Raw genomic sequence first — 72,089 nt, forward strand, 5'->3', positions numbered from 1 at the left:
CATATTCCCATTCAAAAAGGGAGAAACAGGCTAGAAGTAAGGGGTACAGGTCCTAAGCATTTCTGAAACTCAACAGGGGTTTAAATGAAATTAAATTAAATCTTAAAGCTGAGAGTAATCCCCCTTGACTCCATCTCCAGCATCTTCTGCATATTGGTGTCAGGATTGGACCTGCAAGTCCTTGGGCAGCCCGCCCCTATGGCTTTTCTAAGCTCAGTCCATGCTTCAGCTCTCCCAGGCTGGTGTTGTATGCTGGTTGCTCTACAATTCTGGGGTCTCGGTGCCAGTCCCACTCTCATGGCTCCAGTAGGCATGGCCTTGGTGGAGTTTCTCTACTGTAACTCCAACTCCACATTTCCACCCAGAATTTCTCTTGTGAAGGGTAACTCTGCCCTTGTGACAAATCTCTTCCTGGGCCCCCAGACTTTTCCATACATCCTTTGAAGAGGAAATTGCCATTCCTCCACAGACCTTGCATTTGGTGAGCCTGCAGACAACACCACATGGACATCACCAGTGCTTCCATCTTATATCTTCCAAAGCAGCAGATCCAGCTGCATGTGGAGTCATTTTAGTTACAGCTGGGACAGCCAAGGAGTTCTTTTCTGGAATTCTGGGGGCAAAGCTCTGAGGTGGTTGTGGGCAGGGAGCCTGTGGAGGGCACCTTGGGCCAGTTCCCCCAAACCACTCTGCCTTGGTAGGCTTCTGGACCTGTGATGGGGGGGCAGCCTCAAAGATCTCTGGAGTAATTTGGGGGTCTTTCTAACATTCTCTTGGTGATCCCTTCTTCTTTCTGAACTAATCTTAGCAGATGATCGCTAGGCTACACCCTTGGATTTCAATCCTGAACACACTTTTTCACACTCTACATAGTTATGTTGAGAGTTTTCCAGTCTTTTTACCCTCTGCTTCCCTTTTAACAGTACATTTGGCTTTATGTCATGTCTTTGCTGCCATAACTCAGCATAGGTGATGTTAATAATTACACAACTGTCTGAATGCTTTACTGCTTAAAAGTTTGTTCCGCCAACTATCCTGGTTTATGAATTTTAAGTTCCACATTCCATACAGCCCTTGTTCATGGACATAATCTAGCCAAATTAATTGTAACTATATAGTAAGGGCGAACTAAGCTCTTCCTCATTTCTGTCAGATCTCCTCAAAATGGCCTTTACTGTCCATATTTCTATCAGCATTCTAGTCACCACCATTTGAAAACTTTTTAAGAAACTTTCTCTAAGAAAGTTCCAAACTTTCCTTAGTCTTCTTGTCTTTTAAGCCCTCATTGGAATCTAGGCTTTTTCTAGCATGCTCTTCCAAATTCTTCCAGCCTCTGACCATCACCTAGTTCCAAAGCCACTTCCACATTTTCAGGTACTCCCTATTAGCAACACCCCACTTCATGGTACCAGTTTTCTATATTAGTCCGCATTCTGTTGCTTTTAACAGAATACCTGAAACTTGGTAATGTAAAAAGAAATAAAATTAATTTTTTACAGTTTTGGAGGTTTGGAATTCTGTGGTCCAGAAGATGCATCTGGTGAGGGCCTACATTTTGGTGGGGAGTCTCTGCAGAGTCCTGTGGTGACCAGGGTATCACATGGTGAGAAAGCAAAAGCTCTTTCACGTGTTCTCCTTATAAAGCCACCAGCCCATGCCCATGACAACCTATTAAACCATCAACCCATTAATCCATGAATGAATAAATTCATTCATTAGGGCATAGTCATCATGATCTAATCACCTTTCCAAGGCACCACCCTTCAAGTATCATAATCAGATTTCCTGCCGTCTTAACATGGTTACAGTGTGAATCACAATTCTAACACATGAACTTTTGGAGTAAACATTTGACCCACAGCACCTTCCCATTCCAGATTTAGTATATGCCAAAGGTGAAACTATTGCAAGTGTGTATTGTTTCTGACTATATTTTTTACTTTCTTAATCAAATATGTTTAGAACCTTCTTAGAGAGCCAGCCCGTGGCTCACTCGGGAGAGTGTGGTGCTGATAACACCAAGGCCCCAGGTTCGGATCCCATATAGGGATGGCCAGTTAGCTCATTGGGTGAGCGTGGTGCTGACAACACCAGGTCAAGGGTTAAGATTCCCTTACCGGTCATCTTTAAAAAAATAATAATAATAAAATAAGTAGAACCTTCTTAGAGCCCGATGGGCTACTAGATCCTGGGAAGGAATGTTTTCTATCTTTTTGTTAGCTTGTAATTGGAATTAAGTGGGCATCTTCTAGCTCTCATTTTATTTTATCATTTACATGTCTTTTACAACAGATAAATAAATATTAATAATGAAAGAAATTGAGAGTGATTCCTTCCTCTGGAAATTGTACTTAAAATTAGCTACATTGTCTTTCTATCTGAGATATTTCTATGCTTATAAGAAGTCTATAAAAAGCTCAGATGCCTTTTTAAATTTTCATGCTCATCAAGGCATGGTATTGTCATTGTGACCAGTTCTCCAGAACCAGGGTAGGAAATCGTGATCATGATTAGGAGTAAAATAAAATACCCAACATGGTATACAATCTCAAATTTAGAATTCTTAATATCATTATCCACTCTACATAATTCACTTGCTAGATTTCACTAAAATATGGTTGCCAATACAGAAACAGAACTGGAACCTTAATTAGATTGTGATTCAGTTTGATTCTTCATCCCACGAAATGAAGTGAATTTTGTAATGTAGGGCAGCACAGCTTTTACTTTTGAGAAAAGCAGTACAGGAGCAGTTGCATCTCCTCTGTGGGTCATACGGGCTAGAAAAAAATACTCAGGTAAGTCAGAAGGAAGTACGTAGGTTAATTCTTCTTAATATTATAGTTTCCTTGATTTTTTCCAAATATTATACAACAAGACATTCATTAATTCCAAAGTTATCAAAGATATTAGCAGCATGTTTTCTTGACTGTATTTTTTGTATTTTGAAAAGAGCTATTAAGAGACTATTTTGGCAAATTTTACCAGGAGAGAGATACATTTCCTAGTGCAGAATAATGATTTTATTCTCATGGTTGTCTGAACAACACAATGCAGTTTCTCACTTCTGTATCTGTCACTGGTCTCCCTAATAGAATATCATCCTTCTCCTTACCCCTGGTTCTCCTTTCACTAATTATCTTTGTCTATTCAATCATCAAATAGCAATTTGCAAATCACTTTCACTGAGATGGCTCCCCACACCCCATCCTCTTCTTTAGCAGGGTGTTTCAGAATACTAGCCCTGAATTCTCTATCACCATGGGAAGAGCACTCACGACTTGTATTAAAATAATCAAGAACAATGTCATATTATTAAATTTTCCCCATGGGTAAATTTGTTTCTAAAGAGTTTGTACCTATTTCTGTAAGTTGTCCCAGTATTGGTTGTACCTGATTTTCTATTCTCTTTGCTGTCTCCTTTATCAATGACATTTCTAACTCTCTGGCTGGGAATGTGTCCCTATGGTTCAAGAAAATCCTAATAGTAGTAAATTTCTGTCAGATAAAAATGCCTATAGACATTAAACTGTCTTTTTGATGTGGTGATCAATAGTTTCTCACTAAAGCTATTTTTACTTATATAATTTCTGTGAAAAGTAAAGTTATTTCCTGAAACTGAAGCCCACCCTCTCCTTATGACCTTACCAGACCAGGGAGATGTTTGTGCTATTCACTAAGAATTTGTTTTAAAAATGAAAATAAACAAAATGCATATAATAATATGAATTTCAGAGTTTATCTTGGGTTACTTCTTTCCACTCACTCCTGTCTGAAATTTGTTGTCAGTATTTTTTGTAGTGTTACCTGGTAATATCCCCAAGTTAGGGGCCAATACAAATATTTGAATATTTTTTATTTTGTCATTGTATTCACTTTCTGGGAACATAATTAGTACATGGTTGCAATTTTATTAACTTTTCAAAAGAATCAGTTGCCCTCTAGGTATTTGTACAGAAATTTATTTTACTAATTTTTATCAAGTACTCACTCAGGCAAATACTGTGCTATGCCCTCAGTGTAAGCAGTGAACAAACTGACACACTCTTTTTTCATAGTAACTAATAGTCCAGGGGAAGGCAGAGATCATACATTACACATAACTAAACTTCTCTTTGGTCCATCTATATGACACATGGGTTTAGAGACTTGGTTGGCAAAAAGCCTACTATCTAGTTGTAGACTGTAATTTTTTTTTCTTTTTGAGTCTTTAGATGTAAATTTTTATTTTCCTAACTGTATTTTCTTGCTAAATGACAGTAATGTGTTTCACGTGATGATATGTTGCATTCCTTTTACAATATGATCCAGTCTAAACATATTTAAGGCTATAATAAGCTGAAATTCTATACTTCTTGAGTGGCGCTTAAAGTTTTCTAAATATTTGGAGATAATTTATTTCAAGTGTGTGTGTGTGTGTGTGTGTGTGTGTGTGTGTGTGTATGTGTTTAACTCCAAGAAGCACTATGGTTTATTAGGAAATGAGCAGCTTCTTGGTAGAGAATAACCAGAAATATCTTCACACTGATGTAAAATTAATATATTGTGGTTATATTGTTTACACTAATTCCTCGTGCAGAGAGCCCCTGATCTCAACAAAGCTCCTAGGTTATTACAATGATAAGATGATGAAGAACATAGTACCTATTACATCTGTGTTCAGTAGAAATAACTTTGGAGTTTGAAAGCCCTTTTGTAGCCTCCTGTGTGTTGCACATTAAGGTTCCATCTCTGCACAGCATTATGCCCTGTTATCACTACCATCATCAAGGGGACAAATAGCAATGCTGAAAGTAGTACTTAGCTGCAGAAGCAATGGGTTATTAGAGAAGATCATCACCATTAACACATGTTAGAAATGTTAACATGCTTTACGACATTCATGAAATAGAGATAACAGTAAAAGAAAATACAATTCTTTTCTGAATGAAGGAGCAACAATGGAAAAACACAGCTAGAAATTACAAAGTTGTTAATAATCCTGCACCTATACACACCAGAAATAAAAATAGATTGCAGAATTTTAGAACTCAGAAAAAGACAGATAAAACTATTTTAAAGCAAATCTTTACATTTAAACATTTTATGTCAGGAGGAAACAAAAGGGTATTGATATATTTCCTGAAAATTATCTGATATTAACATAAACCTTAATCAAAAGAGTATATATGTGCTTATATATAATTCAATAGCATTTATCCCACTGCCTGTAAAAATTCACAAGACAGATATGTAATTAAATATTTTCTTTAATCATCATTAAAAAAATTTTGCCAAGGTAGAGCTAAAAATAGTAAAATATACAATTTGAAGGGATTTAATGTCAAATTTTAAAAGGGTTGAGAAGGAATTGAATGAATAATTATTAGAATTTGGGCTCAAATTCTGGAATAAAACAAACAAAAATAGTTGTCATATAACTTCTAGAAGAAGTCTATAATCTTTGATTAATCATCTTTGTAAAGTGAAGGTGGTTGTCCTGAAAAAGAGAAATAGCATAATTGAAGGGCATTTTATCTTATTTAGTGAGAACGTCATAATTGCATTTTAGAAATGTTTTCAATAAGCCAAAAACTTATAAGCAACAATGTTCATTTTGGAATTAAACCATACTTTTTGGTATAAAGTATATACGAGAGTTCCATTTGGCATATTAGTTGGACTGGATTTGGATGTAGAATTAATCAAATGATTGCAATTTCATTGATTGTTAAGATAGTAAAACCAATTATCCTGTCCTATTTCTAACTCTTAAGAAGCCTTACTGTCTCAAGGTATATTAGAAAAAAAACCCATCTAACCTCATTTAAAAGTGAATGTTTTTTGATGTCTTAAGATACTAAATTTGGGGGTATTTAGGCAGCAATAGATAATTGCAACACCTTGCATCTGTAGAACATGTAGTAAAATATAAAAGTTGCTGACAGAAACCACGAATTAAAAGCTGTAACATTCTAGCTTTGCTTTTATAAGGTAAGTGTACTGGAGATTAAGAGAGAACATAAAATTGACAAGGATGAGAACTACATTTTAGAATTTGAACATGAGGAAAAAATTATAACAATAACTTATACTGAAGACTTACTCTGTTAATCTTTAATCTCATATAATTTTTACAGACAAACACTGAGGCATATACTTACTACTAGTATATTTATTTTACAGATTTAGAAATTTAATGTGAAGAAACTTGTCCAATGGCATATAACCAAGGAATGGCAAAGCTGCGATCATCCTAGCCCAGACATTTTGAGGATTGAAGCATCCCTCATTATGCTATAACAGCTTTACAGGATATGATAAAAATTGTTAAATAGTTACACACACACACACACAGACACATACACACACACATACTCCTACATATATATGCTAAATGATCATGGTCTTATTTTCCAAATTGTCTATTTATTGAATGCAATCAAAAATAATTATAGAGCATTTAAAATGATGAAAAGTCAGTGGTGAAGAACACAGACAGGATCTGACATGCTGACATGCTAGCTTAACAATTGTGTCAGAGATGCTCTTGCATAAAAGGTCTAAATTACTTTAGGTATTGATCTCCCACTTAGCCCACAAAAGGATACTACAGAATGTAGAGGATTCATATATCAAAAGTACTTCACAGGGCCTGATTTTCCAAAGACTTGCAGTTTCAAATATTGACATTGAGGAGGACAGGATATTTTCCTCAGGCTATAAAGTCTCTGTTGTAAGATAAAGATTTGTGGCACAGCAAGGTTGCTGGCTCAAAGACAGACAAGTTACTGATTGATAAGTAAAGATACTGAGAAATTGCTGTAAGAAGGGAATGTTTGCTAAGATCAAGCTTTTGTTAACGGATCACTTAATTACCTTAATGGAATGTCATCTGACTTGTTTCACTGAAAGTTACCAGCCTATATTGCTAAACTCTAACCCCACCTATGCTGTCTTTCTGTAACTTCCTGGTGTGGAGAATAAATGCAGGAAAAGAACCCCAATTTGGGGTTAATTTCTCAAGGAAGAGATGCCTCTCACTTGAGAATTCTGGGGAAGTTAACCACTTTGGGGCTTCTCACTGCTCAGAAGAGATGGGCTTTGAGTAATCCTTTGTGGCTCCATCACCCAGGGGAAGTGGAGTGACAAATCTGTGGGGGGCAGAGCAACAAAATGGTGCCCCATGTGAGGATGTTCTCCATGGATCAGAGACTGACCTGCCCAGCATTGGAGAGGAAAAGGACATCTAATTCATCCTAGCAAGGGAGTTCCTAACAAGGGAGATGCATCCCGGTAAGGGAATCACAAGTGCCTTTCAATTAGTGATTGCACGCCTGCGGCAGGTCAAAGTTAGGTCTTTTCAATGCCGGAGGTATTTTTTCCTTCTCTTTACTTTTAAAATATGGATCATTCATTAACAAAAGGGGAGACTGAAGATACATTATAATTCCAATGTCTCCTTAAAGCAGCAGGCTGCAAGTAACTGAATGGCAGCTTGTAAAACTGTTAAACAACCGTGTCCTTGATACCTCAATGAAGGGAGATTTAACATTAAAATTTGGGAACAAATTGGTCACTGGTTAATTATGCAATGTGTCTCATTAAGGCTTCCCACCTAACAACTAGGAATCTATGTCAAGTCCCTCTGAGACCTATCCAAGACCTTAACAAAAAACAAAGACATGTTTATGTCACCAAAAAAGGATAAAACTTAATCTTTGCCAATAACAAAAACTAACCTAAAATCTACCTGTTTAACTTGATGTTCTCAAATTTCCTGGCATCCACTTGGTTATCTTGAACAGACTTCTAAATTCTCTTCTGTTCTCATCTATGTATTTCTTCACAAAATCCTATGGTAGAATTCTATGCTATTTTCTTAAAAGGAAGAGAGTATTCTCTGCATCTTCTTGAAAAGTCTTGCATACTTTGCTTTACAATGTAAATTTGTTATCTTGTTTTCTTTAAGGCAAGGTGAGGCCTCACCAATAAGTCTTTAAAAAAAAAAACACACACACACAATCTAAACCTGACTGTTCTTTTTACTAGTGAGCTTTCTTGAACAAAACCTATAAGATCCTTGTTTGTTCTTGTTGTTTATGTCTGCATATACGTAACCTGTATGTTATGTCTATATGTTTATGTCTGTATGTGTAATCATTTTATGTGCAAGGTACTAAATGCATGCTCATTAAATAAATAAGTATACTTTTCAAGTTCACGTGACTTAAATCTTCTAAAGTTTTGATAAATATATTTTCAAAGTTTGATTCAAACCTTTCACCTAAATTGGTCTCTAGGTCAATAAGTCTCCTTGTTATCTCTCCTCTGCCTCCTGGCCATGCTGAAAGAAACAATATCTTTTATGTACATACTGCCCTCTGTCTTAAGCTCCATGTGGCTCCAAATGCCATGTGGAAACCCGGGACCTGAAATGGATAGTGAAAAGAAATCTATGCCAAATATCGCATAGCCCCTAGTTAGCATTTACTGTTAAGGGTATAGTTCTAATACACCAAGTTTTTGGCTGGGAAACCATAAATATGTATTTGGTAAACATATCTAAAACTCAAACTGGGCTTTTTATAATTTGCTCTGATAAATGGACGCCTATTTACTAACCTGAATGTATAAAAATGTTCTTATCAGCACACATCATTGCCTGGGTTTACTAATCATACAGGATTACTAAAGCTCTTTTCGCTTAACTGCTTTTGATGCAAAGTTGTAAAAGGTTTTCTTTGTCCTTTAGTTTTACTTTTTATAATAATTTGTTATTTTATTTAGCTAAGTGTTTTAAGCCTTTTGTTACTTAACAAAGCTTTCAAAAACTGTAAGCCCAACCTTTTTAATTTAATAACTTTCAGGAATTCCAAGGGCCCTGGAATTTCTCAAAGGATATATAAAAAAATGTATCAAAACTAATTGGCCTATTTAATAAATTAGACTATATGGGAAAGCATTGTCAGTACTGAAGGTGTTATGGATACGTGTCCCAAAATCTTGTAAAGTTCTTAAATATCTGTGTCTTGGTATAAATGCTACCAGTTATAACCTTAGTTTAATTATAATTTTAAAATGTTATGCCTTCAAATATTTCATGAAAAAACTCTGATAGGTACAGTTTCCTGACAAACTTTGAGTTCATAGCTTTAAACTAAAGTTCCAAAATTGTAATAAAAGAACTGATGGGTTTGTGAAATTGTTCACAAAGGTCAAAACAACAAAAGTTAATTGGAAAATTAATATAATGAATTATGGGTTTTTACAATTTCCTTATTTTAAAACACTGCTGGTTCTCCTAATGTTTTCCAAAAGTACAAAATCTCTCTCTCTCTCTCTCTCTCTCTCTTAAGCTATCTATAACTAACAAAAGTTTGGTAAAATGTCATCTAAAACAGAGATAAAAGCATTCGTTTTCTCCCTTTTTGATCTCCCCCAAATTTAATAACTATAAGTATCCTTATGATTATTATAGCGATATGCCTATTTTTATAAGTTTGATGAAAATTAACTCTCTCTCTCTATAACAGGATATAATTTAGAACTTTGGATATAAGATAGCATGTCTCACTTCCAAGTTGCTGATCCCTCTTTCATATTGCCTTAATTTGGTCTAACTCCTGTTTCATACTGCTGTTCATCTTTCCCCCCAATGTGGGACAGATCTTCACCAGGGAAACAGCATTCCCAACAGAGTGGGACTAATACAAAGAAAATTAAGACCTTTTCAATCAAGATATTGATCATCAATGCTTTTATGAGGAATGCCTTGATCATAAAGGGGGAAATAACATCTTCTCTACAAAAGCAGTTCTCTAAATTTTCCTGCCCTTAAAGAGGGTGTTTGTAACTTGGATTAGACATCCTGTTTTTAAACAAAAGACTTGTAATTGATCAAAAATTTTACAAAAGACTAGATGCTTTGGAAGCAATAATGTCCTGGACAGTTTAACATTAACAAACTCTCTGGACTCAGAATCAACTATTATATGGAACAGAATCCCTTTCTGGAGTTTCAACAATTAGTAATTACACCCAATTTATAGCACCTGGATTGATGCCACTGCAGCCACCCTGAGAGATGATGACATCATGAGTCCTCACCTGAAGGTAATTAAAAAGGACTTTCCATGCTAAATGATACCAACTTTGCTTTAAATGCTTTTTGTCTTAACTGCCAACCTGATCTATAGCCTTTGCTTTTTCTTTTAAATAAATAAAATGGGGGGAGATGTAGAGGATTCATAAAGCAAATGTACTTCACAGGGCCTGGTTTTCCAAAGCCTTGCAGTTTCAAATATTGACCTTGTTGAGGACAGGATATTTTCCTCAGGCTATAAAGTCTCTGTTGTAAGATAAAGATTTGTGGCACAGCAAGGTTGCTGGCTCAAAGACAGACAAGTTACTGATTGATAAGTAAAGATACTGAGAAATTGCTGTAAAGAGGGAATGTTTGCTAAGATCAAACTTTTGTTAATGGATCACTTAATTGCCTTAATGGAATGTCATCTGACTTGTTTCACTGAAAGTTATGAGCCTATATTGTTAAACTCTAACCCCACCTATGTTCCCTTCCTGTCACTTCTTGGTCTGGAGAATAAATGCAGGACGAGGACCCCAATTTGGGGTTAATTTACCAAAGAAGTGATGCCTCTCACTTGAGGATTCTGGGGAAGTTAACCACTTTGGGGCTTCTCACTGCTCAGAAGAGATGGACTTTAAGTAATCCTTTGTGGCTCCATCAACCAGAGAATGTGGGGTGACAAATCTGTGGGGGGCGAAGCAACAAAAGCAAAGCAACAACAGAAATGATAGTCTAGTATGTTGGGTTTTCATTTTCATTTGTCTCCAAGAAGTTTTTAATTTCTGTTTTGATTTTTTCCATCTTTATTTTAGGAGCATGTTGTTTAATTTGCATGTAATTGTATGGTTTCTAGTGTCCCATTTGTTGTCGATTTCTAGTTTTATTCCATTGTGGTTGGACAAGGTAGTTGACATGCTTTCAAGCTTTAAAAAATTTGTTGAGACTTGTTTTGTATCCTAACATATGGTCTATTCTAGAGAGTCTTCTAAGTGTTGCTTAGAAGAATGTGCATTCTACAGCTGTAGGATGAAATGTTCTGTATATGTCAGTTATGTCCAATCAGCCTAGAGTATAGATTAATTCTAATGTTTTCTGGTTAAATTTCTGTCTGGTTGATGTGCCCTTTGGTGAAAGTGGGGCTTTAAAGTCCTCAACTATTACTTGGTTGGAGTCTATTTTTCCTATTAGGTCTAATAGTAATTGTTTTATATAATTGGGTGATCTGGAATTGGGTATGCATATATTTAGACTTGCTATGTCCTCTTGTTTAATTGATTCCTTTAGCATTATATAATGGCATTCCTCTTTATTTTTTATTTTACTTGGCTCGAAATCCACTGTATTGATATAAGCATAGCTACTCCTGGAACATTTTGGTTTCCATTTCCATAAAATATCATTTTTCATCTCTTCATTTTCAGATGGTATGTGTCTTTTAGGTGAAGTAAGTTTCTTGTAGGCAGCATATTGTTGGTTATTATATTATAATCCATGGAACTGGCAACATGCAGCCTGATGGATTTCAGAATTCCTAAGGACCCATGACTATTATATGCTTTGTCCTCCATCCATACTCTATTTAGAATAGGACTGAATATTATGGTTATCTTACTACCATATGATTTCAAGATTGTATGTTGTGTGTGGGGGGGAGGCAATATTTTCCTTTAATTTACATGCCTTTATAATAATATAAACTACACCCGAGAAGATTCATCCACCCTTGGACTCGATTTAGATGACAAGATCCTAGATGGATTTAACGAAATAGAATTTGGGTAGTTCTTGACAGGGATGAGTATACTTTAAACAATGGAGCATGGAGACAGGTATTTTGTGGCTGGTATGTCAACTGTGGTAAAGACTGCAGATAGTTTGATATTTTTCCCTAGAAGGAGTGGTCTATGTACCCTCCATGTAAATCTAGGTGTTCTGTGACTCCTTCACCATTAGAATATTTTAGAAGTGATCTACTACTAATTTGTGATCCATGCCTCAAGAGACTTGGGAGCTGCAACTGGCTCTGTAACACTGAATAATGTCACATTTTATATTTTTATCACTGTGTTCTAGATCCCAGTCACATTACAAGAAGATCCAGGTAGCCCTATGGAGAGAGGTTTGTGGAGAGGAAGGGGAGAGGGGCATTGAACAACAGCCAGCACATACTTGCCAGCTATGTGAGTGAGAAATCTTAGAAATAGATCCTCCTGCCCCAGTTTAGCTACCCTAGCTGGCACCACATGGAGCAGAAATGAACTTTCCTTATTATTTTCTGACCAAATTGAAGATTCTTGAGCAAAATATATTACTGTTTTATTTTAAGTTGCCACTAGTTTTAGAGATAATTGTAACACTAGAACTAATAATGAATTAAGTATAGTGACAAGATACAAATTGGCACACAAAAATAAATAGCCTTCCTATACAATGATGTTGAAATAGCTGAAGAAGAAATTAAGAAAGTAATCCTATTCACAATAGCTACCAAAAAATGATATACCTAGGAGTAAATTTAACCTAGGAGATGAAAGACCTCTACAATGAAAGCTATACAACATTGGTTAAAAAAAAAAATGGAAGAGGACACAAATAAATAGCAAGATATCCCATGATCTTGGGTTGGAAGAATTAACAACATAAAAAAGTTCATATTACCCAATACAATCTACATATTCAACACAATCCCTATCATAATACCAATGACATTCTTTACAGAAATAAAAAAAAAAATCATAAAATTTGGATGGAAGCACAAAAGACCCTGCACAGGTAAAGCAATCTTGAACAAAAAGAACAAAATTAGAGGCATCACACTTATTGATTTCAAAACACTCTACAAAGCTATAGTAACCAAAGCAGCATGGTATCGTCATAACAAATACCCAGATAGACCAATAGAAAAGAATAGAGAGCCAAGAAATAAACCCACGCACTTATAGCCAACTAATTTTTGGCAAAGGTGCCAAGAATACACAGTGGGGAAAGGACAACCTCTTCGATAAATGGTGCTGGGAAAAATATATATCCACATGCAGAAGGTTGAAACCAGACCCGTATCTCTCACTACACAAAAAACAACTCTAACGGGATCAAAGTCCTCAATTTAAGACCGGAAACTATAAAACTACTAGAAGATAACATAGGGGGAATGCTGCACAAAATGGAAGTGGGTAGCACTTTTTACAGTGAGATTACAAAGGCACAGGCAACCACAGCAAAAATACACAAATACATCAAACTGAAAAGTTTCTGCATAGCAAGTGACACTATCAACAAAGTGAAGAATCAACCTACAGGGTGGGAGAAAGTGTTTGCAAGCTACACATCATACAAGTGGCTAATATATGAATATGTAAGGAACACAACCAACCCAAAAGCACAAAAAGAAAACATATATAATAAAATAACCCAATTAAAATATGTGCAAATGGCCTGAATAGACATTTCTCAAAAAAAGACATACAAGTAAGCAACAAGCACATGAAAAACTGCTCAAAATCACTAAGCATCAGGGAAATACAAATTAAACCACAATGAGATATAATCTCATCCCAGTTAGAATGGTTGTTATCAAGACAGAAAATAACAAATGCAGGAGAGGATGCAGAGAAAAGTAATCCTCCTACATTGTTGGTGGGACTGTAAATTATTACAGTCATAGTGGAAAACAGTATGTTCATACTCAAAGAAAATGAAGTCAATATATGAAAAAGACACCTGTACTCCCACATTCATTGCAATGCTGTTTACAGTAGCCAAGAGATGGAATCAACCTAAATGCCCATCAATGGATGAATGGATTAAAAACTGTGGTATATATACTCAATAGAAAACTATTCAGCTGTAAAAAGAAATGATATCCTATCATTTGCAGCAACATAGATGGAACTGGAAACCATCGTGTTAAGCAGAGTAAATCAAGCACAAAAAAGACAAATATCACATGGTATCACTCAGCTAAAAAAAAAATTGGCTCTCATAGATGTAGAGAGTACAATAATGGTTACCAGAGTCCAGGAGAGGAGGAATATATGGGGGGAGGATAAGTGGTGGACTAATGAGTACAAAACTATGCTCTCTACCTTAAGGGAATCATTGTGCAATATATGCATGAATTGAAACAATATATTGTTCCTCACAAATATGTACTCATGTTAAAATTTTTAAAAAAAGAAAAATAATGATAGTCTAGCGTTGTATACATGAAAGCAATCTTAATGTGCTGAATTTGAAAAAAAAAGTTTTAATAACTATGAGGCACAACAATGAATATCAAATTTGTAGTAGCCATATAATATCCTACAGTTTCCTCTACCTTAATTACTAGGAAAGGGTAAAACACCTTGAAGTCTTTGAGAGCAGTTCTCACAATTCCTCTGGTTCTTTACTGAAGGAGTGCTGTGTATTTCATTCATATTGGTACCTTTATTTTTATCACTTGGCCGTCTTCAGCATTTCAGTGGAATCCATTCCCTTTCTACCTCTGGGCCTGTTTTTTGCTTCTTCTTCTTCAAGGCCTTAAGTTCAAAAAAAGAGAGAAAAACAAAAGGAAAATCTATTAAAAAGGTATTTTCTGTCCTCCCCCTCCCTTTTTTTTCCTCATTTTTATCTACCATTATATATCCCCTACCGTGCGTGTTACAATTACCTCTACTTGTGTATCAAATTACTAAAATTAATGGCAACTTAAAATTAAACAATAATATACTTTCCTCAAGAATCTGCAATTTGGGCAGAACACAATAAGGATGTTTATTTCTGCTTCATGTGGTGCCAGCTAAACCAGGGCTGGAGGATCTATTTCTAAGATTTCTCACTCACATAGCTGGCAAGTATGTGCTGGCTGTTGTCCAACGCCCCTCACCCCTTCCTCTCCACAAAGCTCTCTCCATAGGGCTACCTGGATCTTCTTGTAACGTGACTGGGATCTAGAACACAGTGATAAAAACATAAAATGTGACATTATTCAGTGTTACAGAGCCAGTTGCAGCTCCCAAGTCTCTTGAGGCCATGGATCACAAATTAGTAGTAGATCACTTCTAAAATATTCTAATGGTGAAGGAGTCACAGAGCACCCAGATTTACATGGAGGGTACATAGACCACTCCTTCTAGGGAAAAATATCAAACTATCTGCAGTCTTTACCACAGTTGACATACCAGCCACAAAATACCTGTCTCCATGCTCCATTGTTTAAAGTATACTCATCCCTGTCAAGAACTACCCAAATTCTATTTCGTTAAATCCATCTAGGTTCTTGTCATCTAAATGAAGTCCAAGGGTGGATGAATCTTCTCGGGTGTAGTTTATATTATTATAAAGATGTGTGAATTAAAGGAAAATATTGCCTGCCCCCCACACCCAACATACAATGTTGGAATCATAGAGTAGTAAGAAAACCATAATATTCAGTCCTATCTCAAATGAGAGTAGGGATGGAAGACAAAACATATAGTAGTCACAGGTCCTTAGGAATTCTGAAATCCATCAGGCTGCATGTTGCCAGTACTCTGAGTAGGGCCCCGCCCTGGTCTCTATGATTCTTTATGGTTATTGATTTGGCCTTAGGAGATTGCTCTACCTTCCTCCAAGTCTTATTTCCTTTCTTACAAGAAATGGCTTCTGTTTTCAACTGAGTAGTCATTTTAGCCTGCTCCCTGCCCATAGACGATAGGGGATCCAAATGTCTTTAATTTATTTTTTAAATTTTATAATTTCTTTTCCTTTCAGTCCAAGAGGATACAGTGTTAAAACTTTTAGGTTTCTTTTGTGGTAGCACACCACTTCCATCTACAAAAATTCCATTCTGGCTATCTATTGCAGTGCAAAAAAAAAAAAAAAAAAAAAAAAATACCAAGACTGAATGGGTTAAAGCAAAAACAATTGTTTATTTTGCTCATGAATCTCCAGTTTGGGTAGGTTTTCCTAGAGATAACAATACTTTGCTCTATGTGGGGTCAGCTGGGACAGCTTGACAGAACTAAAAGATCAACTTTGAAGATAGCTCAATCTCAAAGGTGGGAGATGAGTGCCGGGTATTCCCTGGGAACTCACCCAGGCATGCAAGCTAGGACTCCCCCAAACCCCCAATTCTCTACATTGGGCTATTTTTGCAGTATGGCCACTGGTTTCCAAAAGTGAGTTTTCTAAGACACAAGAAGTAGAAGCTGACAGCTTCTTGAGCTCTTAAAAGTGCCGTGGCAACAGTTCTAAACTTTACCTGTGAAATCTGAATAGCATCACTTCGACCATATTTTGTCAGTCAAGAAGTCACAGAGCACACTCTGTTACTAAATGATTGTACCTAGACTGTGCTTCTCAGAGGTAAGTGTCAAACAATTTGTGGTTACTACAGTTTATGACACTAGATGGGATGATTTCAATCATGTAGTCAAACTTATATATCCAAAGGTCTCTTCCACATTAATGAATTCCATTTTTTCCTCATAAATATTTCATTTATTTCAATATTAGGGCTGAATCCAGTTACAGAAGTTAGCTTGTATTCTAGTCTGGCCAGTTACAGCACTGTAACTGTCCACTGGGATTGAATCAGGCCTGGGCATGAGACTCAGTGAAAGCCAAAGCATATCATACTTGAAAATGCTAAGTAGATATTAGAAAAGATGTTCTGTACCGTATAATCAACACCTGAGATTGTTAGTCAATATTTTTGATACTATTTGCAGGGTCCGTCTGGAAATTATAGCAATGCACAGAAAAGTTGGGACTAGAATTAAAGTTATTGTGTCAGTATCTAGGTCCAACTCTGCCTGAAATCAAACTTCACTGTAGGTATATCATTTCTGTGATAATATGTTCCTATCTTGTGATGGGTGGTTAAGCTTGCATGAGCTGGGTTTTTTGTTTTTGTTTTCACCTTTAAGAATGAACCATGGCTATAGCTGTTTTTCTTCTTGCTTGCTATGTCCAGCATGTTTATTTACTACAAAATTTTCAGAAGTATTTAAAAAGATTTATAAAGCTTGTCTAAATTTTTCCCCAGACTACGTCTTCATCTTTATTTCTTCCTGTACCATCCCTTGTCCCTAAAGTACAGCTATACTGAATTGCATGAAGTGTTAATTCAATTATTCAGTACATTTCCCAACATTGTGCCTTCCACTTGGACAGCCTTTTCTTCCTTACTCATAAAGGGAAAAACCTACTCATCTTTTAAACTTTGGCTCCAGTATCACTTGCCTGTGAGGGATTTAATGCTCCCACAAAGAAGAGTGAAAAACTTTATCCATGTCCTCTTTATTATTATTCTATATAAAAACCTCATTTTCAATAGAACACCCAAAGTTTTTTTTTTATTGCAACCATTTTTTGATGTATATAATCCTCTACTAGATTTCATTAATTTCCAAGGAGAAGAGAAAACATGTCATTAACTTTTACATACCGTATGATGAGCACACTGTGTAAAACATATTAGTAAAAACATTTTTTTAAATAGATAAAAGATCAATTGTTGAAAATTAAGGTAACCATAAAATTTTAGGTAACACTTCTACTAAACTTTAATTGTTGACATGTTCTCAGACAATTTTTTTTTTAGTTTTTCTGATTTCTTTACTTGTTTCATGTAAAATGTAAATTCAGTCATGGTGAACAACAGAGTTGACAAAGTTTGGCACTACTCCATATATTTTAAATAAATTAATGAAGAAATAGAATCATTTAAAAATTTAGGGGTGTCTTGAAAGACCAAAAATTCTTGGTTTACTATAAATAGAAGAGTGGAATATTGTCTAATAAACTTTTTTTGGTTCCCTTTCTTTTCAAGAGAGTCTCTTAAGAATTATAGTGATCTTACAAGCCCCATTTTTCTTTCTCATCTCAATAATTTCAATTGATGTATCTTCTCTTTAATTTTAAAGTTGAATATTTTTCCATTCTTAAGATATGTATCAAATTTTATATAGTTATTACAAAGTTGAATTCTTTAGGTAGTATATTTGAAAAACTAGTATGACTAATACCTGTTATCGTGAGAAAATGATAAAATTACTATCTCACTTTTTGATTTATATGTTGAGGTACTATTGTGAAAATTAGTAAATTTCTTGCATGAAAAATAGTACAAATATTACAGAATTTTGTGATGTCAAAAGCATTGGCAAATACACTTTTGTATTTTTAGGATTAGTTTTTGAAGTCCACATTTAAAGACTGATAAAATGTTATATCTTCAACAGATAGAGGAAAGAAACAGAGGAAAGAGCTCAAGAGTAAGATCAGACATTCTGCCTAGTAGTGAATTTGATGTGATGGGAAGATATTTAAGTAGCAATGTCTGGGAGACAGAGAGAGATAAGGAACCAGACAGAAAGAGATCAGAAACAAGAAAGATCTTTCAATCACTGTAGATAGAAGCTGTGGGGAAATGAGAACTCTGACTATATGACTACAGAGAGGAAAGAAACGTGAGATAAGTCCACAAAACATAAAAGAATTACCAGTGGCGCCCACCAAAGCAGGCTTTTAGGTACTAATATGATTTGTATAGCTTTTTGTGATTTATGAAAAGCCTTCACATGCATTATGTAATTGTAATAATGTATGTATGAGTGATAATTACCATTCTTTTATAGACATGAGTGGTCTGGTTTATTGACTTTGTGTTTTTTTTTTTTTAATAGATCTTTTTTTTTTTTTTTTAAGAGGTCTTACACCTATCTACTAAAGAAACATCATAATAGGGACCAAATTTGAATAAAGATCCTACTACATTTTCTTCAATTTAACATTCCCCTCCCACGGCCAAATAATAAGCTGTATGTCCTTATATTGTCTACTTGACAGCCTAAGCTTCTTTGTTCACGTTCCTGTTAGCCATTTGTATGTCTCCCTTCGAGTAAACTTCTCTGTTCACCTCCACTGTAACAACTGTCAAATTTCCCCACATTTTTGAGCAAGCCTCAAATCCACTCATCCAAACCTCTCAACTTCAATAATAACAGCAAACTAAATTATATAGCAATTAAATGACCTAGAACTACTTCATGTTATTTTATGAACAATATGCAACTTACACTTCACATCAACCTATGAGTAAGAATTATATTGTTCACATTTAATAGATGAAAAAACTGAGAAACAGAGAAGACAAGTAGTTTTTCCCAAGGACACATAGCTAGTAAATTTCAGAAATGGAATTTAAACTGAGGCTGTGTGTGTGTGTGTGTGTGTGTACCATGTTGAGGAATGATTTTTTTTTAAAAAATAGAGTGTATTAGTTCATTTCTGTTGCTTATAACGAAATACATGGAACTGGTTAATTTGTAAAAAAATGAAATTTATCGCTTACTTTCAGAGGCTAGGAAGTCCAAAGTCCAGGGAACACATCTGGTGAGGGTCTTGGTGGTGGCAACAGTGACCCAGGGGATCTCACATGGCAGAAAACGGTGGAGCAGAGAGGGACTAACCTCTTGTGTGCTCTTCTTTTAAAGCCCTCAGAACCATGCCCCTGACTGCCATTAGTAGTCCATTCACTATGGCATGATCCCACAGTCTAATCACCTCTTCAAAGCCCTATCTTCAAATTACCATGATAGGATTTCCCACCCTCAACAGTTACAGTGTAGATTAAGCCTCAGCGAAGTGGGGGGACATCCATCCTACAGCAAAGAGTATTTACTGCTCAGAAACTTAAGATTTGATTTCATATAAAACAAAGATTCATTTATTCTAAAAGTAGCTAGTATGTATGTATTATGTGACAGACATTCTTCTATACACAGTGGATATGGTAATAAATTAGACAAAGCCTCATGTCAGTGGTAGGCCTAATTTGTCCTACAGAAATACCTTTAAAGAAAAAAAAAACATTTTAGTTATATGTTTCTATTGGTATTTGGCTAGGAATAAGTTTGCCTGACGTGGGATGTATGTTTATTTGACTACGGTAATTTTTGCCAAACATTTGTTATAGTAGTTTTACTAATTTATTTATATTGTCATGAGAAATTATTTTTCCATTATTTGTTTATTTACTTATGATATAGCAGGTGCTCAGTTTCCCTGGGTTCAGGTTTCAGGACATGCTGCTGGATTTCCAGTCACTCCTCCTGGAGGTCTCAGGCCCCTCCTCTAAGCTCTCCCCTGGAGGAAAGTTACTATTGCCAGTTAGACCTACTTTCAGCACCAACACAGGCAAAATGAGACCACAAGGGGCTGGATTATGCAAATCTAGTGGCTGGACATGCTCAGTAGAGAAGGGTTATATAACCCTGGTTGTTGAATGACCTTCCATTAGAGGTGCTAGAGAGCACAGAATATTCTTGAATGTGTCTGGTGTATGTGACAGGATTTGGCCGAGGAACATCTTCCAAGAAGAGACCAACTGAGCATGTGCAAGACTAATGTTACGTAATGGAGAACCATCTCCTTAATTGAATATTTATTAGATGGCAAACCTATAAAAGCCGAATCCCAGCAGCAGGTGGTGTTGCTCATTCTCCAGGAGCCAGTCTGCACTCTGCTTGTGGAGTATGTATTTCTTTTTCTATCAAACTTACTTTCAGCAAGCAGCTGCTCATTCTCTTGAGCGGGCCTGCATTCTGTGGGGAGCTTTGTGGATGTATTTATTGCTTTTGAGTTAAACTTGGTATGGGCCCTACTCAGTCTATGGAGTTATGCCGCACTCTCTCTGTGGAACTTGTATTTCTTGTCTATTACATTAAACTTGTTCTCACTTTCTACTGTGACTCTGCTCTTTAATTCTTTCCTGTGGCAGCGTCAAGAACCTGCTAAGAGGATGGGGCAGGATGAGGCCGACTAGCAGGCCCCCTGAACCCTACCTCTGACATCACTTATTTTTGATTAAACATATTGATGGGGTACAGAGTTGACTCTTAGTATTTGTGTACAGTATGTGATGATCAAATCAATACTATTAGCATGTTCATCATTTCAAATTGTAATTATTCTTTGTGCTCCTTACCATGAAAGTTTTGTTTTCTCCATATCTCTGCATATTTTCTCCATATTCTACATGTGAAATATTTAGAAATTTTATAGTATATCAATTTACAAATAAATACTCAATATATCAAGTTACTTAAATTACACAGAATATACCACCTAACAACTGTAAAAATTATGTTACAAATTTTAACAAAGAGACAATTTGAAAACATGCATATATCTGGAAGTGAAGAAACATTTTAAATAACCCTGAATAAAACAATATATCACGATGGAAATTATTAAACATGCTAACTTAAGTGGCAATTAAAATATTATATATCAAAATTTGTGGAATACAGTTAAGAAGAAAATATATAGCTTTAAATGTATATATTACAAATGGTTTGTTCCCCAGAAATAAATTAGTAAAGCTTCCATGATAAGAAGTAAGAAGAAAAAAGAAGTAAAAAGAAAAGCAAAATAAGCTAAAGGAATGATGGGATGTGGGGAGAGATGGCTGACTAGAGGTGCCTAGGGCATGTTCCTCCCATAGAAAAGAATAAGAAAAACTAACAGACTGCTAAATCTTGGCAGAAGCATCTGTGGGAGAGCACTGAAGTGCAGCTGGAGACTGGTGAGATCCCTGTGGAGCACAAAAACCCAGGATGGCAACATAGAGAGGAGAGAGAGGCATACAGACTCAGCCACCACATCTCTGCTGACAGGAACGTCATAGGAAAAATTTTCCCCTGTGGTGAAATGGTAAGCAGAGGACCCACACCAACACCCCCACCTCCCATCTTCACCACAGAGGCTTGCAGTTTCTGCTGCAGGAGGATTCCACAGCCCTTGCAAGCCCAGACCCCAGTGTGGGGAGCTGCCTAGAATACACACACTGCATTGCTCCAGAATAGGAGCTCACACTGCGCCTCCCACCCCATACCCTCTTGACACATGCTGATGCAGTATGGTGCCATCTTGAAGCCAGAGCCACTATGGGAACATGCCCTGCCCTGAAACCATGGTGCTTCCACAGCTTGAAGACTCCCAGTGCATTCACAGGCATCCCTGCCTCTGGCAGACCACCCACCTTCCTTCCCTTTCACTTCCCCAGCCCAAAGATGGCTGAGTTCTATGTGCCTGAAGTAGAAACCAGGAGAACTGCTCACAGCTCTCTAACCTAACAAATATGCCCTTGGGCCAGCAGAAATAAAGCACATCTACACCCTTTCAGAGAAGCCGTTTTGTCCTCCAAAGCCCTGCCTAGTCGTTTCGCTCTCCACCCAAGAGGTGGCTGGCTGGGTTCACTTTCAGCAGTCCAGCTTCTGGACCTCATCCACCACCTGAAAAGTAGCAGGATGGGTCCCTTCTCTGCAGCTCTGCCTCAAGGCCTCACCCACCATCAGAGAAGCTGGGTAAGCCCCTTCTCTGTAAGTCTGCCAGGAGGACTTGCCAACTACTACCCAAGAAGCAGCTGTCAAGGCCTTCTTTTGTCAGGCTTGCTTCCAAACCTTGCCCACCACCTGAGAAGCTGCTGGAAGAGCCCCCAATCTACAGCCCCATTTTGAGGCCTTGCCCAACATCCAAGAAGTGGCTCAGCAGCACAACCCTTGGCAGACCCACTACCAAACCACTGAAGGAAACACAACTTTGCACCTGGCCCCAAGAAGTGGCACAGTGGATGGGCCACCAGGAGAACCACACCCCAGACTCAGAAAAACAGCTCAGCTGTCATTCCCCTGAAAGACCCAAATGATGTTCCCTTGGTGGGCCCACCCTTGGTTAATAGGGTGACCCTGCTACTGGCAAACCAGTCTCAGAAACCTTGACATTCCACACGCCTAAACTCACAGGCTGAAAATCAATGAAGTAACACCATCCCTAGTGAGCTAACTTCCAAGACAACTGACCCACAGAGTGCATGCACACACCCACAGCCTGTGAACCTCCCCTGGCAAAGCTGTGCTACTGCTGCCACATAGCTCCCAAGCACAGGCCGCCAAGTCACTCACAGATGTAGTAAAAGTAGGTAACAGGTGAAGAAACTACACTACTGTACCCATACAGAATGAAGCCATTGTATTCCACCCAACTGACACCCTAGGATGCATATGTTGGTGAAAGTCTTTCCCCACAAAAGCCAGTCTATGAAACTCAAAGAGGTGACTGTTCTACCAGATGCCAGATATCAAAGCAGGGAAACAGGAAATATAAAAAAAAAAAAAAAAGGTAAAAAGACACCACCAAAGAAACACAGTAGTGCTCCAGTACCTGATCCCAAAGAATTGGAAATTGCCAGCTTGCCAGAAAAGGAAATGAAATTAATAATCTAAAGGAAACTCACTGAAATACAAGAGAATACAAAGAATTCAACAAAATCAGAAAAACAATTCTTAATCTGAATGAGAAATTCAACAAAGAGATACATATTATTTTAAAAATTCAAACAGAAATATTGGAATTAAAGAATTCATTGAATTAAATAAAAAATACATCTGAGAGTCTGAACAGTAGACAAGATAAAGCAGAAGAACAAATTCCTGATCTTGAAGACAGCAGTTTTTATCTTCTAGATCTTTTATCTAGAAGATAAAAAAGAAAAAATAATAGTAAAAAAGAATGAACAAATCCCACAATATTATTAAGCAAAGAAATGTTTTAACTGAGGACACTACAGAAGGAGAATAATTTAGCAAAAATTTTAAATGTAAATCCAGTTTGCATAAATTTCAGTCATAGTATTACACATTAGCAATATTTTTGTAAAGAATTAAATATTACAATAAAAATTGTAAACTGCAATAAAATTATAAAATGCCTAGAAATAATTCTAAGAAGGGCTGTACATGACCTGTACATGATAACAAAATACAGAAGCCTTGAATAGTTCTGTTATTATTAAAACTATTAAATCAAGTCAATGTCCTTGTAGTGGTCTACAAAGTTCTATAAAATCCTTTCTCATTCTCTTCTTCCTTCTCATCTACTCCATTGGACCTGGGTAAAAACGGTCTTCTTGACAATTTCAAGCACCTTAGGCACACATTATTTTAAAACACATGCATGGTTTTCATTCTTTCTGTTAAGCTACTCCATGCCCTTCCTCACTTAATCCCTCCCCCTCCCTCAGGGCTTGGCTTAAATATCATTTTTTCAATAAGGTCTGACGTGCCTTACAAATAGAACCCATGCACTCCCAATTTCTTAATACCTGTGCTGCTTTTATCTTCTTCATTGTACTTTTTAAACTTTGACATCATAAATCATTTACTCACTTAGGTTCATTGCTTATTCTCTGACTCATCCCATTTAGAATACAGTTTTGTGAGGGCAGTGATATTTGTCTTTTTGTTCACAGATATATATTCTATATGCCTAAAACAGAAGGCACTTTATCATAATTATTAAGTGAATGGGTGAATGAAGAATCCAAATCTGTTGTGGTTTGTGGGTGAAGGTTATGAGAAATGAAGCACAGGGAATAGATGTACAAAATACACCATGGTAGAGCCAGGAAAGAATACTTTCTTCTTTCTAAGAATTTTTATACTTTGAGGAATATATCTTATAATATTAAAAATCTACCTGGAAGGCCAGATATATATGTTTAAATATTGACTACTTTGATTTGTAAAATTTTTCCTGTATGCACATCACATTGATAGACTAAAAGGAGGTTAATATTGCCTTCAAAAACACTCCAGCATTTATAATTAAGTCACTGTTCTCAGATAAGCAAAGCTCTGTTACTGAAAAAGGGAAAAATCATAATACTGGGAGTATATTTCACTTAACCCTCCGCCATTAAAAAGCTGATCAACAAAATAAATGAAGTCTCATTTTCCTGTTTAAGAGTATACTTTATGATGTTTTACTTCTAGAAATGGGAAAATATTTACAAGTCTGAAATCAGTGTGACTCTGTAGAAACAATAAAGACTGAAACAAAAATAATTGAGACAGAGCCATATCTATGAAAACTTAATAAAAAATAAAAGCATTCCAACAAGTCAATAGGGAATAGACTGTTTACTCCATAGACAGTATTGGGAAAATTCACTCATCACACAGAGAAAAATAAAATTGATTTCCTTCCTAACACCATATGCAATGGTGTGTTCTAGATAGATTAAAACTCTGAAGTTGCTTAGTATAACTAAAAAGATAGAATAAAATTTGAAAAGTTAAGTTTGTAACCTAACAATAAGAAAATTCTTAATGATATCTGTTAATCAGGTGACAAAAATGAAAGCCCATGGACAGAGTTAACACAGAGAAGAAAGAATGGGAGAAGTCTTTTGCAATGACTAACACCAAAGAGGGATTAATACCTGGAATGTACATTTAAAAAAAAATAGAAAACTGGGAAACATGAGCAAAAACAATTTGCAGAAGATGAAACTGAAAAGCTAATAAATCTTTTAGAAGATGCTCAAAATCTTAATTAATCAGAAAAATGGAAATTGAAATAATGAGCTATCACCTCATATTTGTTACACCGTGTAGAATAAAAGCTTGCTAAGGCCACTTATTGCCAGAGAGGTAGTATATAGCCACCCTCACTTGTTGCTACTTGTAGTAGAGAATGGTATACTTATAATGGAAAGCAATCTGAGGTAGCTTAGTCACATTTTCTATGTGCATAGTCTATGAATCTGAAATTCTGTTTTTGGTTTATATTCCTAATAATTTCCACACCACTCAATATATAAACAATTATAATAAGGTTCATCAAAAAATTATTTGTGAAGGCAGGAAATTTCGGACAATCAAAATTTCTACCAAGTTTGGAATTGGAGGTAAAATGTGATATATGCACACCATGGAGTGGCATGTAGCACACAGGAGCAATAACTTTGATTTACAATGAAGCACGCATTTTTTAAAGAACGGTGCTTGGTGCAATTTAAACAATGAATTCAAATATAAAGAAATAACTTCTGTGAAAAAAGTATATGCAAAAAACTAGGTTTTCTTCAGAAAATAACAGCATGAGGAGTTCTGTGAGCACACTTTCCAGTGAAACAAGCAAAGCAGGTAAATAAAACATTAAAAAAAAACATTTAAAGTCTGAAATTTTTTCCTATGAGCAGACAGCAAATAAAGAAACATTTCCTCAAGAAAATTCAAAAAACTTTGGTAAGAACAATGAGAGTCTGTGGCATTTGTGTGACCACCCTCTCTCTAACACCCTCCAATTCCAGTTCAGCTTGACAGAAGCTCCATTCTGGGCAGGTGTAGCCAGAAAGTTGGTGCTTCCTGTCTCTTGAGCTCCCAGTCAAGGCTTCCCATATTTCATTATAATTAGAAAGCCACCAGCATTTCTCATGCTCTTTACCTCTGAGTTGAAGAGGCTTAATTTCTAAGAGCGAGAGAAGTTGGAGGCTCCCTTCCTCACCAAGCCTCTACCTATAGGACAGAGGTTCTTTTGCTGCTCCAGTAGGCTAAGAATTCTGGGTCACCAACTGCCTTTGCTGCAGCCCACTTGTAGGGCAGAGGTATCCACACGAGAGAGGCAAGCCAAGAAGACCACAGGCTATCATACTCTGCAGTGCCTGGAATAGTGGCTCAAAGAGTCTTTCCAGGAGGAGAAGCAGTTTGTAAGAAAGGAGATCTCCAAAGCTCTTCCAAAAGGAACTGAGTTTCTTTGAAACAGAGTTTGAGGAATTTCAAACCTAAGGGTGTTCTTGAATAAACTGACTCTCTTGAGAGTAGTAAGATAAACCCTAGCCCAGCTGGTTCACCAAGGAGAACCATAGAAAGGGGCAGCTACTAGCCCTCCAGGGATCAAACAAGCAAGACTAGCCTTAACAACTACTCCAGCATAATTTAGTTTATCAGAATTCTGTGTTGCAGAGTAGCAGAGCAATTAGCTAGTAATTGATAGAAACTAACATGCAGGGTGTAATACCAAATGAAGTATACTGGATAAGAGAGCGATCAGGGAAAGAAACAAATAGAGACCTGCCCAAATCACTATGATGCCAAAGTAACTGGGCACACATCCAAGGCTGTGCCCTCTGAGGAGTAACTGCAAAGGCTTAATAGTGTAGGAGAAATAGTCTTCATTAAATTAACCTATCCATGTCATAAAATAAATAAACAAAAACAGGCTCAGAAATAAGGAGGGGAATCCGCATCCAGAATAGCTACTATATATCACCCAAAATAACTAGTTTTCTGCAAAAAATTATGATCCATGCAAAGAAACAGAAATGTGTGACTAAAGCAGTTTAAAAAGAAGCAGACAACATAAACTGCCTGTGAGGGGGAACAGGTTGGATATTTAACAAAGATGTTTAAGGAACATCATTAATAAATATGTTTAAGGAACTAAAGGAAACAATCATAAGAAGTAAAGGAAGGTATGATGTCAATGTGTCAACAAATAGAGAATATCAACATAGAGATAAGAAATTATAAAAAGGAACCAGATGATAATTCTTCAGATAAAAAATACAATCACTAAATAAATTATTCATCAGAGGGGTCAGCAATAGGTTTGAACAAGAGAAAAAAAAAAGAATCAGCAAACTTTGAGATAGATTGACAGAGGTTTTTGCAATCTAAGAACAGAGAGAATATGGAGTAAAGAAATGAAAAGGGCCTCAGAGAAATGTGGAACACCTTTAAGTGCGACAACACATGGGGTACCAGTAGAAGAGGAGGAAGTGAAGGAAGTAGAGAAGATATTTGAAGAAATAATGACTGAAAATGTGCCAGAATTTCCTGAAAAACTTTAAGCTATACATCCAAGAATCTCAACAAACTACAAATAAGATAAATGCAAAAAGATCCATGCCCAGAAACATAATAGAAAAATGCTAAAAGTCAAAGATAAAGAGAAAATCCTGAAAATAGCTAGAGAAAAACCACGTATGTACAAGGAAATCCCAATAAAATTTTTCTTCATCAGAACAAATGAAAGCCAGAAGGCATTGAGATGGCATATTAAATGTGCTGAAAATAAGAGAAAAGGTAAAACAAAAATTGTATCCAGCAAAACTATCTCTTAAAAATGAATGCAAAATAAACATGCTTATAAACAAAAATTAACAGAATATGTAGCTAACTGATTGCTTTACAAGAATACTAATAGAAGATCTTCAAGCTGAAAACAAGTAAATCCAGATAAACATCTAAACCTACATTTAAACTAAAAAAATATATAAACAATACCAGTAAAGTTAATTATGTAATTATAAAAGATAATGTTATGCAAATTTTAGCTTCTTTTTTCTTTCAATTAACTTAAAAAGCAATTGTATGAAATAATTGTATACAGCAATGCATGTATAATTGTGTTATGGGACCATAATTTATATAAATATAATATATTTGACAATAACAACACAAAGGAAATGAATGGGAGCAGAGCTGTATTGGAACAAGAAAATGCCACCTTTTTTCAACTCAAACTCATAAGAACAATTGAAAAGAAGCAGAAGTGGTAAGTAAGAAGATAAATATAGCAAACTCTATATGTAAATACATACTTTTTCTTTCTTTCACAGTGTTTTAAATAGACATAAAATTAGCAAAAGTTGTAAATATAACAATGTATTGCTACAAAATATTGCTACATAACTTACATAAATATAATATGTATAACAATAGCACAGAAGAAAGAAATGAAAAGGGGGAACAGGGAACACAGGTATGTAACTTATTTGGCATCTGAAGTACACTGTGATAAATTGAGCTGTGTATTGTAAGCCTAGATCAACCACTAAGAACTCAAAGCCTATAGTTTAAAAAAAAAAAAGAAAAGAAAAACTTTAAAAAAATTAAAACATCACAATAGAAAATATTCACTTAATGTAAAAGAAAGCAATAAGTGAATAAAAAAGGAGCAAGAAGACGTGACACATGTAGAAAACAAAAAACATTACAGCATGCTTAAAGACAACTATATCTCTATTAACAAATTGTGAATAAAATACATGATACAATCAAAAGGCAGAAATTGTCAGACTGGACAAAAAACAAGATCTAACTATATGTTGTTCACAGAAGATCAACTTTAGATTCAGAAATGCAAACAGATCAAACATAATAAGATGCAACTGTATATACATGAAAACAACGTGCAGTGACTGTACTAATAACAGGCAAACTCGACTTTTGAAAATGTGTTACCGGAGATCAAGAAGGACATATAATTGTGATAATAAGGTCAATCTACTAGGATGTTAGGAATTTATAAGAATTATACACATGCATATAACACCAAACCCCCAAAATAAGTGAAGCAAAGGCAGATGGAATTAAGGGAAGAAATAGACAATACAACAGTAATATCCAGGGATTTCGATATCCCCCTTTAAATAATAGATAAAATAAGCAGAAGAACAATAAGGAAATAAAGACATGTACAACACTACATGCAAAGTAGGCCTAACAGACTCCTATAGAACACGTGAGCAAACAACAGAAGAATATACAGTCTTCTCAAGCACATGTGAAACATTTTCCATGTTTAGGACAGACCATAAGCTAAGCCATAAAGCAAGCCTCAATAAATTTAAAATGATTGAAATCATAAAAAATATATTCTCCAATAACATTTATTAAAATTCAAAATTAACTAACTAAAAAAATTTTGGAAAATCCACAAATACATGGAATATGATTCAGCAATAAAAATAAATGAAGTGCTGTTTTGTGCTATGACACAGAAAAAACTTGAAAACCTTATATTAAATGAAACAAATCAGTCACAAAAGACCATACATAGGATGAATTCATTTGTATGATATGTCCATAAAAGGCAGATCTAAAGAAACAGAAATTAGATAAACGGTTGCCTAGAGCTGGGGGTTGTGGTGGAATAGCGTTGTAAGGTGATGGCTAAGGTGTCCACAGATTTTTGTGTGTGTAATGAAAATATTTTAAAACTAATTATGGTGATGGATATACTACTCTCTGGATATAAGTAAAAGTCATTCAATTGTGCACTTCATATGGGTGAATTGCATGGCATATGCATTATATCTCAATTAAGCTGTTTTTTAAAAAAAGAGATAAAAAGGTATAAACATAAAAAAATACTTTTCCCTTTTAAAAAATATGCATAAAGATTATAACATGAGACAAATAAGAATGATTGCCCATTGTGGGGAGATGAGTTTGGAGAGGAGTAAATGGATAAAAGGACATAAATAAACAAAGAGAGAAACATTGCAAAGACAATGATGGTATTGTGTTGTGAACTAAGGTATGTAATTATCCCAAAACCTCTGTACCTGAGGCCCAAATAAATTCTAGATGGTTTTCTTTGTATAGTTGCTGTGAGAATTAAATAAGCTACAAAATTTCATTCATGAAGGAGATACTCAAGACATGAGAACTACCATTCTTATCAGTCTTATTCTGAAAGCAGGAGAGAAGACAGAATGAGCTTCAGGATTTATATATATATATATAAATAAAATATATATAAAATTTATATATATATATATAAAGCATATATATATACATTTTAAATTTATTTTTTGAATTGAAACATAATTGATTATGCATATTTATGGGGTACAGAGTTGATTATCAGTACAATTTGTGATGAACCTAAATGTCCATCTTTGAACAACTGGATAAGGAAAGTGTGGTATATATACATAATGGAATACTACTCACCCACAAAAAAGAATATAATTCTGCTATTTGCAGCAACATGGATGAGCTTGTAGAAAATTATGTTAAGTGAAATAAGCCTGGCACAGAGAGAGAAATACCACATGTCCTCACTCATAAGTGGGAGCAGAGAGAGAGAGAGAGAGACAGACAGACAGACAGACAGACAGAGACAGAGAGAGACAGAGACAGAGACAGAGACAGAGACAGAGAGACAGAGAGAGACAGAGACAGAGAGAGAGACTGACCACAATAAAGCGTTGAACTTTCAGAAGGAGAGAACAGACCTGCAGTTACTAGAGGTGAGAAAGGGGGATGGTAGTTAAAGAGTAATTGGGTAAAGGACACAAAAAATAATTACGATTTGTAATGATGAACATGTTAATAATATCGCCTTGAACTTCAGGATCTTGAGGTTTCCATAATGTACTTCTTAGCTAAGGGGCAACACTATATACTGCCTTTTGGTGATGCTCCCACCAAGAAATGTGGTGATTAGGACTACGGCTGCTGTATAGACAAATGGCAGCAGTTATGACAAGAAGGGAGCTGTGCTTTTATACTACAGGTCTGGTTACCAAACTTTTGTGTGCAGCAGATATACCTGGAGGGCTTGTTAAAATACAGATTATTGGGCCCATCCCTAGGGTTTCTAATACAGTAGTTGAGGGGTGAAGCCCAAGAATATGCTTTTCCTAACAAGTTCCAACATCATTCTTTTGCTGCTGGTTGTCTGGAGACCACATTTGGGGAAGCGCTGCATTAGAGTCTTGAAATTCCGCATTCTCAAAGGTTATCAAAAGAGAGACAATAAGACAGGTCATTGATGAGATGACACAGATTGACCACCATTCAGGCTGGAGATATAATGTGAATCAGAGATTGCCATCTTCCCTCCCCCACATTCCCCAGGCAATCCTCAATGACAAAAGCTGAATTCTGGGTATCTACTACTTAGACCATTTACAGAGCTATCCAGGGGAAAGTAGCAGAAAACAAAAGTTGACATCAAACAAAATGGGCTATAGCTAGATTATACAAATTTACTTCAGTGCACGACTCCTCTTCTCACCCATAGCCAATGAAATAGTGAATCATACAAATATGAATCCTCATTTCTACACTGCATTAATCCTTCCCTGTTAACAATATCTTTTGGGGTACTGAACAAAAGATTATTGTGATTTGAATATATTCAAAGGTATGTGAAGGTATTACATGCCTTTTCATGTAATCTTACTAAAATTATACTGCAACTGGGAAATGTCACAAAATGGTTATGTGGTTGTATGATTCAGTAGCTAAACTTAGGAAGTAAACTTGAGCTAAAATATATATTGGTCTTGTGGCTATTGGAAAATCTCCTACCCCTCTAAGATTATTTAATTACCTGTAATTTTGGCTAACAACAAATTACCTATTGTGAGAATTAGAGATAATTGTATGTTCTGCTCCTGTCATATTATACACGTATTAATAAATACTTATGTTGTTGTCTTAACTATTATTCATTACTTTGAAAGGTCTTGTATGTCAAGTGTAGCAAACTTTACATTCATTAAGGATTTGTAGAAATATAAGACATTGCAGTATAAATGAATATAACATAATTTGTCTGGGGTAAAACCTTAATTTTGAGGTATAACACATTTAAAGGTAGAGTTATTCTGTAGAAAACACAAACAAAATAAATTATGGGAAATAAAGATATAGAGTAATTATAAGTAGAATGGAAATGTAACCCAAAAATTAGAATGTAAAAAGTTCTAAAAATAGTCCATATAATAAGGCCTCCAATTATATATAACTACTTCAGTGTACATATATCCAGTGATACAACTAATGAGTTTTAAAATCAAAAGTGATGGTATTATGCCTATCCATGCCTATATTGTTCCCTATTTATGGATTTTTCTCTGAACCTGTGTTCTTAAAAGTTTTGGTATTTGCTTATAAGTAATTTTTTTCTCTCATGATATAATTACCATTTAAAATCATGGGATTATATCAAACTAAAAACCTTCTGCACAGCAAAAGAAACAATTAAAAGAGTTAAAAGACAACCAACAGAGTGGGAGAAAATATTTGCAAAATATACATCTGACAAAGGATTAATATCCAGAATATATAAGGAACTCAAACAACTTTACAAGAAGAAAACAAGGAACCCAATTAAAAAATGGGCAAAAGAGCTAATTAGGCATTTCTCTAAGGAAGATATACAAATGGCCAACAGACATATGAAAAAATGCTCAACATCACTCAGCATCCAGGAAATGCAAATCAAAACCACATTGAGATACCATCTAACCCCAGTTAGGATGGCTAATATCCAAAAGACTCTGAACGATAAATGCTGGCGAGGCTGCGGAGAAAAAGGAACTCTCATACATTGTTGGTGGGACTGCAAAATGGTGCAGCCTCTATGGAAAATGGTATGGAGGTTCCTCAAACAATTGCAGATAGATCTACCATACGACCCAGCTATCCCACTGCTGGGAATATACCCAGAGGATCAAGTCGAAGGTATACCTGTTCCCCAATGTTTATCGCAGCACTCTTTACAATAGCCAAGAATTGGAACCAGCCCAAATGTCCATCATCAGATGAGTGGATACGGAAAATGTGGTACATCTACACAATGGAATACTACTCAGCTATAAAAACGAATGAAATACTGCCATTTGCAACAACATGGATGGACCTTGAGAGAATTATATTAAGTGAAACAAGTCAGGCACAGAAAGAGAAATACCACATGTTCTCACTTATTGGTGGGAGCTAAAAATTAATATATAAATTCACACACACACACACACACACACACACAAACCGGGGGGGGGGAGAAGATATAACAACCACAATTACTTGAAGTTGATACGACAAGCAAACAGAAAGGACACTGTTGGGGGGGAGGGGGGAGGGAGAAGGGAGGGAGGTTTTGGTGATGGGGAGCAATAATCAGCCACAATGTATATCGATAAAATAAAATTAAAAAAGAAAAATGGGACTAATAATACCTACCTTTTATATTTACAAGCAAGATCAAAATAAATGATATGGAAGCATTTGTAATCTGTAAGAGCTGCAGTCATCATTGTATTCTAAGTTAGCCAAGTATGTCTATGTATATGTGCTGTATATTTTCCATATATAAATTGAGAGAATTAAAAAAAAAAAAGATTAGATACTTTCTATTGATCTATTTTCAAGTTTAATTTTTGTCATTTCCATTATGTTAAGCCCATCCAGTACACTTAAAATTTTAATTATTGTATTTTTCAACTTTAGAATTTCCTTTTTTAAGTTTCTAGTTCTGTAATAAAATGTCTTATATTTAAAAAAAAATTTTAAAAATAAATAAATAAAACAGGATACATAATTGCCCTGCTAAAAATAAATAAATAAATAAATAAATAAATAAATAAATAAATAAATAAATAAAATCATGGCCTAGAATAGCTACTTTTTATTAATTGTATATTATAATTCTCTAATATATATGTACATGTGTGTACACACATATAAGTGTATGCATGTGTGTGTATATATATAAACCATATCAGCCCATAGATAGTCTGATTGAAACATCTCATTTCAATGGGCTGTGGTTTTCAACTTGTGCTCTATCACACACTAAGGAAAGATGACTGGTTTGTATAGATATGTTAATAGAAGGATCAGCTTGTATATTTCTGTACTTTCATTGCTTTTAAAAATAATAGCTTGTCTTTTAATTGTTTATTCATTTTTATACTTTCTTTTCTTTTTTTAAAATTTTTAAAAAATTTTACTTCTCAAAAAAAATTGTTCTTGATTTTCATGCCCCTTTACCCATTCCTCTTCCCCCTCCCCTCCCTCCCACCTCGTATCTATTCACTTAAATTAAATAGTTCAAGGAATTTTTGTAGTTATTCTGTCTTTCCCCCCCCCAACCATCCTTTATTTGCTTGTGTGTTTATTTATTTATTTATTTTTAGCTCCCACAAATAAGTGAGAACATGTGGTATTTCTCTTTCTTTGCCTGACTTGCTTCACTTAGTATGATTTTCTCTAAGCCCATCCGTGCTGTTGCAAATGGTAGTATTTAGTTCTTTTGTATAGCAGAGTAGTATTCCTTTGTGTAGATGTACCACAGTTACCTTATCCACTCATCAGATGATGGACATTTGGGTTGGTTCCAGCTCTTGTCTATTGTATATAGAGCTGCAATAAACGTTAGAGTACAGGTATCCCTTCAGCACGATGATTTCCATTCCTCTGGGTATATTACCAGCAGTGGAATTGCTGGGTCATATGGTAGATCTATCTACAATTGTTTGAGGACCATCCATATCATTTTCCATAAAGGCTGCACCATTTCACAACCCCACCAACAGTGGATGAAAGTTGCTTTTTCTCTACAACCTCTCCGGGACTTATCATTCTCAGTTTTTGGATGTTAGCTGTAATAACTGGAGTGAGATGGTATCTCAGTGTGGTTTTGATGTGCATTTCCTGAATGTTGAGTGATGTTGAGCATTTTTGCATGTGTCCATTGACCGTTCGTATGTTTTCCTTTGAGAAATGCCTGTTCAGCTCCTTTCCCCATTTTTTAATTGGGTTATTTGGTTTTTCGCTGTAAAGTTGTTTGAGTTCCTTGTATATTCTGGATATTAATCCTTTGTCAGATGTATATTTTGCAAATATTTTCTCACACTCTGTTGATTGTCTTTTAACTGTGTTAATTGTTTCTTTTGCTGTGCAGAAGCTTTTTAGTTTGATATAATCCATTTGTTTGTTTTACCTTTAGTTGCCTGTGCTTTTTGGGTCCTATTCATGAATTTGATACCCACTCCTACTTCCTGGAGTGTTCCTCCTATGTTTTCTATAAGGAGTTTTATTGTTTCAGGATGTATATTTAATTCTTTAATCCATTTTGAGTTGATTTTGGTATATGGTGAAAGGTACAGTCTAGTTAATGTCCACATTTTATACTTTCACATAGAATTACCTGAAGAAAGAGTACCCAGATGAAAAATAACAATTGAAAATCTACTTTAGAAGATTAACTTCCTTGCTGGTAGTATGCACCTGCATCTTACCATATCCTAGCATGATCAGAGGATTGAAAAATACCAGCTTCCTTTTGGCCAGAAGGAATGTAGCTAAGCTCTTGAAGTACAATTTTCTCCATATAACTGATGCCTAAACAGGTACAGAAACAATACCAGGTCTTCTAAAAGAGAGAAAAAAAAAATAAGCAGATGATAAGGAGGGAAAACCTCATGTGTCAAATTCCAATTTTTAATCAAAATTATAGAATAGCAGCATTCATGTGTTAATAGAATTTTCATAGAATTAAGGATTAAAAGTCCAGATCTGAAAAAAATATGTAAGGATCATTTATTTTCACGTTTGGAAGAAAAGCTTGTTGAAGTTGAAATTTTTCCCTTTTCTTGTGAAGAATTTGTGACTGAGCAGGTAGGACTTGCAGCCACCAGACTGCATCCCTAGCACAAGCAAGGGGATGCCTACCAGAGAGGCACACCCCGGAGAAGTCTGAGACCTGCAGTGGACACATGCACTGTGGTGCCAGCACAACTGAGCAAATAGGCTTCACTGCCACTGGACCCCCCCCCCAAACCAGGCTAGTGGTGGCCAACAGAGAGGCCCAAACCTTCCACCCACAGGCACTGAGGCAGCTATGCCAAATTAGCAGTCCCAACAGGATCCTAGCCAGACAATGTTGTCAAACAGGTAAACTGTGAAAACTCTTGCCACAATAAGTAAACAACAAAGGAAAGATACCAGAAATATGAAAAATCAAGACAGCACACCACCAGCTCTTGATCCTGTAGAACAAGAAACCCTTGAAATATCTGACAAGGAATTTCAACTGATAATTCTAAGGAAACTAAATGAGATACATAAAAGCTCAGCTAGACAACACGTTGAAATGAGGAAAAGTATACAGGACCTGAAAGAAGAAATGTGCAAGGAAATCAATGCCCTGAAAAAGAACATGGCAGAGTTTGCTAAGCTGAAGAATTCATTCGATGAAATAAAAAACACAATAGAGAGTTTAACCAGCAGGCTTGCAGAAGCAGAAGAGAGAACTTCTGACCTTGAAGATGGGCTTTTTGAAATAACAGAGGCAGACAAAAAAAAAAAAAAAGAAAAAAGAATTAAAAACATTGAAGAAGATCTAAGAGAGATATCAGACAACCTTAAGCTCCCAAATATCCAAGTCATGGTATTCCAGAAGGGGAAGGAAAAGGAGATTGCATTGAAAACATATTCAACAAAATAATGGCAGAAAACTTCCCAGGTATAGGAAAAGACACAGATCTTCAGATTCAGGAAGCTCAAAGATCCCCAAGTATATTCAACCCAAAAAGATCTTCTCCAAGACATGTTATAGTCAAATTGGCAAAACTCAACGACAAAGAGAGAATCTTAAAAGCTGCAGGAGAGAAGCACCGAGTCACCAATAAGGGAGCCCCAATCAGACTAACATCAGACTTTTCATCATAAACCCCAAAAGCCAGAAAGGATTGGGACGATATATTCAAAATACTAAAAGACAGAGATTGCCAGCCAAGAATACTTTAGCCCATAAGGCTATCCTTCTGAAATGAAGGTCAAATAGTATATTTCTCAGACAAACAAAAATTGCAGGAATTCACTACCACACGACCACCCTTACAAGAAATTCTCAAGGGAGTACTGGGTTTGCTACCTGAAAAATAAATATTACTGCCATAAAAACTAAAAACAAAATCAAAACCCACTAGTAAAATTAAAAAGCTAAAAATAAAGAAAAAAATGTTTATGTACAACCCAAGAAACCAACAAATACAGATGACAAACAGCAAATCAGAAAGAAAGGAAGGAAGGAAACGTAAGACATTGAAACAGAAATTAATAAAATGCTAGGAGTAAATCAACACTTTTGAAAAAAAAAAAACTCTTAATGTAAAACGATTAAATTCCCCACTCAAAAGACACAGACTGACTGACTGGATTGAAAAGGTGGACCCAAATATATGCTGCCCTCAGGACACTCACCTCACGTATAAAAACACACATAGACTAAGAATGAAAGCATGGAAAAAGATAAACCATGCAAATAGAAATGAAAAATGAGCTGGAGTAGCTATTCTTACATCTGATAAAATAGACTTTAATCTAAAAACCATAAAAAGAGATAAAAAGGGACACTACATAATGATAAAAGGATGCATCCATCAGGAAGACATAACAATCATAAATATATATGCACCCACTGTTGGAGCAGTTGGATTTAGAAAGCAAACTCTATTAGACCTAAAGAAGGAAATAGACACTAATACCGTAATAGCAGGGGACCTGAATATCTCACTATCAATATTGGACAGATCATCTAGGGAAAGAATCAGCAGAGAAACACAAGATCTAAACAGCATCCTAGACCAATTGGACTTGGCAGATATCTACAGAAAATTCCAACAACCTCAGAATATTCATTCTTCTCATCAACACATGGATCATTCTCACCTGTTCGGTCACCAATCAAGTATCAACAAATTTAAAAAAAACAGAATTATCAAATGTATTTTTTCAGATCACAATGGACTAAAATAAGAAATCAATAACAAACGAAATTCTGGAAACTATACAAACACATGGAAATTAAATAGCATTCTACTTAATGACATATGCGTCCAAGAAGAAATCAAACAGGAAATCAAAAAATTTATTGAAACTAATGAGAACAAGGATACATCATACCAAAACCTGTGGGATACTGGAAAAGAAGTAGTAAGGGAGAAATCTATCACATTAAATGCTTACTTCAGAAGAACGGAAAGATGGCAAGTGAACAACCTAATACTTCACCTTAAAGAACTAGAAAAACAAGAACAATCCAAACCCAAAGTTAGCAGATGGAAAGAAATCATTAAGATCAGAGCAGAACTTAATGAAATTGAAACCCAAGATATGATACAAAAGATCAATAAATCAAAAAGTTGTTTTTTTGAAAAGATAAATAAAATTAACAAACCATTAGCATGGCTAACTAAAAGAAGAAGAGAGAAGGCCCAAATAAGAAAAATTAGAAATGAAAAAGACCATATTACAACTGATACCTCTGAAATACAAGGAATCATTTGAGACTACTATAAACAACTATATGCCAACAAATTTGAAAATCTAAAGGAAATGAATAAATTTCTGGATACACACAAACTACCAAAACTAAGCTATGATGATGTAGATAATCTGAACAGACCAATAGCAATAAAAGAGATTGAAGCTTTTATCAGAAGTCTCCCAACAAAGAAAATCCCAGGACCAGATGGGTTCACAGCAGAACTCTATCAAACATTCAAAGAATTGACACCAATTATCTACAAACTATTCCAAAAGATTGAAGTAGAGGCAATTTTCCCAAACTCATTCTATGAAGCAAACATCACCCTGATACCAAATCCAGGTAAAGATACAATAAAGAAAAAAACTATGGGTCAATATTCTCGATGAACATAGATGCAAAAATCCTCAATAGAATACTAGCTAACAGAGTACAGCAACACATATGCAAAATTATACACCACGATCATGTGGGATTCATCCCCAGGATGCATGGTTGGTTCAATATATACAAATCAATAAATGTGGGACACCATATCAACAAAATCAAACACAAGGACCTTATGATGATCTCTATAAATGCTGAAAAAGCATTTGACAAAATTCAACACTCAATCATGATAAAGACTCTCTACAAGTTAGGTATAGATTGAAAGTATCTCAACATAATTAAAGCCATATATGATAAACTCACTGCCAATATCATCCTGAATGGGGAAAAGCTGAAATCTTTCACCTAAGAACAGGAACTAGACAAGGATACCCACTCTCATCACTTCTATTCAACATAGTGCTGGAAGTACTAGCCAGAGCAATCAGAGAAGAGAAGGAAACAAAGGGCATACAGATTGGAAAAGATGAAGACAAACTATCCATGTTTGAAGATGACATAATCTTATATATCGATCAGCCTGAAGCCTGTACAAAAAAATTCTTGGAGTTGATAAATGATTTCAGCAAAGTTGCAGGATAAAAAATCAACAAAAAAAAAATCAGTAGTATTTGTATTCACCAACAGTGAATATGCAGAAAGGGAAATCAAGTAATCTAGCCCATTTACAATATCCACCAAAGAAATAAAATACTTAGGAATAGAGTTAACCAAGGATGTGAAAAATTTCTATGAAGAGAACTACACACCACTGTTGAGAGAAATTAAAGAGAACACAGGAAGAAGGAAAGACATCTCATGCTCTTGGATTGGAAGAATCAACATTGCAAAAAAGTCTGTATTATCCAAAGTGATATACAAATTCAATGAAATCCCTATCAAAATTCCAATGACAATTTTCTCAGAAATGGAAAAAAAAAAACTATCCAGACATTTATATGGAATAATAAAAGACCACACATAGCCAAAGCAATGCTGAGCAAAAAAAATAAAGCTGGAGGCATAACACTACCTGACTTTAAGCTATACTACAAAGCTATAATAACCAAAACAGTATGGTACTGGCATAAAAACAGACACACTGATCGATGGAATAGAATAGAGAAACCAGAAATCAACCCACACATATACAGACATCTGATCTTTGACAAAGGCACCAAGCCTATACACTGGGAAGAGACTGCCTTTTTAGCAAATGGTACTGAGATAACTGGATATCCATATGCAGGAGAATGAAACTAGACCCATTTCTCTCACCATATACTAAAGTCAACTCAAAATGGAATAAAGAATTAAATATACACCCTGAAACAATAAAACTTCTTAAAGAAAACATGGGAGAAACACTCCGGGAAGTGGGACCTGGCACAGATTTCATGAATACGACCCTCAAAGCACAGGCAACCAAAGGAAAAATAAGCAAATGGGACTCTATCAAACTAAAAATCTTCTGCACAGCAAAAGAAACAGCAGAGTTAAGAGACAACCAACAGAGTGGGAGAAAATATTTGCAAAATATACATCTGATAAAGGTTTATTATCCAGAATATACAAGGAACTCAAACAACTTTACAAATAAAAAAAAAACAAGCAACCCAATTAAAAACTGGGCAGAAGAGCTAAATAGGCATTTCTCAAAGGAAGATATACAAATGGCCAACAGACACATGAAAAAATGCTCAACATCACTCAGCATTTGGGAAATGCAAATCAAAAACTGCACTGAGATACCATCTCACCCCAGTTAGGATGGCTAATATCCAAAAGACTGTGAATGATAAATGTTGACAAGGTTGCAGAGAAAAAGGAACTCTCATACATTGTTGGTGGGACCGCTAAATGGTGCTGTCTGTATGGAAAATTGTATGGAGGTTCCTCAAACAGTTGCAGATAGATCTACCATATGACCCAGCTATCCCACTGCTGGGAATATACCCAGAGGAATGGGAATCATCAAGTCGAAGATATGGCTGTTCTCCAGTGTTCATTTTAGCACTGTTTACAGGAACCAGCCCAAATGTCCATCATCAGATGAGTGGATACAGAAAATGTGGTATATCTACACAATGAAATACTATTCTGCTATAAAAAAGAATGAAATACTGCCATTTGCAGCAACATGGATGGACCTAGAGGAAATTATATTAAGCGAAAAGAGTCAGGCACAGAAAGAGAAATATCACATGTTCTCACTTATTTGTGGGAGATAAAAATAAATAAATAAATAAATACACAAATAAACTGGGGGTGGGGAAGAAGACACAACAATTACAATTCCTTGAAGTTGCTATGACAAGAGAAGAGATATGAGGTTGTTGGGAGGGAGGGTGGGGAGTGAGTGGGGAAGGACTTTTGGTAATGGGCCACAATAATCAACCACATTGTATATTGATAAATAAAATAAAATTTTAAAAATACTTAAAAAATTTGTGAAATGTAAATATTTTTATTAAATATCAAAGAAACTAATGATGACACTCATGAGTCATTAAAAGGTCATTTTCTCTAGAGTAAAATGAATATATTAGATAAATATCTAATTTTTATTTTGCCAGAGTATTTGTATTTGATTCTATCAGTTGAGTCCACTGTATGCAATCAAAAGAAGCAACATTTATTTCTTCATTGAATATTCAGTCGTATAAACAAAGCTCAATCCAGTTTTAAGAAAGACATAAGGAACTTCTTTGATTAGCTAAGCCTAAGATCTGTGCAGAAGCTCTGCAAGAAGAGTGTGTCAGGTGTAAAATTAACTTGGCACCTGCAGCAGGTGACAATGTCATATTGTACCTGTATCCTAATTTGACAGAATAAACACCTGCTCTTTACAGGGGTATGGCACTAATAGCCTGTGCAGGTGGGTTGTGGCCTTAGTTTGGCCTGTTAATGAAGCTAGAGATTTTGCTGTTAGAAATTGTTGATTTCAAACCCCGGCCCTGTGAACAAAAACATGCCATAGCTCACATCACTACTCAAAAAAGAAAAACAGTCCATTAACTGCCAAAAAAAAATGAAGAAGGTTTTTGATCTCAGTTCCACAAGCACTATCACCTAATTTCTGAAAGCATTCCACTATCACCAGGCTCGCCACATACATGGCAGCGGGATTCCCTAGCAGGTGCTTTATGGTGAGCTGAAGCCTGGCTGGTAAGTCCAAGAAGCTGTTTTAGTGCACTAAAGCAGAAATTAAAGTGGCACAGTACAGTTGCTTGTCTGCTGGGAGATAAGAGAGCAGCAGATGGAACAGACTAGAGAGCAGGAATCAAAGCTGTGTACCAGCAGAAACTTGGGAAGATACTGATACAAAGCAGGAAGGAAAGCAAATTCTGCCAGGATCTGCAAAATGTGATTAGCATCAACAGACAATTCTCCTGGGTTCTTGTGTAACTTTCCCCATTTATTATGTTAGCATAGCATTGCAGAAATAGATGGGAAAAGGTTGTTTGAAATCCAATCTAGTATTTTAAATACAGAAGGCATTTTGCTAGTTTTTGAGAGGAATCTAAAGAAGAGGCAGTCCATATTCATAAGCACAATTCAGAGGGAAATGCATGGTTTTCATATGACTATATTTAATAAGTGTATGGATTATTTATTCATATATTTCTTCATAGGAAGGGATAGCATGGAAACACATGTCAGAAATTCTGATATACCATACTCGGCCACAAGGTTTCTTATTTATAAAGGATACCTAGCTTCCTAGGAATAATCATGAAGACAATTTGGCTATATAAGGAATAAAACATTTCATACAAAACAGAGGTCACAAAGATTATTCTTAAATATTGTGTGCATAATTATTTTGTTGCACATGGAGGAGAAAATAAAAGTAATTATGTCAAGGTCCTAGATTTAAATGAATACATTTAGTGATAAGTAAAAAATGGAAAAAATAATTACAAGAGAGTTATAGGTGAGATTTGCTCAAAGTAGAAAGTATAACGGAAAATATATTTGGAAAGCACAGAGAGATAACATTTGAGTTAAGCATTGAATAATGAGCAGCAATTTGCCAGATAGAAAAGAGAGGATGGCATTCCAGGCAAATCTATCAACAAGGAGAAAGACACAAAATATTAAGTATACTGCAATCCAATTCTTCAATATGCTTTGAAAATATAGCATCTTCCAAACTTTTTGTGGTTTATGTTATGTTGGATTTTTTCTTTTTTAGCTTTTAAATTCTCTAAACTTTCTAAACTCTCTAAGGCAAATGTTCCATCCCCAATATCTAATATAATGCTTCTCATTTAATAAATGCTTAATAAGTATTTTAAATTATCAATAGAATAGTGAGATTTTTAGTATGGTCATTAATGTTTCCTTATATCATGATCCATATGAAAAACTGGCTTAAAATATAACAAATTATAGATACATTAATGGATAAGTCACAAAATATCAATGGCATCAGACAATTAAAATTTTTTTCTGCTCACATCACATATTCCACAGCAGGTGTACCTGATCTCACAGCTCACCTCCAAAAGATGACATAGGACCCAAGAACTTTCCATTTTGTGGATGTTTTGCCATCTTCTGCTCATGGCTCCCAAGGTATCCTGAAAATTTAAATTTCTGCTAGCTAGAAAAGAAAAAGTGAATGAAGGATTGTGTATATGATTATTTTAAGTGAAAGAATTAAAAGTGATGTATAGTCAATGTTGTGCTGAAGCTAGTTTATATTGGTTAATTGTGCATGTCTCTTTCCAACTCTGTTAAATTCATGTTGGTAGCTTAAAATTGGCCATATCTCTTAACTATGTCAACCACAGAGATTAGTGAACTCTGCAAATCCAGGTTGTTATTATTACTACTATTATTAACTTGTTTATTTTACAGAGAGCCTACTTAGCAGTAAACCAGCTCAATAATGTATCCATCCACTTTTCATTGATTTAGCACTGTTAGATTAAATACAGGATATCCAGTTATATTTAAATTTCAGATAAACAACAAATACATTTTTGTATAATTATTACCCAATATTGCATGGAACATACTCATACTAAAAAAAAATGTTGTTTATTTCAAATTTAAATTAATTGGGTGTCCTGAATTCTATTTGTACTTGCCCAGTCAATCTGGCAGCCCTAGGATTGTTCTGATCACTGTCACATGACCACGTGAAGGAAGCCTGGGAAATGTAGTTTACCAGTGTGCTCAGAAAGAAGAGGAAAGAGATTTTAGTTAACTGTCTTAGTTCATTTTGTACTTCTGTAACAGAATACCTGAGAATTAGTAATTTATAATAAACAGAAATTTATTGGCTCACAGTTCTGGAGGCTGGTAAGTTTAATACCAAGGTGCCAGCATCTGATGAGGGCCTTCTTTCTGTGTTATCACATGGCAGAAGGAAGGTGAGAGGGCTTAGAGGGCAGGAGGTAGCCAAACTTGTATAAAGGCAACATCTCAGCCATGAGGGTGGTCCCTTCATGGCCAACTTACCTGTTAAAGGTCTTACCTTTTAACACTGTTACAAAGGCAATGTCAACATGAGTTTTGGAGGGGACAAACATTCAAACCATAGTGTTAATATATAGCAGTACATATCACACTAACTTAAATTACTCGTAGATATGCAGACTAAATATTTTTATTTTGCTCCTCTAGATCCAATCTCTGTCTCTTTGCCCTGCCCTATTCTTGGGATATTTTGTCCTGTATCAACTGCACTGATGTGCTTCTTTACCCTCCAGCGTCTGGTTGAATTCAGTCCTTTGGAGGCAGAGATATAAAACTAAAGAATCATTGTGGGCTGGGGTCAGAGTACTTGTTCCCTGCCATGTCATCATAGCTTGGCGCCATCCCCCTACTAAAGCTCACAATCCTGCCAGAACTCTTTCCATAAATTAATCACGAGATCTTTATTTCTCTATTATGGACATAGAGGTAGGTGTAGGTCTTCTATTTATGGCTGGTTTTATCTGCTCCCCTTGATGAAATGTATACTTTCTGAAAGTGTTTGCTGAGATTTAGAATTAGGTGCCAACGATATCTTCCCAGGAGGATAAATCATGTAGCTGAGGAAACCAAACCCCCCAAGTACCCCTGAATTTTTTACTGGTTGAAGAAAACCACTCCCCTGCTTTGAAGAAATTAGTCTTCCCTTGGAAAAAAAATATATATTTCAGTGACTAAATCTGAAGGAGTTGTCTCACAAGGGCTACGAGTTATCCTCAGAACTCACCGTTAGCACCACTGTTTTCCTCAATTTTAAATCAAGAATTATATCTCAGCATATACGAGAGGACTTCAAAAAGTTCATGCAAAGATTCGTATTATTTTTAAATTCCATTTGTGCACAAGTTTTTGAAGTACCCTCGTATAAGTATAGCTTAGGTGTATATTCACTAAGACGTCCTTTTTGAATTGCTATGATGGATTAAGCACCTTTATTTTGTGCTCTCAAAGCAATTTTTCCAAATTTCTATAATATATTTATTATTTTACATAAAATTATTCATTTATTTGTTTGTTCCACCAACTGACCTGTTAGTGTCTTAAAGTCACAGACTTTTTAAATCATGAGGCAATTCACAAAGCTGTGAGTAGGCTTAGGGCAGGAGAAGTTTAGTGCAATACCTTCAAATTGACAACTCCATTTACCCCCAAACCCAAAAGTAAGAGAGCATAGTTGCTGTAAACCCAAGAAAATACCTGTGGTGAGAGGTTTGCCTCATATGAGTTGTAAGCTAAGAACTGCAGGAGTATCGTCTCTATTTTACAGTCTTCCAACTCTTCAGTTTCTTGACATTTCCTCTTATTTGCTAAACCCAAATGAAAGCCAGAGAGCAAGCTTGTTTGGTCAGCCTCCAGAAGAAAAGAGCAGAATAGAGAATGCTGAAGTGTAAATAAGGAGAGACAGTAGAAGATATCCATCACAATAATAAATTAAATATGATATGTGAATCTAAACATAACCCAAAATTATCAGCAAAAGAGAAAAGAAATACAAACGCGAAGTGACAGGTATTAAGAAACAACAACAAAAAAACCCAAACCTGCTATCTTTTGAGAAACTATCAGTATGAATTTATTTAATTTTTATGGTCAAATAATGTATGTTTGCTGTCTTTGAACACAGAAAAGGCTTAGAAATCATGGCAACCTATTATCAGTGGAGATCCTATTGCCTAGATTATTGCCTCTTATTTTTTCTTTTTAACATGAATTTTTCTATTAAATATCATCACAAAATGAATCTTAGGTTCTTAAAAAAATCTTTCTAATTTATTTTTTATTTTATCAGTACACAATGTAAACATTTTTTGTGGCCCTTTACCAATTTCTCCCTAATCCTCCTTCCCCCACCCCCTTCCCCAAACCTGGTGTCTTCAGTTCCATTCTCTCCTTTAGAGAGTTCAAGGTATTTCTCTTTCTGTACAAGGCTTATTTCACCTAATATAATTTTCTCTAAATTCATCCCTGTTGCTGCAAATGGCAGAATTGCATTCCTTTTTATTGCACAGTAGTATTCCATAGTTGATTGTCTTTAATACTATTTTCCACTAAAAAGAACTTCGCGTTCTTAGAAATATGACTGATTTCAAGTGTGATGCGGAATGTACCAGATGATCCCTGATACCCGTTTATGTTGTTGAGCCAAAAAGTATAGAAGCCCCAAATTGCAAAGTCTCATAAGAGAACTCAAACCACACAATTTGTGAATTATTCTTGCCAAACAAATGAACTTAACTCTAATCAAGTGGCTACATCTATCTTCCCATTTAGAGAAAATAGGGGTCAGTGAAGGAAAAAGTTAAACATTCCTACAAGTAATTTGATTACATTTTGAGATTCCAACCAAAATTTTAAATAAATGCTGTGGTGGTAGAATTAGAGGCTTGTGATTTTTCATAGGGAAATTATCAGATTAGGTAGAAACTTCCTATTTTACTACCAAGTTCTCTCAAAAATATAAACTCCCTGTTTTACCATTTCTCACTCATTTCTGAATATTCTCAACATTAAAACTACCTCCAATGATATTTGATTATGTGTGGATTTGAACATTTTGCTAAGGATATGTCTCATAATATCCGTACAAATCAAGGTAAAGGCAGTAGACATAAGATTCTTCATGTAAACATCCAATAAGCTTATGTCATTTTATCTCGATTGTTTTACTATTAATTGTATGCCTGTTTTAACCACATTTTATTGTCTATCTTCCATGTGAATTATTTTAATACATTCATCAGCAAACATGAATTGGTTATAACTTTGAGTGAAGATACAAGTCTCACCGACCTGCCGCGTAGAAGACAAAGGTGGCAAGTAGAAGTAGCTTTTTTTATTGCACAAGGCCATTACTTGCGGTACCTGTCTATGCTGCTTTCTTTTCTAAATATTGTATAATTACTTCTTAATAAAGAGACTTGATAATACTGAAAGTTTATTTTGCTATTTTCCCTCTTCTCTCATCATATATCTGCAGAAGACAAGAATATATTTTTTCATAACACCTGATTTAAATGGATTTAGCTACAATAACTGTGAGATAGGATGTATTCAGTTTCCATGGGTTTTGGATTTCAGTACACACCTCTGGGTTTCAAGCCCCTCCCCAAGTTCTCAATCTCCTCTCTTTAAACCCTCCCCCAGAGGAGAGTTATTGTTACTTGTTGGACCTATTTTGGGTACCAACACAGAGAAATTGAGACCACAAGGGGCAGACTTATGCAAATCCAATAGCTTAGCATGCTCAGTAAAAGAATTTATACCAACTTATGTTACCCCAGTGAGCAAGCACATTCAGTGGAAGGGAGTTTATCCTTTGAATGACCTTCCTTTCATTAGAGGTGCAAAGAGCACAGAATACTCTTGCATATGTTCAGTGCATGGGATAGAATTTGACCAGCGAACATGCCCTAAAAGGAGACCAACTGAACATGTATCAGACTATGTTACATAACAGGGAACAACTCCCTTAGTCGAATATTCACTAGATAGCATGAATATTATTAGATAACAAAACTAGAAAAGTGAAATTCTGGCAGACGACGGGGCTATTGCTCACTCTTCTAGAGCCAGCCTGCACTCTGCCCGTGGAGTGTGTAGTACTTTCTTTTTGTATCAAGCTTACTTTCAGCAAGCAGCTGCTCTCTTTCTTGAGTCAGCCTGCACTCTGTACTAAACTTTAAGTTTGTATTTCTTACTTTTGTATGAAATTTTGTGTGGGCCTTGCTTAGTCTCTGGAGCTACGCCACGCTTTCTCTGTGTAATCAGTGTCTCTTATCTGTTACGTTAAACCCGTTCTCACTTTCTACTGTGACTCTGCTCTTGAATTCTTTCCTGTGGCAGCGCCAAGAACCTGGAAAGGGGATGGGGTGGGTTGAGGCCGGCTATAGAGCCTCCCCAGATCCACTCCTCTGGCATCACCTGGATTGTGAGAAAAATATTTATTCTGCTATATTTGGGGGCTAATATCTTTACTTGATTTTTAGAGTTAAAGAACTTCTTTTCTTCTATGTACAGTACTTCAAGTATGTCCTCTCTCCTAGAAGTCAGTCCTAAGATTTTATTCTTTTATAGATGCTTAACCCACTGATTTCTTTTCTTCACCATCAGCTCTTATTTGATATTACTGTATCACTACCTAGAATTTTATCCTAATTGTTTCTTGAACACTACAGCTAAGAGATATGATTGTCTGTCCAAAATCATAATATTTACTGACATTTATATGTGTTTAATTTGCACCAGGCATGTTTCTAATCATTTTACATATAAAACATATTAAGCCTTAAAAATAACTGTGACAGAGGTGTTTTTGATAGGTATTTCTTCTATTCATCAATATCTAGTTCTTTAATTCCAGGCACACAGGAGCTTTACACTTCCCTGACAATTTCACTCAGGGATGGTCATGTGATCTTCCTTGGTCAATTAAATGTGAGTAAATCATTTCACTTGAGGGTAGAAGACTGAGCCATTGCAAACACTCCAAAATTTAAAAAAGAAAAAAATCAAAGAGAAGAGTGGAAAGCAGTAAAGGAATAAGGGAAAAGGAAAACACAAAGAGCACGGTCCACCATGTCAAAAGCTCTGATAAATAAAGTTACAATTGTGATTTGACAGTTGCATTTGGCAACGTATACAATATTGGTGATCTTGACAGAAACAGTTTTAAAAGAGTGATGAGAGGAAAATATTCATTTATAGATAAATGCACAGCAATAGGCTGCATTATACTGTATATTAGGGGACTCATTTCATTAACACAATTGAATTGTTGAATTATAAAATATATTTGGGCAACAACACAACTTGAGAATGTACAATTTTAAATATTATCTTTTGGACACTTGAACTACTAAAAGGTACTACTACATTAAACACTAATGTGAGAACAGATTCAGACAATAGATGTAATCATTTATACACAGCACGTTTTACGTCATTAACATGGTTTGGAAATAATATTGGCAGTTGTGATGTGTTTCACATTTTTTAAGGTGTATTTTTCAGATTCCATTGATATGAACAATATCTAGGGTATTTAGCATCTTTATATAAGCCTTTTTCACAATAGCAGCAGACTATTTCAAAGAGCTGCATACTTTCCTGTGTTATCATAACTTTTTAGATGAGACAGATGGTACATGGCCTAACCTCTTGGTCTAACAACAATATTATAAAAATCAATTATTGAGATGCTAACATCAAAACTATACTAAATCTAGTTTATCCTTTTTCTGATAATTTGGAAGTCAGTTTGATAAATAGGAATTATTCGAGATCATTCTTGGAGGCAAAAGGTTTTGATGCACTAAGAAGTGTGAAAATTATTGCTATTTGACTAAGTAAAAAACAGAGCGCATTTTATTGAGGTGTGATAACGAGATCTCCACTGACATTGCCTTTACTTTCAATTATTCACACTTGCAAGTATTTTCATGCTATTAGTAATGTGATAAAATTGTAATTCTAATTTATCTTAGCACAAGATCTTGAGATATGCATGATAGTAATGCAGGGACAATATATTTTTCTGAGTACTTTGCAGCAAGTAATAATGTATTGGATTAGTATTTATTTATTCAAAATGTATGTGTGTACACTTATGATATGCTTATACTATTCTGTATTTGCAAGCATTTGCATAAATGAGCATTTTCATTTTATTTTAATAATGTGAAATTATTTTACAAATAAAATAAATGACAAAAATCTCTGATACCAAATTATAGTTTATTTTAAATTATAATAAAGATTTAGACACTAAAAATTTCCTATGTCTAATCAGTACATAAAAATGTTGCCCTCACTCTTTCATCAAAAGTAAAAAAATAGGAGATTCTTAGGATCTTGATACAAAGTGTAGAGGTGAAATAACATCATGCTACTATTGCAGAAGTAAGAATGTTGAAAAGAATTACTCAGATATTTATGACTGTTAGCACTAACTGTCACCAAAAAAAAAAAAAAAAAAAAAAAGATTGGTCAAGTCTATGAGATTCCAGTGTTCCAGTGACAATGTTGCATTTTCACGAAAATGTCCATGTCACCACTATATTTATCATTCCTAAAAGTACTTCTCTATCTAATGGATTTTTATTTTCATTTTTATTCTATTTACAAAGGGTACAAGCTTTCAGCTGTCTTGAAAAAGAGCTTATTGAGAAATCTTTTTCTTTTTCTTTTTACTTTTTGCTGACCAATACAGGGATTGAACTCTGGACTTGGTGTTATTGGTACCACACTATAACCAACTAAGCTAACTGGCCAGCTTGAGAAATTTTAATACTAGTGACCAGGTATCTATCATTAGAGTTGTCTATAAATGGCAGGGATTTATAGTCATGGGACTTAGTGCCTGATAAGATTTGGGGGATAATTTAGTAGGAAGAATCAAGAATCACAAGACCTATAGTTCTTTATTTGATAATTGGATGAATGGATATATTGTTTTCCAACCTCAGTGCTCCATCAGTGTCCTGTGAAATATATATATTTTTAATTTTCAGTGAATTTTTGATCATTACAATGATGTTTTAGTACATATTATTCACTGGTGATAGGCACCTTCCTAGAGGCCAGCCTCTTTATCTAACCTGAAATCATCACCTTGCGTAGTCATATACACATTTATAGTACCACTTTCCTTAAGAGTATCTGATTTGTTTAAACCTGAAGAATATTTCTTAGTCATCTTCCCACTCCGAGTTCCTAATTTAGTAACTAGTCCACAATAGATATTCAGTAAAATGTGTTTAAGAACAAATTAACTGCTATTCACTAGCATTAGTTAAATAAATATAAGTTAGCTTTGGTTTGATTACTGTAACCCTAATCATCATTGAAAATTGCCTTCGAAGTAAAACAAATACTATTAATATTGCCTCCATAATTCATCATTAATAACCTTTTTTATCACCTTTATGAGGTTATAACCATTATGGGTGTAAAAATCACTTTTGCAATATTCATTATTAACATTTGATTCACTTAGATTTATAGAGAGGCATCGTTTTCGTTACTCTGTATCCTATGCTCAGACTCTTGTCTTTGGATTTCTCTCCCCCTTGTCTCTACCACTGTAAATCTTACTTCTACTTCGATTCAGCACATCAACTCTGCCATAAAAGCTTTTTCTATTATCACAGTTCATTTTAATCTCGCCCTTCTCTATATTCTGTAATTCCATTCTCCAATAATAGAGTGTATTAGTTATGTTGCCCTGATTATAATCAAATTACTTACCTAAGGAAATTCTGAGCTGTTTGATGTCATAGCCTGCATCAAATAATTACTTTAGAACTCACACAATGTTTTAAAAATTATTGTTAAAAATATTTTATATTTATTGTGCTATCATAGTCCTCAATAATTATTAAATATAGTATTATATTAATATACATAAATCATAGTATTGTATTAATACAAGAATGATTTTTTCACATGGCTTGACAAAAAGTATTCTTCATGTTTATTATGTATAAATGGGTATTATAGAATATTATGACTGATTAATATTTATTTCTTCTTTATTATAATGGGAACAGAATTCTTATTATTTTATAACATAAATTCGTAATTTTTAGAAAGTTTTATGATTCAAAAGATAGTCTCTGTAGGACTCAGCTAAGACTTGGATCAGAATCAAATCAGATGCATTATCTTCAAAAACCACACTTGGTGAACCAGGCTTCCATATGTTAATTACTTAACCTATGAAAACAGTAGCATAGAAAGATTCCCTGTGTTATGTGCATTATTAAATTGCATGCTTGAGAAAGGAATCTATGGAACTGCAGCTGCTTTCTTTGACTAATGCTTTTATAAAGACAATTAAAACTATTAGTTAGGAAAAAAAGAAAAAAACAAAAATAATCACAATGTATCTTTTATTCTCTTTGTGTAGATAACAAAGCCCAACTTTGGCATTTGAAACATCATTATAAAAGAGATGTAGGATAGTCTCAGTACATAGGTTTAAGATTTGAAATGTATTTAGCAATACTGAGGATGAAGATATTTAGAAGAAGACTCTTTAGAAAGTCTAGAAAATAATTAGAGAACAGATGATGCTTACATGAATGAATATAAACTTCACTGTCTGAGACAAAATACAGTCCTAGTCCATCCAATCTCATGTTCTTCATATACAAAATGAAACTAATTCTTACTCTTAAATAATTCTTATTCTTACTCTACATTTCTTTTCACAAAAATGGCATGGGAAAGTATAGAGATTGGGGAAAATTTGACATCACAAAATAATTGTTAATTTTATACATTGTATAATTTTACTGGTCTTTTTATTTTTTATTGAACATTATTTCATTATTTTGTAACTTTTTCTACTTCAGCAGTATCAACAAGATATCGCAGAGCTTTCTAAGTTCACAAACTCTCTCTCTTCCCTTCCTTACTTTCTTCTTTTCTTTCGTCTTTCCTTCCTGTCCTCCCCACTCTGATTAATTCAAAGAACATTTATTAAGTGACTACTCAGTGCTAAGTATAGTAATGAAATGGTGAACAATACAGTCAGAATTTTGTCCTCATCAAGTTTATATTCAAGAGGGGAAAACAGAAAAAAAAAAATCAAATAGAAAAGAAAAAGTAAAAATTTCAGCATAGGATATATGCTGTTACAAAAACACATAAAGCTATGAAACAGAATAACAAGAGAGGAGGTGACATTCCTTTATATTGTGTGGTTAGAAAATCTCAGAATGAAATTTAAGTTGAAAAATTGAAAGAGGTATTATTTTAAGTATTGAAGATGATGGTGGGGAGGGTAGTGTTATAAAAATAAAGACAGCGATATATGAAATGGAGTAAGACAGGCAAGACCTTGGAGTTTTTGAGGTACTGAGGAGGGAAAACAGGGAGAAAAAATCTTGTGAGTAGGAGAGGAATGTAGGAATATTGGAAGAGAAGGCAGGAATCAGATCATACAGGTCTAACTGGTAAAGGGACACAAAAATAAATTACACTGTATAGTGAGGAATATATTAATTATCCTGATTTGAACATCATGTATTGCACACAGATATCAATATTAAACACTGAACCCCACAGATATGATGATCAACTATATTCCAATAGAAAATAAATTTTAAAAAATTGGATTTTATTCTCCATTGAAAAGAAAACACTGAAGAATTTCAGGTTAGGCTGAATATTTTTCATATCAAAACATGTTGAAAGCAAGTTCTTGTACAGTTATTAATTTAACAGGATATGGACTAATGTTGGTTGGTGTCTTTCACCCAAATGATCACTGGTTACAATTCCAATTATGGCAAATTCACAGACTTACAATCAGTTCTCACATTTTCTTCCCCATCCTCATCACTGGAAGGACCTGGTGTCTCTAATCCCTGAGCCAACTTGGTGTACATGAGCCTGAAATGTATATGAGTTTGTTTCATTTTTTTCTTTCCTTATATAGTCACTTATATTTCAACTTTGTCATCTTTTTATCCTAATTATTACAATTTTTCCAGCTGTTTTCTATCTTCAAAAATTGTGTTCAGTCTTTGTCTACTACTATTGCTATAGCTTACTTGTTTTATATTACTTAACTGTAATTCTGATAGGGTTTGAATGAGAAGTGATAATGTATATGCATATCCATTCAATCATGTTTAGAGTGCAAGTAGGAATTTTTTGGAAAAATAAAATATTATAGATACAATTGAATTCACTCACCCATTTATCTCCCTCCTATTTCAGAAAACAGACAATATCCTGAAATTAGTGTTTAATCTTTCTGTTTACATTTTTGACTATTTTGTTACTTCTGTAAAATTTTAATTAATGGAGTATCTCTTTATTTTTAAGTGCAAAAGTTTTTCTAGGACATGCATGGAGTTAACAGAATGACTGCCTTTTTATTGTACAATTTTAATGAGATGCACAACTGCCCAAACTAGAGATAGATTGACCCATCTCTTTTGTAGCTCAGTATGGCCATGAGATGTGAGCTGGAGTACTGTGTTCAAACTTCTAGTTTAAAATAAATTTTAAAAAAATTGTTTGTCCTTCAATTCCTCTTTTTTCTCCTTTCTGTAAATTGGGGTGCAGAAGTGGAGCTTGGCTGACTTTATTCTAGAATGTAGCTGCAACACTATCTGTAGAGCAGACATTGGCTACAAATGGCTATTACAACTAAAATTAAATAAAGTTAAGATTTTAGTTTTTCAGTTAAGCTAGTCATATTTTTCAGTTAAGCTAGCCACACATGTCTAGTGGCTACCATAATGAACAGTGCAAATACAGAACATTTCTATCATCTCAGAAAGTTCTATTGAGTGTGCTAAGGGATCAGGAAAGGGAAAAGTGAAAGTAACCCAAGTCAAAGACTGCAATCCTACAAACCTTATGTAGTAGGTATGTGTCCATCTTAAATTTCCTGGCTAACTTTAGACTATTATGTGAAGGAAAAATATCCGTCTTTTTTGAGTCACTGTTTATCAGAACAACATAACCTATCCATACATGCACACACACACATATATGCATACAAATAATGTGCATACATGCACCCACATATATATACACGTGTGTGTATATATATGGATATAGAGAAAGGGGGAGAGAGAGAGAGAGAGAGAGACAGGGAGATGGACTGAGACAGACAGAGAGAGAGAGAGAGAGAGAGGGAGATAGACTGAGACAGAGAGAGAGAGACAGGGAGATAGACTGAGACAGAGAGAGAGACAGGGAGATAGACTGAGACAGAGAGAGATTATGATCTTTGAGTATGCAAATGTTAAGCGTCACTGGATATTCCCAAATTGGTTATATGTGGAATGCCCATTGGTAGTTTTTGAGAGTCCTGGCTTACCATACCTTCACTGATACTGGACATTTTTAGTGAAGATGCACTTTTCTCAGACATCTCATTTTTCCATGTGTAGGTATTTCAGTTACATTAACTATTCTTTTCACTGGGGAGTTTTTGAGTACCAGAGAAGGCACTAAGCATGCTCATCTGATCTTTCCCCTTATTAGATTTGAGTGCATGAAAAAACTAAATCCAGTTGTCCAAAGACCTATGAAAGACATGGTGGCACAGACTCTGACTCTTTGCATGTGGCCTGTCTTTGATCCTGCCGCCTATGACTGTTGGGCAAGATTATCCCATTTAGACTGTGTTAATAAATCCATTTGGCTGCACACTCAAACCATGCCTGTCATTTAGCAGTTGTTAAGCTGAAATTTTGAAATCTATAATTTGATTTACTGTTCAGACTTCAAGTGGAAATAAATAGATTTTTAATTAACCTCTTAAAAACTTCAAAGGACATTATAAGAAATTTAATATTTGGTTAGTCTCAAGTTATTTTATTTTGCATCCATAATTATTGGTAAGGATGAGTACATTTTTATGTTTATTGAATATTTGTGGTTTTTTTCCCAAAATGGCTTGTTCAGATCTTTTATCCAGTGTGACTGAATTTGCAGATACAGAGACAACACCATTTCAGATATTTTCTTTTTTATATAATGTTTAAAACTAAGACAGGTCCTAGTTAGGTATTGAACTTTAAGGCAAAACATTTAACAATCCAAACAGACTAAGGAAATCATCTAAAAAAGGGGAAAATGAGCTGCTCCCAAACTTTTCTACAGCAGTATTTAGTACCAGAATACGTTTATAAAATTCAGGAAGGAAGAAAAACTATACCAAGAATATTATAACCAGCCAAGATGTTGTTAAAGTATAACTGCAAAGAGCAGAAATTCTCAAACCTCACAGAATTTTAATATAAAATACCTGAGATACTGTTGAAAAAAATTAAGATGTAACTCAAAATAAAGAATTTAAGAATAGCAAAGCCACAGTACAAGAACTAGCAATTGGCAGAGACTTCATTTAAATGGATGAATACTGAAACATTGCACAAATTATGGTTAGAGTATAACCAATGTGATAATAAAAACAGTAGTTAACTATTTTATAGCACTTACATTGTGAGGCAGATATATTATTATTACTCCCATTCAATGGATAGAAAAACTGAGAAACAAAGGTGAAATAACATTACGAAGTTCACACAGCTGTAAATGGCAAAGTTGTAATTAGATCTGGGCAGTCTGACTCCACAGTCTATGTTGTTAGTTACCCTGTTATATAGAAAAGAAAGAAAAGTATAAGCCTGAAAGAGAAAAATAATTTAACTATTAAAACAACACTGGGGAAGAGTGAGGAGGAGAGGAAATAAAACAGAAGATTAACTAAACTCATTATAAACAATTAGTAAATACTATCTAAAATTTAAAAGTTTAACTAAATACATTGTTTTCTTAGTGATATTTTTCATAAACTCTTTTCTTCATCTTGCAGAAATTTGTAAGAAATTCTTTCATGATGCAAATTATGTATCTGAGTTTTGGAAATTCCTTCAATTTGAATTGTTACTTTTTTCTTTTGAATACAGGTCAAAATAAATTTAATTTTGCTCAGTAATTTTTAACAAAATATCATCTCTAGTACACTTTTTCTCTTCCTATGCAATGCATATTTTATTACAAATTTTCTACCTGTATAGGCATAGTAAGATGCCAGAGAATGGCTGATATTAAACTAAGTTTACTGATGGTTTGGGTAAAGAAATTCAAGGTATTCATTTTTCTTTTTCTTAAATTTTATATGAGTATTATAGATTCTGTTATAAGCTTGTGCCATATTTTGCTCAATATTGGATTTTCTAAATTACATTTATTACTGGCTCTCTTTATGCATAACTTTTGTCTACCTGCACACCTATATATCTATCCTGCATGACTATTAGATTTAAATTTTTTTCTTGATTAATTACACGTTTTTTGTTTCCTCGTCCACCTAGCCTTTAAGAATTCCATCTAGAATGTGCACATTTACACTTGTTTTCGTAATTTCCATTCTTTGTCATTTCTTGTATGTATTTAGTTTCCCCAAATAGTTTGCATATTCTCTAAGAACTATCCAATAGTCCTGCTGTAAAGTGCACAATTTGGTAGAAGTTAATAAAATATAATTTTTCTTATAATCATCCATGATAATAAGTAAAATTTGCCATTAAACAAATTATTTTCACTATATATGTTAATTTATATATATATAAATGTTAATTTAAGATATCACAATCTTGTTACCCTCTGTTAACCTCCCAAATGACATCAATAACATTCTTCCACACAGATCATAAACATCTATACACACCTTATTACACTGTCTTTTCCACATTAACAAAAATTTACTAAGAACTGATTATCTGCCAAACACCAGACAAAGTGCTCTGTAGATATCCTTCAATTTATTTCTCATGGCAATTATATCAAATAAATATAATGGCTTTGTCTTACAGGGGAAGTAAGGCATAATTAGCAAGTAATGTGCCTAAATTTATATAGTTAATAAATAGACAGGAGATATTGAAACCCAGGTCGGACTTCAGAGTACGTCATTTTAACTAGTGCAATATACTGCATCATAAATCTTTGATGCTTCCAATCATTTTGTCCTCATGTTAGCCATAATGAAAGATAGCCAGGGCAGCTTTTGATTTCTGAAATGGTGTTGAAGCTACTGGAGTGTTCTCAGTTTTGGTAAACTGCATATCTGTGGCTACGGCAAAGAGGAATAGGCACTTGAAAGTATGCTGTTGGAATTGAAGAAAAGTGTAAGGGATGGTTTTCTGGGTATAAGGTGATGGCTACTCTTAAAAGTTAAGGTAAAAATAAAAACTTGATCATAAGAACAATAGAAAAATCCAATAAAGTTTCATAGAACATGTCAAACAGTATATTTTGGAAAAAAAATGACTTGTTTCAACTTCCTGTTTTCTTAGCATTGTTTTAACTTCCTGTTTTCTTAGCATTTGGCCATAGTTTGGACAAAGAGAGCAGAGAGTGGGGTGCACAGTCAATTCTTAATAAGCCTTAGTTAGTTTGGGAAAGATGGTATAAAGTGCTGTGTATAGATGTTTATGATCACTATAAAATTATCTAAAGAACTTGATCAATATTATTTGGGAGGCTGATGGTAGGTAACAAGATTGTGATAACTTAAATTAATTTTTTTTATTTTTGTTACGTATTTTTTCATTTTTTACTGTGAAGAAAATTTGTTTACTGGTAAATATTACTTTAATTATTGCCATTGATGATTATAAGAAAAATTATATTTTATTAATTTTTCCCAAAATGTACACTTTACAGCAGGAACATTGAATAGTTCTTAGTGCATATGCATACTATTAGGGGAAAATAAAGCACAGAGAAAACAATGAAGAATACAAACTTTGAAAATGAAAATTTCAATCCACAACTTTCATGGTAATTAATAGAGTGTTGTAATTAATCTAGTGCTATTTTGTGCTATAAATGACAGCTTTAGCCAGGAAGAATAGGTTAATTGTTATACAATAACGGAATAAAAGGCAGTACCTTACAGAGTATTAGAACTCTTATGATTTAGGGGACATAATAAAACATTAAGTCTAAAATACGTTTTATCAACCTAGAATTGCATGAAACTTTGTGCAAGTAAGTTTGATGACACCTAATTGGTATAATGAATTGAATTTGTAAATAAACATATGGGGATTAGTCATCTACATGATGTCCATAATTGGCATGGATAGCATATTTTTTACAGTCAATTAAAGTACATAACAAATTCACTCTTCTAATTTTGTTCTCAAGACAGTTTCTGTTCATATAATGTGAGTCAATCATCAAAACTGGGGAAAATCTTTAGACATAGTCGCCAATTTAATGGACATTTGACAAAAATTCCCTTTTTATAATTTTTCAGTAACTTTTTTTTGCAATGAAAATCAAACAGAAATCTGAGTTCTAACATTAAGCTTATAAAGTATTTTCTGAAAACTTGCCAACTCCATTTGAATTTGATGTATTCTGCCTGTGGTGGTATCTAATTAAGGTGATTAAAGACATTAGTGTAGTTCTAACGGTTACTAATTCAGCTTTTATGCGAGCTATCTGAAAGTTTCTCTCTCTCTCTCTCTCTCTCTCACACACACACACACACACACACACACACACACACACACACACACACACACACACTCAAAATCCTTGTACAACATCCTGTCTCCCCATCTGAAATCTTAACTGCCCTATTTCTCATTGTAGTTTACTCTTCAAACTACTGTTGTTACAGAGAGTGTTTGAACATGTTTACTTGTATCGGGCCTAAGTCAGAAAAAAGAAAAAAAAAAAAAAAGCTAGATCATTGTCTGATCTTGAATGTGAAAGTAGATGAGGATGTAGAAATTAACAGTAGGGAAATGGAATGAAAGGAGAGGGAAGATCCAGATATGAAATATTCAATGTAGTGTCAAGAATTCTAATATCGTTCTCTCTGACTACTAACCCCTATAAAAGAAATAAATCTCATCACTTGTAGTCATTGTAGTAGTGAAAGGAGAAGGCATAGCTCTGAAGAAATAACTGAGCCTCTCTTTCCATCCAGTATCACCTACTCCATTTGCCTCTGAAAAGGAAATAATAGGTTATTGTAGTGCTTATGTTAGGGGTGTGTGTGTGTGTGTGTGTGTGTGTGTGTGTGTGTGGAGAGGGAGAGAGAGAGAGAGAGAGAGAGAGAGAGAGAGAGGATCTTGGATTCCTTATATCCTTCCTGGAAAATGCATTTATGGGTCACAGAGCCTTTTATTATGAGGTTATATTTTTGAAAGCTTGAAACTGAAATACATTCTTCAGAATATATCGAGAATGTCTATATAACTAAGATATCAGATGCTTACTCTTTACTTAGAACGATGTTAGTAATAAAAGAACATACTATGAAAAAAATGGGGTAAAAGTATCAACTAATTGAAAAAGAAATTGTGAGAATCAATAATTCATGGTTTTATTGCTTCAGAATTTTACCCTGGACTAGTCTTGCTGATGTTTACACATATCTGTTGATGTTTATGTGTATATGTCTGTCAAAGGCAAAAAGTGAAGGAAAGTATAGTAATAAAAGAACATACTATGAAAAAAATGGGGTAAAAGTATCAACTAATTGAAAAAGAAATTGTGAGAATCAATAATTCATGGTTTTATTGCTTCAGAATTTTACCCTGGACTAGTCTTGCTGATGTTTACACATATCTGTTGATGTTTATGTGTATATGTCTGTCAAAGGCAAAAAGTGAAGGAAAGTATAATGCCTTAGTGGATATGAAGAAAATACTCAATTTTCTTGAGAAATTTGAAATTTCTCAAACAGAAACCTCAATGAATATGCCATTATGTCCAAATCTAGGGATTACAGACTTCCTGGCTTAATTGAGATAAGAAAAGACAGAGAGATAAGTAAATTCTGAACATAATCAATGGGAGAAACTATCCAAGTTAATCTAGTTTATAAATTCTTCTCCATAAGCAACATTTGGTTTTGTTTTTCTCTCTGGAGAATAGAGAAGCATGTATTTGTCTAAATAAAGGCTTCTATTGATCATTTTTCTTTACTAACATACATGAAACCTTTCCTAATTTACCTAAAACATCTGTGTACCTGAAATAATTCACTTTTAAATTCCTAAAGTTGGTAAATAGGTATCCTCGAAGACTATAGATTCCATCATATATTCCAAACACTGTACCAATTTATTCTAAACTTCAACTTTTACATCAGAAAGATATGTTTAAATGAAGCTTCATTTGTATTATCTAAATTATTACGGCACTACAAGCAAAATCATATGACCCACAGGATTTATAATATTATCAGGTACAGCATGAAACGATGCTTTATTCTATTTTAAATTGGTATTGATGGTATTGAGACAACGAAAAGGGGAAACTGGAGGAATTCATTAAGGGGAGGGGATTATAGTTACATAGTTCTGTCAACTCGAGTCGTTATAATCGTCAAAGGGCTGAGAAAATGTCAACTAAATTCTCATAGACGGCAACCTGAAAAACCACAATCAACAAAATAAAAGCCATGACTTCTAAATCATGATAGTTTATACTGGCAGCTGGAAGGTTCTATGCTTCACATGCTTTTGTAATGAATGTAAATAAACTCAGAAGATCTTGATTGATTTTAAACTCTGGCTCTGATACACTGGCTATGAGGACTTAACTATGTCACTCTTTCCTTATCTTCATAAAGGGCACTATAATAATTTTTATTCTTGTAATGGTTAAAGTAAATAAGGTACATGGAGTTTCTAAGACATCCAGCACATATTATTAAAATACTAGTTTATATAAATTCAATTTAAATGGGTCTATTTATAATAAAGCCTACTTTATAAAAGAAAACCACGCTAAGAATTTTCTTTTTACAAAAAGAAAATAAATAAAAGGAAGTATTGCTTATTGATTTCATGTTTTTTTTTCTTTGAAAAATTTGCTATGAAACAGTGTCTTTTTCACTTTGGGGTTGATGTAAAGTGAACTAAAGATATTAATCAAATTTATGATATTTGCTGCTGAAATGTGGAACTTGGGGTATTTAGATATTGAGCATGATGTGTTAGCCTGTCTAAGATACCTTCAACAATATGTGGTAAAATATTAACAGTCTTTTTCATGCTTTCATCCATATGTAAGAATGAAATATTGATGACATAATTTTAGATCCAAATCTGAAAGCCTGTCTCTAAACACATCGAGAGAACTTAGAGAGTGATTACATTTAGAAGAGTGACATATTTTTCCACCATGAAAAGTTTGTATAGAAGTGAAAATTGGTAAATTATTTCTGGCAAGTTACTTTGTACAAATGCCAGAATATTGTATTAGCTACATAAATAATACAGAAATGAATAGAGATGTTAAAAAAGAGATACAAAAATACTTTTAGGTAATAGAAGGAGAGATTCAGCTCTAATTTATATAATGAATTCCCTTTAATACTAAAGATTACTCAAACAGTTAATTAAGAAAGATCCAAGAATATTTAAAATAAATACTGTGTCTAAAATCTTAACAGTGTGCAGGTAATGACCATTCATTCTGTAGAATTAAGGATAATTACTTTAGGAAGAAAAATATTTTTTTTTCTATTTAAACTTGAGTTAACCTTATATTTACTAGATCACCCAATTACTTTTAACTTTGCAGAGGCTTAAATTACCTATTTTGTCATTTAGGGATTAGCTATATGCAAAGAAAAGGTAGTCTGTAATAATATCTAAGCTCCAAGTTACACATCAATGGTATTCAATAATATATTTATATAGAAGAGAGATAGGCAAGCAAAAGAAGAAAATGTTGCTGAAAATATCAAATGCTGGGAAAATTCTTCACAGGCTAATCAACTGAACGACCATCTCTGTAAGAATCTGAATAATCAGTCACCCTTATTCTTTTCAAAATTGGCTAAAACCTAATGGAACATTACCTCTTGAGTGCTAAAATGAGGTATATGGGCTCAATATTCACTAAAAAAAAAAAAAAAAAAAAAAAAAAAAATTCTGCTTTACTATTTTCCATTTGAAAATTGCATCAGATAGCCTTTAGATTCAGTAAAAAAAATTTTTATATGTCTTAACTGCATAAAATATTTATCTAAGAATAGAAGAAAATACTGAAAACAAATGCAATACTAAACATTAGGTGTTCATTTAATTCATCTACTCTTCTAAAAATCAATTTTAAAACTAACTTCTTTCAAATTCTGAAAAAAAGTGTTTTTTAAGAAATTCAAGGGCAATATAAGCTGAATGATTTCAAATATATTAATAAGGTCTGTCCGTTTGTTATTTGAGGCAGTATACAAAAGCTTAAATCAAGCAATGCTTTTCCAAATATTTCCCCAGTTAAATACTTAAAAGACTTGCCAAGATATTTACCATAACAGAACATTAAAGTAATTGGCATAATGCTTCCTAAAATGTCTCTGAAGTGTTTCTGGAATAGTGTCATTACTGCTACTTTTCAACTCTGAACTGTGTAAGCTTATACAAACAATTTCACAAACTGTTCTCTTTTTAATATAATTTTTCCTGGTGTCTCTGAGGTGTATATTTTCTGGCCCTGTACATTTGTGGCTTTTAATAACATCCTGATATTTTCCTTCAGTGTATTTGAGCATTAGTGGAACTATACATCAAGACCTACCATCTAATCTCATGGAATATAACTTGCAGTATAATTTTGCCACAGCAATATATCAATGCACTGTAATTCTGGTATGTTGATTTATATGGAAGGTTTCATGAGAACAGAAGATGACAAAAATAAGAGTAACTGTTGATGGGCTTGGCATTACTGATCATGTGTATAATTTTACTCTTAAGGAAGTGAATCCATGTGGAGGTTGAGTGTCAAAAGATTGATTTTTTACAATGCTATTGTATATCATTAATAGGTATATAGAACATTGTCAGTGATCTAGATATTTGAGACAAAATATAATAAATAATGAGTGAGGTTCATTCTAACTGCTTTATTAACTACATACAGGTTTTATTGATCATATATTATATTAATATATGTGAATTAATAATCATTGCCATAAAGCATATTTCTTTTATAATTGTAGACTTTTGTGCAAGCAATATTTTTGTGATGACAGTTTTATGCTTATTGTAACTCACTCATAAAAGTTTGTTTATTTTTTCCCCATTGACTTAAAGAATCCAACTACAGAATTGTTTTATTTTCAATTTACTATTCGAAATTAACCTTCAACTTTTTCAAATTAGAGGTATGAGAAAAATATGATAGAAAAAATGAATGGGAGAAAAATAATTTACTTCTCAGGCACCTTTAAGGAAACAGAATTATTTCTAAAATTTTGTTCTCTATAAATTTACCTTCAAATCAGTAAAACAAATACAATCAGTAATTTTAGCTATGAACATATTTTCAACATTACCAGGTACTCACTAGCCACCTTACATCAACATCGGTCAAATTTATGATTTAATATGCGTTTTAGTTGAAGAATTATTTTTATACTTGTATATGACCTAGTAGGAGTAATTTTTTTTCTATTATTTAACTAGTTAAACTTTATTTTAAGTTGAGAGTAAGTCATTTTGTTTTTATCCATATAGTATAAAATGTTTTTATGTAAGCTGAAAGACATAGACATATATCACTTACATGTCATGTAAAAAGATTTGTTTAAGGAAAAAAATTTCACCTCTAAAATGTAACAATAGCTTGTACTTCATGGGTGCAAGGACAAACACATAAAAAGCATTTAGCTGAAGCTGGATATAATAAATGGTAGCATAAAAAGAAAAAGATATTGACCACATCTAGCTTTATGTAAAGAATTCAGTTGAATTGTTCCAAAGAACAATGTTAAAGAACATGAACAAAAAAGTTATAAAAGACTATAAACCAATACAGAATACTAACATAGGAAAAAGTATTAATTCTCTCTTGTAATATGATTAATTGTAAATAAATTAAGAACAATATTCTATTTGGCTTTCATCAGAATGACTGGCAAAAATTTAAAGTGAGCATAGTATTTCTTGTTGAAGATATGTAATGAAATGAGTACTATCATACACTATTGTGAAAAGACATATATAAATCACTCTTTGGAAGAGATATGTAGTAGTATTTTTTTCAGAAATTGAAGTAGGTATAATTTTAGCACAGAAAAAAAAATTCACTTTTATGTCTATTGTACTCAATCACATACTCAAAGAAAAAAGTACAAGCATTTTTATATCAGCATTCTTAAATAACTAATTTTTTTTTTCTGTCACAGGGTAAATACAGAGAAATAAATTAGTAAAAGATGGTTCATCAAGAATATTCAATCATTTGAAAAGAAGCATGTATTTACTGTTAATATATAATCTCCTATATATATTCAGTAGAGATTTTTCGTAGGCTTATAACATCTTATTTTTTTCTATTATTATTATTTACTTATTTATTTCTCCACAGAATTCAGTTTTCGTTATGTGCATTAAGAAAAAAGATCATTCTTGTCATGATACCTTAAATTTCAAGAATTATAATTATTTATTTTGTAATATAAGTTGGTTAAAAATTTGATAGTCTACTTTTAAAACATTCAAATATATGTATCCCAAGCAATTTAAAGTTCCAGTTATTCAAAATAATTTTTAGACATTCATATATAATTTTTATACGTTCATGGCATATATGCCATGAATCTGCACAAGTATAAAAATAAATATAGTAACTCTTCTTGATCACATGCAACACAATATTTCAAATTTAGTAATTGGGTAACTCTAAGTATATTGTCTGGAAATACTGAGCCAATTTTCCTTTCTTTTCTTTTCTTTTTTTTTTTTTTAGAAAGAGAATTTGCTATACATACATGTGGGTGACAATGTTGATTTTCAATAATTGTGTAAAATGTGTGATGGTTAGATCAGGATACTTAGCTTATTCATCATTACAATACGCAATCATTCTTTGTGTCCATTCACCAATTCCACAATAGCCCCCTTCCCTCCCCTTTTCCACCTCTGGTAGCCATGGTTCTTTTCTCTCTTTCTAAAAGTTCAACCTATTGCTCTGATCTTTCTCTCTCTGTCTCTATTGTTTATTTGTTTATTTATGTATTCAGCTCCTAGTTATGAATGAGAACATGTGGTATTTCTCTTTCTGTACCTGGGTGTTTCACTTAGGATAATTTTCTTCAGGCTCATCCATGTTGTTGCAAATGGTAGAATTTCATCCTTTTTTATGACTGAGTAGAATTTCATTGTGTATGTATATATACCACAATTTCCTTATCCAGTCATCCATTGACAGACATTTCGGTTGGTTCCATTGCTTTAATATTGTAAATAAAGCTGCAATGAAAATGGGAGTGCAGGTATCCCTTCAACCTGATGATTTCCATTCCTCTGTATATATCTATATATCTGTAGTGGGATTTCTGGATTATATAGTAGTTCTGTCTGTAGTTGCTTGAGGAAATTCCATACTGTTCTCTATAATGGCTGTACTAATTTACAGCCCCACCAGAAATACAGAAGTGTTCCTCTTTCTCCACATCCTCACTAGAATTTGTTATTCTGTCTTTTTTATAATAGCCAGCCTGATTGGGGTGAGGTGATATCTCAAAGTGGTTTTAATTTGCATTTCCCTGATGGTTAGTGATGCTGAACATTTCTTTCACATAACTGTGGACAATTTGTATGTCTTCCTTTGAGAAATGTCTATTCAGCTCTTTTGCCCATTTTTTTTTAATAGGATTATTTGCTTTTTTGCTGTAAAGTTCATTAAGCCCTTTGTGTATTCTGGGTATCAATCCTTTGTAGGATGTGTTATTTGCAAATAGTTTTGCCCATTCTTAGGCTGTCTTTTTGCCCTGATGTTTCCTTTGCTGTGCAGAAGCTCTTTAGTTTGATGTAATCCCTTTTGTATATTTTGTTGTTGTTGTTGCCTGTGCTTTTGGGGCGTTATTCATGAAGTCTTTGCCAAGTCCTAAATCCTTCAGTGTTTCTCCCGTTTTCTTCTAGGAGGTTTAAAGTTTCAGGTCTTATATTCAAACCTTTAATTCACTTTGAGTTGATTTTGGTATATGGTGAGAGGTATGGATCAAGTTTTATTCTTCTACATATGGATGTCCAGTTCTCCCAGCACCATTTGTTGAAGAGGCAGTCTTTTCCGCAATGTATGTTCTTGGTGCCTTTGTTGAAGATAAGTTGGCTGTAAATATGTGCGTTGATTTCCTAGTCCTCTATTCTGTTCCATTGGTCCATGTGTCTGTTTTTATGTCAGTCCCATGCTGTTTTTGTTAGTATAGATTTGTAATATAGTTTGAAGTCAAGAAGTGTAATGCCTCTGGCTTTACTTTTATGCTCAGGATTGCTTTGGCTATTTGGGATCTTCTGTTGTTCCATATGAATGTTAGGATTGCTTTTTCTATTTCTATGAAGAAGGTCCTTGATATTTTGATGGGTATCACATTGAATCTGTAGATAGCTTTGGGTAGTATGGACATTTTTACTATATTGATTCTTCCAATCCATGAACAAGGAATGTCTTTCGATGTTTTGGGGTTGTAGTGGATTGAATTGTGTCCCCCCAAAACTACCTGAAGATTGAATTGTATCCCTCAAGTTTTATGTGTTAGAAACTTAGCCCCCCATTGTGACTGTTAAGAGGCTGGGAAATCCTATTATGGTAATCAAAAGGTGGAGCCTTAAAGAGGTGATTGGATTGTAGGACCATGCAATAGTGAATGGATTAAAAATGATGGTCAGGGGTGTGGTTCTGAGGGCTGTAAAAGAAAGTAGAAACTGTCTTTCTCTCTCTGCTCTCTATGCTTCCACCATCTTGCAATGTGAGACTCCTGAGTCACTGTTGCCACCACCAGATGGATGTTGGCCTTCCCTGTCTCAGAAATTGTAAGCAATAAATGTCATTTTTCTTTATGAATCACCCAGTTTGAGGTATTTAGTTATAAGCAACAGGAATGTACTAATACAGGTTTCATCTTTCATTTCTTTCAGTAATGACTTGTAGTTCTCATTGTAGAGATCTTTCACCTCTTTGGTTAGATTTATTCCTAGATATTTTATTTTTTTGGTGACTATTGCAAATGGGCTTGCTTTCTTGATTTCTTTTTCTTCTAGTTTGTTGTTGGAGTATAAAAATGCTACTGATTTCTGTATATTTATTTTGTATCCTGCAGTCTTACTGAATTTGTTTATCATTTCACTATGCTTCCTATTGTGAAGTACTGAATCATATTCTTTTTTCCTAGGTTCTTGCCACAAGGCACAATCAGATGTAAATATGGATTATAGATAATGACATAGAACAAGTATTTTTGTATAATATATTTTAAAATTTGTATATAAATATATACAAATATTCATTTTGTGTGTCAAAGAATAGTTCTCAATGTGAGATTTTAATTTTTCTTAGCATATGTACATGAATGCATAAAATCAGTATTATATTTAAATTCAGAGTTAAGGCAAAGTGATATATATATATAAGAAGCAAAATATATTTTAAAACACTACATGTCCTTTCTCATGTGTGGGAGCTAAAAAATAAATAAAAAGAAAGAATAAAAAAAGAGAAAGAAAGAATAATCACAATAACACATTGAATTTTCATAAGGAGAGATCAAAACTGGTTATTAGGGGTGGGAAAATGGAGGGGAATTAGAAAGACATTAGTTAATGGACATAAAGAATGATTACATTTTGTAATGGTGAATATGCTAATTATCCAATTTGATCATCACACATTGTACACAGGTGTTGATAGTCAACCCTGTATCCCACGAATATGTATATTCAATTATGTTTCAATAAAAACAAATAAATAATATAAATAAATTAAATAAAAGACATATTGGTGCAGTAATATTTATAAAGAGATATTTTTAGTTGCAACAATTTTATAATGGGACTGTTCCTATTGAAATAAAAAATGCTTATACAATATGACTTAAGTATGTAAAACAGTTATTCACTTTATGAATAAATATATACTATTTTTAGTAAGATAAGCCTAAATTTTAGTGAGCAATACATCATTCAGTTGCTCAGTTGCTACAACTTTTTTTTTTAATTTACTTCACAATATACATTGCAGTGGATTTTCATGCCCTTTTACCCATTCCTCTCCACCCCCTCCCCCCCATCATATCTGTTCACTTAGATAGTTCTAAGAATTTATGTGGTTATTCTATCTTCTTTCTACCCCATCCACCCTTGATTAATTTGTGTGTATATTTATGTATTTATTTTCAGCTCCCACAAATAAGTGAGGACATGTGGTATTTCTCTTTCTGTGCCTGACTCATTTCACTTAATATAATTTTCTCTAAGTCCATCAATGTTGTTGCAAATGGTAGTATTTCATTCTTTTTTATAACAGAGTAGTATTCAATTGTGTAGATATACCACAGTTTCCTTATCCAGTCATCAGATGATGGACATTTGGGCTGATTCCAACTCTTGGCTGTTGTAAATAGAGCTGCAATAAATATTAGAGTACTGGTATCCCTTTGGCATCATGATTTCCATTCCTCTGGGTATATTCCCAAAAGTGGAATAGCGGGGTCATAGGGTAGATCTATCTGTAATTGTTTGAGGAACATCCATACCATTTTCCATGAAAGCTGCACCATTTTGCAGCCCCACCAACAGTGTATGAGAGTTTCTTTATCTCCGCAATCTCTACAGCACTTATTCTTAGTCTTTTGGATGTTAACCAAACTAACTGGAGTGAGATGGTATCTTGAAGTGGTATTGATTTGCATTTCCAGGATGTTGAGTGATGTTGAGCCTTTTTTCATGTGTCTGTTGGCCATTTTATATGTTCCTTTGAGAAATGTCTATTCAGCTCCTTTGCCATTTTTAAATTGGGTTATTTGTTTCTTTTCTGTAAAGTTCTTTGAGTTCCTTATATGTTCTGGATATTAATCCTTTGTATATTTTGTAAATATTTTCTCCCACTCTGTGGGTTGTCTTTTAACTCTGTTAATTGTTTCTTTTGTTGTGCAGAAGCTTTTTAGTTTGATATAATCCCATTTGTAAATCAATAAATGTGATACACCACATCAACAAGAGCAAAGACAAAAACTATATGATCATCTCTATAGATACTGAAAAAGCATTTGACAAAATTCAACATCCTTTCATGATAAAGACTCTCTACAAGTTAGGCATAGACAGAAAATATCTCAATATAATTAAAGCTATATACGATAAACCCACTGTCAATATCATCCTTAACAGGGAAAAGCTGAAAGCTTTTCCCTTAAAAACAGGAACTAGATAAGGATGCCCACTCTCACCACTCCTATTCAACATGGTGTTGGAAGTACTAGCCAGAGCAATCAGAGAAGAGAGGGACATAAAGGCCATACAGATTGGATAGGATGAAGTCAAGCTGTCCCTGTTTGTGGATGATATGATCCCATATATTGAACAGCCTAAAGCCTCTTTAAAAAAACTCCTAGAGTTGATAAATGATTTCAGCAAAGTTGCAGGGTACAAAATCAACACACGAAAATCAGTAGCATTTCTATACTCCTGCAGTGAACATGCAGAAAAGGAAATCAAGAAAGCTAGCCCACCAAAAAATAAATAGCCACCAAAATTAAAATACTTTGGAATATAGCTGACCAAGGATGTGAAAAACCTCTATGAAGAGAACTACAAACCATTGATGAGAGAAATTAAAGAGGACACAAGAAGATGGAATGATATCCCTTGCTCTTGGATTGGAAGAATTAACATTGTGAAAATGTCCATATTACCCATAGTGATCTACAGATTCAATGCAATCCCCATCAAAATTCCAATGACATTTTTCTCAGAGGTGGAAAAAGCTATCCAGACATTTGTATGGCATAACAAAAGACCACACATGGCCAAAGCAATCTTGAGCAAAAAAATAAAGCTGGAGGCATAACACTACTTGACTTTCAACTATATTACAGAGCTATAGTAACCAAAACAGCATGGTACTGGCATAAAAATAGACACACAGATCAATGGAATAGAATAGAGATCCCAGAAATCAGTCCATATGCCTACAGCTGTCTGATCTTTGACAAAGGCAGCAAATCTACGTACTGAGGAAGAGATTGCCTTTTCAACAAGTGGTGCTGGGAAAAATTGGATACTTATTTGTACGAGAATGAAATTAGACCCATACATTTCACCATATACCAAAATCAACTCAAAATGGATTAAAGAATTACACATACATCCTGAAACAATAAAAGTCCTTGAAGAAGACATAGGGGAAACACTCTAGGAAGTAGGAGTGGGTATAGATTTCATGACTAGGACCCAAAAAGCACAGGCAACTATAGGAAAAAAAGTAACTACAACTCTGGTTAGGAAAAAAGTTATTTGCACAAGATCCATTTTTATGGATGTCATGAAAGAGAATGTTATTAAGCCTTAGATAGAGGTGTTAAAATTAAAGACTTTTCCCCTTATTACGTGATTTATTTTTACCTTTCACCTCTTGTTAAAATTCAATACCTAACAATTTTTCAAAACATGTTAATTCTTTTTTTTTAATGCCATCAGATTTTATTTACATTAAAAATGCAGTAATTGATTGAATCTTTTTCCACACAATCTGGAATAAATACTTACAGGCTTGCAAACTTTACTAGGATCTCTATGGAAAGTAACTTCCCTTTCCCAGTCAAGAAAATTGTTCTTGCATAATCTTTAAATTCACTGTAATCTTTAGTTCATTGTAAAATAATAGATGATAGAATCACAAAATATATGTAAGCTAGTACTTCAGAATTTTTGAAGTCTAAGAATTTTCTAATAATAGAAAGTCTTTTTATAATGAATGAGGTTCAGATGTCAAAATAAGAGTATGAGTGTATAACTCATGACATGAAATATTGTGTATTATTTATAATATCCATTTGAAAGTAATTTGATTTTGTCAATATTTACACTATTTTTCCCTCTGAATGATAAATATAATGACTAAATAACATACTTTGGGGAAATTTAAAATGGATGGAAAAGCTACTGTACATATACAAATAATATACTTCATATTTGTATTACAATAC

Source organism: Cynocephalus volans, chromosome 4, assembly GCF_027409185.1.
Source record: "Cynocephalus volans isolate mCynVol1 chromosome 4, mCynVol1.pri, whole genome shotgun sequence".
NCBI classification, from domain to species: Eukaryota; Metazoa; Chordata; class Mammalia; order Dermoptera; family Cynocephalidae; genus Cynocephalus; species Cynocephalus volans.